The sequence below is a fragment of the Anopheles moucheti genome, unplaced genomic scaffold (genome assembly GCF_943734755.1).
Source record: "Anopheles moucheti unplaced genomic scaffold, idAnoMoucSN_F20_07 putative_Y_7, whole genome shotgun sequence".
Classification (NCBI taxonomy): Eukaryota; Metazoa; Arthropoda; class Insecta; order Diptera; family Culicidae; genus Anopheles; species Anopheles moucheti.
Window position 1 is genome coordinate 5051 of NW_026453657.1, and position 72089 is coordinate 77139.

Here is a 72089-nt window from a genome sequence, read left to right on the forward strand (position 1 = left end):
AGTTTTCATACAAAAACTGTCTATTTCAACTTAATTCGTCCATCCAAAACGAACTTTGTACTTTGCTATAAAGTTCCACCAGGAATGAGTTTTCATGCAAAAACTGTCTATTTCAACTTAATTCGTCCATCTGATTCGAACTTTGTACTTTGCTATGAAGTTCCACCAGGAATGAGTTTTCATACAAAAACTGTCTATTTCAACTAACTTTGTCCCCCAAAACGAACTTTGTACTTTGCTATGAAGTTCCACCAGGAATGAGTTTTCATACAAAAACTGTCTATTTCAACTAAATTGATCCATCCAAAACGAACTTTGTACTTTGCTATGAAGTTCCACCAGGAATGAGTTTTCATGCAAAAACTGTCTATTTCAACTAACTTTGTCCATCTAAAACGAACTTTGTACTTTGCTATGAAGTTCTACCAGGAATGAGTTTTCATACAAAAACTGTCTATTTCAACTAAATTGATCCATCCAAAACGAACTTTGTACTTTGCTATGAAGTTCCACCAGGAATGAGTTTTCATGCAAAAACTGTCTATTTCAACTTAATTCGTACATCCAAAACGAACTTTGTACTTTGCTATGAAGTTCCACCAGGAATGAGTTTTTATGCAAAAACTGTCTATTTCAACTAACTTTGTCCATCTAAAACGAACTTTGTACTTTGCTATGAAGTTCCACCAGGAATGAGTATTCATGCAAAAACTGTCAATTTCAACTAAATTGATCCATCCAAAACGAACTTTGTACTTTGCTATGAAGTTCCACCAGGAATGAGTTTTCATGCAAAAACTGTCTATTTCAACTAACTTTGTCCATCCAAAACGAACTTTTTACTTTGCTATGAAGTTCCACCAGGAATGAGTTTTCATGCAAAAACTGTCTATTTCAACTAAATTGATCCATCCAAAACGAACTTTGTACTTTGCTATGAAGTTCCACCAGGAATGAGTTTTCATGCAAAAACTGTCTATTTCAACTTAATTCGTCCATCCAAAACGAACTTTGTACTTTGCTATGAAGTTCCACCAGGAATGAGTTTTCATGCAAAAACTGTCTATTTCAACTAACTTTGTCCATCTAAAACGAACTTTGTACTTTGCTATGAAGTTCCACCAGGAATGAGTTTTCATGCAAAAACTGTCTATTTCAACTAAATTGATCCATCCAAAACGAACTTTGTACTTTGCTATGAAGTTCCACCAGGAATGAGTTTTCATGCAAAAACTGTCTATTTCAACTAAATTGATCCATCCAAAACGAACTTTGTACTTTGCTATGAAGTTCCACCAGGAATGAGTTTTCATGCAAAAACTGTCTATTTCAACTAACTTTGTCCATCTAAAACGAACTTTGTACTTTGCTATGAAGTTCCACCAGGAATGAGTTTTCATGCAAAAACTGTCTATTTCAACTAACTTTGTCCATCTAAAACGAACTTTGTACTTTGCTATGAAGTTCTACCAGGAATGAGTTTTCATACAAAAACTGTCTATTTCAACTAAATTGATCCATCCAAAACGAACTTTGTACTTTGCTATGAAGTTCCACCAGGAATGAGTTTTTATGCAAAAACTGTCTATTTCAACTAACTTTGTCCATCTAAAACGAACTTTGTACTTTGCTATGAAGTTCTACCAGGAATGAGTTTTCATACAAAAACTGTCTATTTCAACTAAATTGATCCATCCAAAACGAACTTTGTACTTTGCTATGTAGTTCCACCAGGAATGAGTTTTCATACAAAAACTGTCTATTTCAACTAACTTTGTCCATCCAAAACGAACTTTGTACTTTGCTATGAAGTTCCACCAGGAATGAGTTTTCATACAAAAACTGTCTATTTCAACTAAATTGATCCATCCAAAACGAACTTTGTACTTTGCTATGAAGTTCCACCAGGAATGAGTTTTTATGCAAAAACTGTCTATTTCAACTAACTTTGTCCATCCAAAACGAACTTTGTACTTTGCTATGAAGTTCCACCAGGAATGAGTTTTCATGCAAAAACTGTCTATTTCAACTAAATTGATCCATCCAAAACGAACTTTGTACTTTGCTATGAAGTTCCACCAGGAATGAGTTTTCATACAAAAACTGTCTATTTCAACTAAATTGATCCATCCAAAACGAACTTTGTACTTTGCTATGAAGTTCCACCAGGAATGAGTTTTTATGCAAAAACTGTCTATTTCAACTAACTTTGTCCATCCAAAACGAACTTTGTACTTTGCTATGAAGTTCCACCAGGAATGAGTTTTCATGCAAAAACTGTCTATTTCAACTAACTTTGTCCATCTAAAACGAACTTTGTACTTTGCTATGAAGTTCTACCAGGAATGAGTTTTCATACAAAAACTGTCTATTTCAACTAAATTGATCCATCCAAAACGAACTTTGTACTTTGCTATGAAGTTCCACCAGGAATGAGTTTTCATGCAAAAACTGTCTATTTCAACTAACTTTGTCTATCCAAAACGAACTTTGTACTTTGCTATGAAGTTCCACCAGGAATGAGTTTTTATGCAAAAACTGTCTATTTCAACTAACTTTGTCTATCCAAAACGAACTTTGTACTTTGCTATGAAGTTCCACCAGGAATGAGTTTTCATGCAAAAACTGTTTATTTCAACTAACTTTGTCCATCCAAAACGAACTTTGTACTTTGCTATGAAGTTCTACCAGGAATGAGTTTTCATACAAAAACTGTCTATTTCAACTAACTTTGTCTATCCAAAACGAACTTTGTACTTTGCTATGAAGTTCCACCAGGAATGAGTTTTCATGCAAAAACTGTCTATTTCAACTTAATTCGTCCATCTGATTCGAACTTTGTACTTTGCTATGAAGTTCCACCAGGAATGAGTTTTCATACAAAAACTGTCTATTTCAACTAAATTGATCCATCCAAAACGAACTTTGTACTTTGCTATGAAGTTCCACCAGGAATGAGTTTTCATGCAAAAACTGTCTATTTCAACTAACTTTGTCCATCCAAAACGAACTTTGTACTTTGCTATGAAGTTCCACCAGGAATGAGTTTTCATACAAAAACTGTCTATTTCAACTAAATTGATCCATCCAAAACGAACTTTGTACTTTGCTATGAAGTTCCACCAGGAATGAGTTTTTATGCAAAAACTGTCTATTTCAACTAACTTTGTCCATCCAAAACGAACTTTGTACTTTGCTATGAAGTTCCACCAGGAATGAGTTTTCATGCAAAAACTGTCTATTTCAACTAACTTTGTCCATCTAAAACGAACTTTGTACTTTGCTATGAAGTTCTACCAGGAATGAGTTTTCATACAAAAACTGTCTATTTCAACTAAATTGATCCATCCAAAACGAACTTTGTACTTTGCTATGAAGTTCCACCAGGAATGAGTTTTCATGCAAAAACTGTCTATTTCAACTAACTTTGTCTATCCAAAACGAACTTTGTACTTTGCTATGAAGTTCCACCAGGAATGAGTTTTCATGCAAAAACTGTCTATTTCAACTTAATTCGTCCATCTGATTCGAACTTTGTACTTTGCTATGAAGTTCCACCAGGAATGAGTTTTCATACAAAAACTGTCTATTTCAACTAAATTGATCCATCCAAAACGAACTTTGTACTTTGCTATGAAGTTCCACCAGGAATGAGTTTTCATGCAAAAACTGTCTATTTCAACTAACTTTGTCTATCCAAAACGAACTTTGTACTTTGCTATGAAGTTCCACCAGGAATGAGTTTTCATGCAAAAACTGTCTATTTCAACTTAATTCGTCCATCTGATTCGAACTTTGTACTTTGCTATGAAGTTCCACCAGGAATGAGTTTTCATACAAAAACTGTCTATTTCAACTAAATTGATCCATCCAAAACGAACTTTGTACTTTGCTATGAAGTTCCACCAGGAATGAGTTTTTATGCAAAAACTGTCTATTTCAACTAACTTTGTCCATCTAAAACGAACTTTGTACTTTGCTATGAAGTTCCACCAGGAATGAGTTTTCATGCAAAAACTGTCTATTTCAACTTAATTCGTCCATCTGATTCGAACTTTGTGCTTTGCTATGAAGTTCCACCAGGAATGAGTTTTTATGCAAAAACTGTCTATTTCAACTAACTTTGTCCATCCAAAACGAACTTTGTACTTTGCTATGAAGTTCCACCAGGAATGAGTTTTCATGCAAAAACTGTATATTTCAACTAACTTTGTCCATCTAAAACGAACTTTGTACTTTGCTATGAAGTTCTACCAGGAATGAGTTTTCATACAAAAACTGTCTATTTCAACTAAATTGATCCATCCAAAACGAACTTTGTACTTTGCTATGAAGTTCCACCAGGAATGAGTTTTTATGCAAAAACTGTCTATTTCAACTAATTTTGTCTATCCAAAACGAACTTTGTACTTTGCTATGAAGTTCCACCAGGAATGAGTTTTCATGCAAAAACTGTCTATTTCAACTTAATTCGTCCATCTGATTCGAACTTTGTACTTTGCTATGAAGTTCCACCAGGAATGAGTTTTCATACAAAAACTGTCTATTTCAACTAAATTGATCCATCCAAAACGAACTTTGTACTTTGCTATGAAGTTCCACCAGGAATGAGTTTTCATGCAAAAACTGTCTATTTCAACTAACTTTGTCTATCCAAAACGAACTTTGTACTTTGCTATGAAGTTCCACCAGGAATGAGTTTTCATGCAAAAACTGTCTATTTCAACTTAATTCGTCCATCTGATTCGAACTTTGTACTTTGCTATGAAGTTCCACCAGGAATGAGTTTTCATACAAAAACTGTCTATTTCAACTAAATTGATCCATCCAAAACGAACTTTGTACTTTGCTATGAAGTTCCACCAGGAATGAGTTTTTATGCAAAAACTGTCTATTTCAACTAACTTTGTCCATCTAAAACGAACTTTGTACTTTGCTATGAAGTTCTACCAGGAATGAGTTTTCATACAAAAACTGTCTATTTCAACTTAATTCGTCCATCTGATTCGAACTTTGTACTTTGCTATGAAGTTCCACCAGGAATGAGTTTTCATACAAAAACTGTCTATTTCAACTAAATTGATCCATCCAGAACGAACTTTGTACTTTGCTATGAAGTTCCACCAGGAATGAGTTTTTATGCAAAAACTGTCTATTTCAACTAACTTTGTCTATCCAAAACGAACTTTGTACTTTGCTATGAAGTTCCACCAGGAATGAGTTTTCATACAAAAACTGTCTATTTCAACTAACTTTGTCCATCCAAAACGAACTTTGTACTTTGCTATGAAGTTCCACCAGGAATGAGTTTTCATACAAAAACTGTCTATTTCAACTAAATTGATCCATCCAAAACGAACTTTGTACTTTGCTATGAAGTTCCACCAGGAATGAGTTTTTATGCAAAAACTGTCTATTTCAACTAACTTTGTCCATCTAAAACGAACTTTGTACTTTGCTATGAAGTTCCACCAGGAATGAGTTTTCATGCAAAAACTGTCTATTTCAACTTAATTCGTCCATCTGATTCGAACTTTGTACTTTGCTATGAAGTTCCACCAGGAATGAGTTTTCATACAAAAACTGTCTATTTCAACTAACTTTGTCCATCCAAAACGAACTTTGTACTTTGCTATGAAGTTCCACCAGGAATGAGTTTTTATGCAAAAACTGTCTATTTCAACTAACTTTGTCCATCCAAAACGAACTTTGTACTTTGCTATGAAGTTCCACCAGGAATGAGTTTTCATACAAAAACTGTCTATTTCAACTAAATTGATCCATCCAAAACGAACTTTGTACTTTGCTATGAAGTTCCACCAGGAATGAGTTTTTATGCAAAAACTGTCTATTTCAACTAACTTTGTCCATCCAAAACGAACTTTGTACTTTGCTATGAAGTTCAACCAGGAATGAGTTTTCATGCAAAAACTGTCTATTTCAACTAACTTTGTCCATCTAAAACGAACTTTGTACTTTGCTATGAAGTTCTACCAGGAATGAGTTTTCATACAAAAACTGTCTATTTCAACTAAATTGATCCATCCAAAACGAACTTTGTACTTTGCTATGAAGTTCCACCAGGAATGAGTTTTTATGCAAAAACTGTCTATTTCAACTAACTTTGTCCATCTAAAACGAACTTTGTACTTTGCTATGAAGTTCCACCAGGAATGAGTTTTCATGCAAAAACTGTCTATTTCAACTAACTTTGTCCATCTAAAACGAACTTTGTACTTTGCTATGAAGTTCTACCAGGAATGAGTTTTCATACAAAAACTGTCTATTTCAACTAAATTGATCCATCCAAAACGAACTTTGTACTTTGCTATGAAGTTCCACCAGGAATGAGTTTTCATGCAAAAACTGTCTATTTCAACTAACTTTGTCTATCCAAAACGAACTTTGTACTTTGCTATGAAGTTCCACCAGGAATGAGTTTTCATGCAAAAACTGTCTATTTCAACTTAATTCGTCCATCTGATTCGAACTTTGTACTTTGCTATGAAGTTCCACCAGGAATGAGTTTTTATACAAAAACTGTCTATTTCAACTAAATTGATCCATCCAAAACGAACTTTGTACTTTGCTATGAAGTTCCACCAGGAATGAGTTTTTATGCAAAAACTGTCTATTTCAACTAACTTTGTCCATCTAAAACGAACTTTGTACTTTGCTATGAAGTTCTACCAGGAATGAGTTTTCATACAAAAACTGTCTATTTCAACTAAATTGATCCATCCAAAACGAACTTTGTACTTTGCTATGAAGTTCCACCAGGAATGAGTTTTCATACAAAAACTGTCTATTTCAACTAACTTTGTCCATCCAAAACGAACTTTGTACTTTGCTATGAAGTTCCACCAGGAATGAGTTTTCATACAAAAACTGTCTATTTCAACTAAATTGATCCATCCAAAACGAACTTTGTACTTTGCTATGAAGTTCCACCAGGAATGAGTTTTTATGCAAAAACTGTCTATTTCAACTAACTTTGTCCATCCAAAACGAACTTTGTACTTTGCTATGAAGTTCCACCAGGAATGAGTTTTCATGCAAAAACTGTCTATTTCAACTAACTTTGTCCATCCAAAACGAACTTTGTACTTTGCTATGAAGTTCCACCAGGAATGAGTTTTCATACAAAAACTGTCTATTTCAACTAAATTGATCCATCCAAAACGAACTTTGTACTTTGCTATGAAGTTCCACCAGGAATGAGTTTTCATGCAAAAACTGTCTATTTCAACTAACTTTGTCTATCCAAAACGAACTTTGTACTTTGCTATGAAGTTCCACCAGGAATGAGTTTTCATGCAAAAACTGTCTATTTCAACTTAATTCGTCCATCTGATTCGAACTTTGTACTTTGCTATGAAGTTCCACCAGGAATGAGTTTTCATACAAAAACTGTCTATTTCAACTAAATTGATCCATCCAAAACGAACTTTGTACTTTGCTATGAAGTTCCACCAGGAATGAGTTTTTATGCAAAAACTGTCTATTTCAACTAACTTTGTCCATCTAAAACGAACTTTGTACTTTGCTATGAAGTTCTACCAGGAATGAGTTTTCATACAAAAACTGTCTATTTCAACTAAATTGATCCATCCAAAACGAACTTTGTACTTTGCTATGAAGTTCCACCAGGAATGAGTTTTCATACAAAAACTGTCTATTTCAACTAAATTGATCCATCCAAAACGAACTTTGTACTTTGCTATGAAGTTCTACCAGGAATGAGTTTTCATACAAAAACTGTCTATTTCAACTAAATTGATCCATCCAAAACGAACTTTGTACTTTGCTATGAAGTTCCACCAGGAATGAGTTTTTATGCAAAAACTGTCTATTTCAACTAACTTTGTCCATCTAAAACGAACTTTGTACTTTGCTATGAAGTTCTACCAGGAATGAGTTTTCATACAAAAACTGTCTATTTCAACTAAATTGATCCATCCAAAACGAACTTTGTACTTTGCTATGAAGTTCTACCAGGAATGAGTTTTCATACAAAAACTGTCTATTTCAACTAAATTGATCCATCCAAAACGAACTTTGTACTTTGCTATGAAGTTCCACCAGGAATGAGTTTTCATACAAAAACTGTCTATTTCAACTAAATTGATCCATCCAAAACGAACTTTGTACTTTGCTATGAAGTTCTACCAGGAATGAGTTTTCATACAAAAACTGTCTATTTCAACTAAATTGATCCATCCAAAACGAACTTTGTACTTTGCTATGAAGTTCCACCAGGAATGAGTTTTTATGCAAAAACTGTCTATTTCAACTAACTTTGTCCATCTAAAACGAACTTTGTACTTTGCTATGAAGTTCCACCAGGAATGAGTTTTCATGCAAAAACTGTCTATTTCAACTTAATTCGTCCATCTGATTCGAACTTTGTACTTTGCTATGAAGTTCCACCAGGAATGAGTTTTCATACAAAAACTGTCTATTTCAACTAAATTGATCCATCCAAAACGAACTTTGTACTTTGCTATGAAGTTCCACCAGGAATGAGTTTTCATGCAAAAACTGTCTATTTCAACTAACTTTGTCTATCCAAAACGAACTTTGTACTTTGCTATGAAGTTCCACCAGGAATGAGTTTTCATGCAAAAACTGTCTATTTCAACTTAATTCGTCCATCTGATTCGAACTTTGTACTTTGCTATGAAGTTCCACCAGGAATGAGTTTTTATACAAAAACTGTCTATTTCAACTAAATTGATCCATCCAAAACGAACTTTGTACTTTGCTATGAAGTTCCACCAGGAACGAGTTTTTATGCAAAAACTGTCTATTTCAACTAACTTTGTCCATCTAAAACGAACTTTGTACTTTGCTATGAAGTTCCACCAGGAATGAGTTTTCATGCAAAAACTGTCTATTTCAACTTAATTCGTCCATCTGATTCGAACTTTGTACTTTGCTATGAAGTTCCACCAGGAATGAGTTTTTATACAAAAACTGTCTATTTCAACTTAATTCGTCCATCCAAAACGAACTTTGTACTTTGCTATGAAGTTCCACCAGGAATGAGTTTTTATGCAAAAACTGTCTATTTCAACTAACTTTGTCCATCTAAAACGAACTTTGTACTTTGCTATGAAGTTCCACCAGGAATGAGTTTTCATACAAAAACTGTCTATTTCAACTTAATTCGTCCATCCAAAACGAACTTTGTACTTTGCTATGAAGTTCCACCAGGAATGAGTTTTCATGCAAAAACTGTCTATTTCAACTAACTTTGTCCATCCAAAACGAACTTTGTACTTTGCTATGAAGTTCCACCAGGAATGAGTTTTCATACAAAAACTGTCTATTTCAACTAAATTGATCCATCCCAAACGAACTTTGTACTTTGCTATGAAGTTCCACCAGGAATGAGTTTTCATGCAAAAACTGTCTATTTCAACTAACTTTGTCCATCCAAAACGAACTTTGTACTTTGCTATGAAGTTCCACCAGGAATGAGTTTTCATGCAAAAACTGTCTATTTCAACTAAATTGATCCATCCAAAACGAACTTTGTACTTTGCTATGAAGTTCCACCAGGAATGAGTTTTCATACAAAAACTGTCTATTTCAACTAAATTGATCCATCCAAAACGAACTTTGTACTTTGCTATGAAGTTCCACCAGAAATGAGTTTTTATGCAAAAACTGTCTATTTCAACTAACTTTGTCCATCTAAAACGAACTTTGTACTTTGCTATGAAGTTCCACCAGGAATGAGTTTTCATGCAAAAACTGTCTATTTCAACTAACTTTGTCTATCCAAAACGAACTTTGTACTTTGCTATGAAGTTCCACCAGGAATGAGTTTTCATACAAAAACTGTCTATTTCAACTTAATTCGTCCATCCAAAACGAACTTTGTACTTTGCTATGAAGTTCCACCAGGAATGAGTTTTCATGCAAAAACTGTCTATTTCAACTAACTTTGTCTATCCAAAACGAGCTTTGTACTTTGCTATGAAGTTCCACCAGGAATGAGTTTTCATACAAAAACTGTCTATTTCAACTTAATTCGTCCATCCAAAACGAACTTTGTACTTTGCTATGAAGTTCCACCAGGAATGAGTTTTCATACAAAAACTGTCTATTTCAACTTAATTCGTCCATCCAAAACGAACTTTGTACTTTGCTATGAAGTTCCACCAGGAATGAGTTTTCATGCAAAAACTGTCTATTTCAACTAACTTTGTCCATCCAAAACGAACTTTGTACTTTGCTATGAAGTTCCACCAGGAATGAGTTTTCATACAAAAACTGTCTATTTCAACTTAATTCGTCCATCCAAAACGAACTTTGTACTTTGCTATGAAGTTCCACCAGGAATGAGTTTTTATGCAAAAACTGTCTATTTCAACTAACTTTGTCCATCTAAAACGAACTTTGTACTTTGCTATGAAGTTCCACCAGGAATGAGTTTTCATGCAAAAACTGTCTATTTCAACTTAATTCATCCATCTGATTCGAACTTTGTACTTTGCTATGAAGTTCCACCAGGAATGAGTTTTCATACAAAAACTGTCTATTCCAACTTAATTCGTCCATCCAAAACGAACTTTGTACTTTGCTATGAAGTTCCACCAGGAATGAGTTTTCATGCAAAAACTGTCTATTTCAACTAATTTTGTCCATCCAAAACGAACTTTGTACTTTGCTATGAAGTTCCACCAGGAATGAGTTTTCATACAAAAACTGTCTATTTCAACTTAATTCGTCCATCCAAAACGAACTTTGTACTTTGCTATGAAGTTCCACCAGGAATGAGTTTTCATGCAAAAACTGTCTATTTCAACTAATTTTGTCCATCCAAAACGAACTTTGTACTTTGCTATGAAGTTCCACCAGGAATGAGTTTTCATGCAAAAACTGTCTATTTCAACTAACTTTGTCCATCTAAAACGAACTTTGTACTTTGCTATGAAGTTCTACCAGGAATGAGTTTTCATGCAAGAACTGTCTATTTCAACTAAATTGATCCATCCAAAACGAACTTTGTACTTTGCTATGAAGTTCCACCAGGAATGAGTTTTTATGCAAAAACTGTCTATTTCAACTTAATTCGTCCATCTGATTCGAACTTTGTACTTTGCTATGAAGTTCCACCAGGAATGAGTTTTCATACAAAAACTGTCTATTTCAACTTAATTCATCCATCCAAAACGAACTTTGTACTTTGCTATGAAGTTCCACCAGGAATGAGTTTTCATGCAAAAACTGTCTATTTCAACTAACTTTGTCCATCTAAAACGAACTTTGTACTTTGCTATGAAGTTCTACCAGGAATGAGTTTTCATGCAAGAACTGTCTATTTCAACTAAATTGATCCATCCAAAACGAACTTTGTACTTTGCTATGAAGTTCCACCAGGAATGAGTTTTTATGCAAAAACTGTCTATTTCAACTTAATTCGTCCATCTGATTCGAACTTTGTACTTTGCTATGAAGTTCCACCAGGAATGAGTTTTCATGCAAAAACTGTCTATTTCAACTAATTTTGTCCATCCAAAACGAACTTTGTACTTTGCTATGAAGTTCCACCAGGAATGAGTTTTCATGCAAAAACTGTCTATTTCAACTAACTTTGTCCATCTAAAACGAACTTTGTACTTTGCTATGAAGTTCTACCAGGAATGAGTTTTCATGCAAGAACTGCCTATTTCAACTTAATTCGTCCATCCAAAACGAACTTTGTACTTTGCTATGAAGTTCCACCAGGAATGAGTTTTCATACAAAAACTGTCTATTTCAACTTAATTCGTCCATCCAAAACGAACTTTGTACTTTGCTATGAAGTTCCACCAGGAATGAGTTTTCATGCAAAAACTGTCTATTTCAACTAACTTTGTCCATCTAAAACGAACTTTGTACTTTGCTATGAAGTTCTACCAGGAATGAGTTTTCATGCAAGAACTGTCTATTTCAACTAAATTGATCCATCCAAAACGAACTTTGTACTTTGCTATGAAGTTCCACCAGGAATGAGTTTTTATGCAAAAACTGTCTATTTCAACTTAATTCGTCCATCTGATTCGAACTTTGTACTTTGCTATGAAGTTCCACCAGGAATGAGTTTTCATACAAAAACTGTCTATTTCAACTTAATTCGTCCATCCAAAACGAACTTTGTACTTTGCTATGAAGTTCCACCAGGAATGAGTTTTCATGCAAAAACTGTCTATTTCAACTTAATTCGTCCATCCAAAACGAACTTTGTACTTTGCTATGAAGTTCCACCAGGAATGAGTTTTCATGCAAAAACTATCTATTTCAACTAATTTTGTCCATCCAAAACGAACTTTGTACTTTGCTATGAAGTTCTACCAGGAATGAGTTTTCAGGCAAAAACTGTCTATTTCAACTTAATTCGTCCATCCAAAACGAACTTTGTACTTTGCTATGAAGTTCCACCAGGAATGAGTTTTCATGCAAAAACTGTCTATTTCAACTAATTTTGTCCATCCAAAACGAACTTTGTACTTTGCTATGAAGTTCCACCAGGAATGAGTTTTCATACAAAAACTGCCTATTTCAACTTAATTCGTCCATCCAAAACGAACTTTGTACTTTGCTATGAAGTTCCACCAGGAATGAGTTTTCATACAAAAACTGTCTATTTCAACTAACTTTGTCCATCCAAAACGAACTTTGTACTTTGCTATGAAGTTCCACCAGGAATGAGTTTTCATGCAAAAACTGTCTATTTCAACTTAATTCATCCATCTGATTCGAACTTTGTACTTTGCTATGAAGTTCCACCAGGAATGAGTTTTTATGCAAAAACTGTCTATTTCAACTAATTTTGTCCATCCAAAACGAACTTTGTACTTTGCTATGAAGTTCCACCAGGAATGAGTTTTCATGCAAAAACTGTCTATTTCAACTTAATTCGTCCATCCAAAACGAACTTTGTACTTTGCTATGAAGTTCCACCAGGAATGAGTTTTCATGCAAAAACTATCTATTTCAACTAATTTTGTCCATCCAAAACGAACTTTGTACTTTGCTATGAAGTTCTACCAGGAATGAGTTTTCAGGCAAAAACTGTCTATTTCAACTTAATTCGTCCATCCAAAACGAACTTTGTACTTTGCTATGAAGTTCCACCAGGAATGAGTTTTCATGCAAAAACTGTCTATTTCAACTAATTTTGTCCATCCAAAACGAACTTTGTACTTTGCTATGAAGTTCCACCAGGAATGAGTTTTCATGCAAAAACTGTCTATTTCAACTAACTTTGTCCATCCAAAACGAACTTTGTACTTTGCTATGAAGTTCCACCAGGAATGAGTTTTCATGCAAAAACTGTCTATTTCAACTTAATTCATCCATCTGATTCGAACTTTGTACTTTGCTATGAAGTTCCACCAGGAATGAGTTTTTATGCAAAAACTGTCTATTTCAACTAACTTTGTCCATCCAAAACGTACTTTGTACTTTGCTATGAAGTTCCACCAGGAATGAGTTTTCATACAAAAACTGTTTATTTCAACTTAATTCGTCCATCCAAAACGAACTTTGTACTTTGCTATGAAGTTCCACCAGGAATGAGTTTTCATGCAAGAACTGTCTATTTCAACTAACTTTGTCCATCCAAAACGAACTTTGTACTTTGCTATGAAGTTCCACCAGGAATGAGTTTTCATACAAAAACTGTCTATTTCAACTTAATTCGTCCATCCAAAACGAACTTTGTACTTTGCTATGAAGTTCCACCAGGAATGAGTTTTCATGCAAAAACTGTCTATTTCAACTAACTTTGTCCATCCAAAACGAACTTTGTACTTTGCTATAAAGTTCCACCAGGAATGAGTTTTCATACAAAAACTGTCTATTTCAACTTAATTCGTCCATCCAAAACGAACTTTGTACTTTGCTATGAAGTTCCACCAGGAATGAGTTTTCATGCAAAAACTGTCTATTTCAACTAACTTTGTCCATCCAAAACGAACTTTGTACTTTGCTATGAAGTTCCACCAGGAATGAGTTTTCATACAAAAACTGTCTATTTCAACTTAATTCGTCCATCCGATACGAACTTTGTACTTTGCTATGAAGTTCTACCAGGAATGAGTTTTCATGCAAGAACTGTCTATTTCAACTAAATTGATCCATCCGATACGAACTTTGTACTTTGCTATGAAGTTCCACCAGGAATGAGTTTTCATGCAAAAACTGTCTATTTCAACTTAATTCGTCCATCCAAAACGAACTTTGTACTTTGCTATGAAGTTCCACCAGGAATGAGTTTTCATACAAAAACTGTCTATTTCAACTTAATTCGTCCATCCAAAACGAACTTTGTACTTTGCTATGAAGTTCCACCAGGAATGAGTTTTCATGCAAAAACTGTCTATTTCAACTTAATTCGTCCATCCAAAACGAACTTTGTACTTTGCTATGAAGTTCCACCAGGAATGAGTTTTCATACAAAAACTGTCTATTTCAACTTAATTCGTCCATCCAAAACGAACTTTGTACTTTGCTATGAAGTTCCACCAGGAATGAGTTTTTATGCAAAAACTGTCTATTTCAACTAACTTTGTCCATCCAAAACGAACTTTGTACTTTGCTATGAAGTTCCACCAGGAATGAGTTTTCATGCAAAAACTGTCTATTTCAACTTAATTCGTCCATCCAAAACGAACTTTGTACTTTGCTATGAAGTTCTACCAGGAATGAGTTTTCATGCAAGAACTGTCTATTTCAACTAAATTGATCCATCCAAAACGAACTTTGTACTTTGCTATGAAGTTCCACCAGGAATGAGTTTTTATGCAAAAACTGTCTATTTCAACTTAATTCGTCCATCTGATTCGAACTTTGTACTTTGCTATGAAGTTCCACCAGGAATGAGTTTTCATACAAAAACTGTCTATTTCAACTAATTTTGTCCATCCAAAACGAACTTTGTACTTTGCTATGAAGTTACACCAGGAATGAGTTTTCATGCAAAAACTGTCTATTTCAACTAACTTTGTCCATCTAAAACGAACTTTGTACTTTGCTATGAAGTTCTACCAGGAATGAGTTTTCATGCAAGAACTGTCTATTTCAACTAAATTGATCCATCCAAAACGAACTTTGTACTTTGCTATGAAGTTCCACCAGGAATGAGTTTTTATGCAAAAACTGTCTATTTCAACTTAATTCGTCCATCTGATTCGAACTTTGTACTTTGCTATGAAGTTCCACCAGGAATGAGTTTTCATACAAAAACTGTCTATTTCAACTTAATTCGTCCATCCAAAACGAACTTTGTACTTTGCTATGAAGTTCCACCAGGAATGAGTTTTCATGCAAAAACTGTCTATTTCAACTAACTTTGTCCATCCAAAACGAACTTTGTACTTTGCTATGAAGTTCCACCAGGAATGAGTTTTCATGCAAAAACTGTCTATTTCAACTTAATTCATCCATCTGATTCGAACTTTGTACTTTGCTATGAAGTTCCACCAGGAATGAGTTTTTATGCAAAAACTGTCTATTTCAACTAATTTTGTCCATCCAAAACGAACTTTGTACTTTGCTATGAAGTTCCACCAGGAATGAGTTTTCATGCAAAAACTGTCTATTTCAACTTAATTCGTCCATCCAAAACGAACTTTGTACTTTGCTATGAAGTTCCACCAGGAATGAGTTTTCATGCAAAAACTGTCTATTTCAACTAATTTTGTCCATCCAAAACGAACTTTGTACTTTGCTATGAAGTTCCACCAGGAATGAGTTTTCATGCAAAAACTGTCTATTTCAACTAACTTTGTCCATCCAAAACGAACTTTGTACTTTGCTATGAAGTTCCACCAGGAATGAGTTTTCATGCAAAAACTGTCTATTTCAACTTAATTCATCCATCTGATTCGAACTTTGTACTTTGCTATGAAGTTCCACCAGGAATGAGTTTTTATGCAAAAACTGTCTATTTCAACTAACTTTGTCCATCCAAAACGAACTTTGTACTTTGCTATGAAGTTCCACCAGGAATGAGTTTTCATACAAAAACTGTCTATTTCAACTTAATTCGTCCATCCAAAACGAACTTTGTACTTTGCTATGAAGTTCCACCAGGAATGAGTTTTCATGCAAAAACTGTCTATTTCAACTAACTTTGTCCATCCAAAACGAACTTTGTACTTTGCTATGAAGTTCCACCAGGAATGAGTTTTCATACAAAAACTGTCTATTTCAACTTAATTCGTCCATCCAAAACGAACTTTGTACTTTGCTATGAAGTTCCACCAGGAATGAGTTTTCATGCAAAAACTGTCTATTTCAACTAACTTTGTCCATCCAAAACGAACTTTGTACTTTGCTATGAAGTTCCACCAGGAATGAGTTTTCATACAAAAACTGTCTATTTCAACTTAATTCGTCCATCCAAAACGAACTTTGTACTTTGCTATGAAGTTCCACCAGGAATGAGTTTTCATGCAAAAACTGTCTATTTCAACTAAATTGATCCATCCAAAACGAACTTTGTACTTTGCTATGAAGTTCCACCAGGAATGAGTTTTCATACAAAAACTGTCTATTTCAACTTAATTCGTCCATCCAAAACGAACTTTGTACTTTGCTATGAAGTTCCACCAGGAATGAGTTTTCATGCAAAAACTGTCTATTTCAACTAACTTTGTCCATCCAAAACGAACTTTGTACTTTGCTATGAAGTTCCACCAGGAATGAGTTTTCATACAAAAACTGTCTATTTCAACTTAATTCGTCCATCCAAAACGAACTTTGTACTTTGCTATGAAGTTCCACCAGGAATGAGTTTTTATGCAAAAACTGTTTATTTCAACTAACTTTGTCCATCCAAAACGAACTTTGTACTTTGCTATGAAGTTCCACCAGGAATGAGTTTTCATGCAAAAACTGTCTATTTCAACTAACTTTGTCCATCTAAAACGAACTTTGTACTTTGCTATGAAGTTCTACCAGGAATGAGTTTTCATGCAAGAACTGTCTATTTCAACTAAATTGATACATCCAAAACGAACTTTGTACTTTGCTATGAAGTTCCACCAGGAATGAGTTTTTATGCAAAAACTGTCTATTTCAACTTAATTCGTCCATCTGATTCGAACTTTGTACTTTGCTATGAAGTTCCACCAGGAATGAGTTTTCATGCAAAAACTGTCTATTTCAACTAATTTTGTCCATCCAAAACGAACTTTGTACTTTGCTATGAAGTTCCACCAGGAATGAGTTTTCATGCAAAAACTGTCTATTTCAACTAACTTTGTCCATCTAAAACGAACTTTGTACTTTGCTATGAAGTTCTACCAGGAATGAGTTTTCATGCAAGAACTGTCTATTTCAACTAAATTGATCCATCCAAAACGAACTTTGTACTTTGCTATGAAGTTCCACCAGGAATGAGTTTTTATGCAAAAACTGTCTATTTCAACTTAATTCGTCCATCTGATTCGAACTTTGTACTTTGCTATGAAGTTCCACCAGGAATGAGTTTTCATACAAAAACTGTCTATTTCAACTTAATTCGTCCATCCAAAACGAACTTTGTACTTTGCTATGAAGTTCCACCAGGAATGAGTTTTCATGCAAAAACTGTCTATTTCAACTAACTTTGTACATCTAAAACGAACTTTGTACTTTGCTATGAAGTTCTACCAGGAATGAGTTTTCATGCAAGAACTGTCTATTTCAACTAAATTGATCCATCCAAAACGAACTTTGTACTTTGCTATGAAGTTCCACCAGGAATGAGTTTTTATGCAAAAACTGTCTATTTCAACTAATTTTGTCCATCCAAAACGAACTTTGTACTTTGCTATGAAGTTCCACCAGGAATGAGTTTTCATGCAAAAACTGTCTATTTCAACTTAATTCGTCCATCCAAAACGAACTTTGTACTTTGCTATGAAGTTCCACCAGGAATGAGTTTTCATGCAAAAACTGTCTATTTCAACTAATTTTGTCCATCCAAAACGAACTTTGTACTTTGCTATGAAGTTCCACCAGGAATGAGTTTTCATGCAAAAACTGTCTATTTCAACTTAATTCGTCCATCCAAAACGAACTTTGTACTTTGCTATGAAGTTCCACCAGGAATGAGTTTTCATGCAAAAACTGTCTATTTCAACTAACTTTGTCCATCCAAAACGAACTTTGTACTTTGCTATGAAGTTCCACCAGGAATGAGTTTTCATGCAAAAACTGTCTATTTCAACTAACTTTGTCCATCCAAAACGAACTTTGTACTTTGCTATGAAGTTCCACCAGGAATGAGTTTTCATGCAAAAACTGTCTATTTCAACTTAATTCATCCATCTGATTCGAACTTTGTACTTTGCTATGAAGTTCCACCAGGAATGAGTTTTTATGCAAAAACTGTCTATTTCAACTAACTTTGTCCATCCAAAACGAACTTTGTACTTTGCTATGAAGTTCCACCAGGAATGAGTTTTCATACAAAAACTGTCTATTTCAACTTAATTCGTCCATCCAAAACGAACTTTGTACTTTGCTATGAAGTTCCACCAGGAATGAGTTTTCATGCAAAAACTGTCTATTTCAACTAACTTTGTCCATCCAAAACGAACTTTGTACTTTGCTATGAAGTTCCACCAGGAATGAGTTTTCATACAAAAACTGTCTATTTCAACTTAATTCGTCCATCCAAAACGAACTTTGTACTTTGCTATGAAGTTCCACCAGGAATGAGTTTTCATGCAAAAACTGTCTATTTCAACTAACATTGTCCATCCAAAACGAACTTTGTACTTTGCTATGAAGTTCTACCAGGAATGAGTTTTCATGCAAGAACTGTCTATTTCAACTAAATTGATCCATCCAAAACGAAGTGTGTACTTTGCTATGAAGTTCCACCAGGAATGAGTTTTTATGCAAAAACTGTCTATTTCAACTTAATTCGTCCATCTGATTCGAACTTTGTACTTTGCTATGAAGTTCCACCAGGAATGAGTTTTCATACAAAAACTGTCTATTTCAACTTAATTCGTCCATCCAAAACGAACTTTGTACTTTGCTATGAAGTTCCACCAGGAATGAGTTTTCATGCAAAAACTGTCTATTTCAACTAACTTTGTCCATCCAAAACGAACTTTGTACTTTGCTATGAAGTTCCACCAGGAATGAGTTTTCATGCAAAAACTGTCTATTTCAACTTAATTCATCCATCTGATTCGAACTTTGTACTTTGCTATGAAGTTCCACCAGGAATGAGTTTTTATGCAAAAACTGTCTATTTCAACTTAATTCGTCCATCCAAAACGAACTTTGTACTTTGCTATGAAGTTCCACCAGGAATGAGTTTTCATGCAAAAACTGTCTATTTCAACTAACTTTGTCCATCCAAAATGAACTTTGTACTTTGCTATAAAGTTCCACCAGGAATGAGTTTTCATACAAAAACTGTCTATTTCAACTTAATTCGTCCATCCAAAACGAACTTTGTACTTTGCTATGAAGTTCCACCAGGAATGAGTTTTCATGCAAAAACTGTCTATTTCAACTAACTTTGTCCATCCAAAACGAACTTTGTACTTTGCTATGAAGTTCCACCAGGAATGAGTTTTCATACAAAAACTGTCTATTTCAACTTAATTCGTCCATCCGATACGAACTTTGTACTTTGCTATGAAGTTCTACCAGGAATGAGTTTTCATGCAAGAACTGTCTATTTCAACTAAATTGATCCATCCGATACGAACTTTGTACTTTGCTATGAAGTTCCACCAGGAATGAGTTTTCATGCAAAAACTGTCTATTTCAACTTAATTCGTCCATCCAAAACGAACTTTGTACTTTGCTATGAAGTTCCACCAGGAATGAGTTTTCATACAAAAACTGTCTATTTCAACTTAATTCGTCCATCCAAAACGAACTTTGTACTTTGCTATGAAGTTCCACCAGGAATGAGTTTTCATGCAAAAACTGTCTATTTCAACTAACTTTGTCCATCCAAAACGAACTTTGTACTTTGCTATGAAGTTCCACCAGGAATGAGTTTTCATACAAAAACTGTCTATTTCAACTTAATTCGTCCATCCAAAACGAACTTTGTACTTTGCTATGAAGTTCCACCAGGAATGAGTTTTCATGCAAAAACTGTCTATTTCAACTTAATTCATCCATCTGATTCGAACTTTGTACTTTGCTATGAAGTTCCACCAGGAATGAGTTTTTATGCAAAAACTGTCTATTTCAACTAACTTTGTCCATCCAAAACGAACTTTGTACTTTGCTATGAAGTTCCACCAGGAATGAGTTTTCATACAAAAACTGTCTATTTCAACTTAATTCGTCCATCCAAAACGAACTTTGTACTTTGCTATGAAGTTCCACCAGGAATGAGTTTTCATGCAAAAACTGTCTATTTCAACTAACTTTGTCCATCCAAAACGAACTTTGTACTTTGCTATGAAGTTCCACCAGGAATGAGTTTTCATACAAAAACTGTCTATTTCAACTTAATTCGTCCATCCAAAACGAACTTTGTACTTTGCTATGAAGTTCCACCAGGAATGAGTTTTCATGCAAAAACTGTCTATTTCAACTAACTTTGTCCATCCAAAACGAACTTTGTACTTTGCTATGAAGTTCCACCAGGAATGAGTTTTCATACAAAAACTGTCTATTTCAACTTAATTCGTCCATCCAAAACGAACTTTGTACTTTGCTATGAAGTTCCACCAGGAATGAGTTTTCATGCAAAAACTGTCTATTTCAACTAAATTGATCCATCCAAAACGAACTTTGTACTTTGCTATGAAGTTCCACCAGGAATGAGTTTTCATACAAAAACTGTCTATTTCAACTTAATTCGTCCATCCAAAACGAACTTTGTACTTTGCTATGAAGTTCCACCAGGAATGAGTTTTCATGCAAAAACTGTCTATTTCAACTAACTTTGTCCATCCAAAACGAACTTTGTACTTTGCTATGAAGTTCCACCAGGAATGAGTTTTCATACAAAAACTGTCTATTTCAACTTAATTCGTCCATCCAAAACGAACTTTGTACTTTGCTATGAAGTTCCACCAGGAATGAGTTTTTATGCAAAAACTGTTTATTTCAACTAACTTTGTCCATCCAAAACGAACTTTGTACTTTGCTATGAAGTTCCACCAGGAATGAGTTTTCATGCAAAAACTGTCTATTTCAACTAACTTTGTCCATCTAAAACGAACTTTGTACTTTGCTATGAAGTTCTACCAGGAATGAGTTTTCATGCAAGAACTGTCTATTTCAACTAAATTGATACATCCAAAACGAACTTTGTACTTTGCTATGAAGTTCCACCAGGAATGAGTTTTTATGCAAAAACTGTCTATTTCAACTTAATTCGTCCATCTGATTCGAACTTTGTACTTTGCTATGAAGTTCCACCAGGAATGAGTTTTCATGCAAAAACTGTCTATTTCAACTAATTTTGTCCATCCAAAACGAACTTTGTACTTTGCTATGAAGTTCCACCAGGAATGAGTTTTCATGCAAAAACTGTCTATTTCAACTAACTTTGTCCATCTAAAACGAACTTTGTACTTTGCTATGAAGTTCTACCAGGAATGAGTTTTCATGCAAGAACTGTCTATTTCAACTAAATTGATCCATCCAAAACGAACTTTGTACTTTGCTATGAAGTTCCACCAGGAATGAGTTTTTATGCAAAAACTGTCTATTTCAACTTAATTCGTCCATCTGATTCGAACTTTGTACTTTGCTATGAAGTTCCACCAGGAATGAGTTTTCATACAAAAACTGTCTATTTCAACTTAATTCGTCCATCCAAAACGAACTTTGTACTTTGCTATGAAGTTCCACCAGGAATGAGTTTTCATGCAAAAACTGTCTATTTCAACTAACTTTGTACATCTAAAACGAACTTTGTACTTTGCTATGAAGTTCTACCAGGAATGAGTTTTCATGCAAGAACTGTCTATTTCAACTAAATTGATCCATCCAAAACGAACTTTGTACTTTGCTATGAAGTTCCACCAGGAATGAGTTTTTATGCAAAAACTGTCTATTTCAACTAATTTTGTCCATCCAAAACGAACTTTGTACTTTGCTATGAAGTTCCACCAGGAATGAGTTTTCATGCAAAAACTGTCTATTTCAACTTAATTCGTCCATCCAAAACGAACTTTGTACTTTGCTATGAAGTTCCACCAGGAATGAGTTTTCATGCAAAAACTGTCTATTTCAACTAATTTTGTCCATCCAAAACGAACTTTGTACTTTGCTATGAAGTTCCACCAGGAATGAGTTTTCATGCAAAAACTGTCTATTTCAACTTAATTCGTCCATCCAAAACGAACTTTGTACTTTGCTATGAAGTTCCACCAGGAATGAGTTTTCATGCAAAAACTGTCTATTTCAACTAACTTTGTCCATCCAAAACGAACTTTGTACTTTGCTATGAAGTTCCACCAGGAATGAGTTTTCATGCAAAAACTGTCTATTTCAACTAACTTTGTCCATCCAAAACGAACTTTGTACTTTGCTATGAAGTTCCACCAGGAATGAGTTTTCATGCAAAAACTGTCTATTTCAACTTAATTCATCCATCTGATTCGAACTTTGTACTTTGCTATGAAGTTCCACCAGGAATGAGTTTTTTATGCAAAAACTGTCTATTTCAACTAACTTTGTCCATCCAAAACGAACTTTGTACTTTGCTATGAAGTTCCACCAGGAATGAGTTTTCATACAAAAACTGTCTATTTCAACTTAATTCGTCCATCCAAAACGAACTTTGTACTTTGCTATGAAGTTCCACCAGGAATGAGTTTTCATGCAAAAACTGTCTATTTCAACTAACTTTGTCCATCCAAAACGAACTTTGTACTTTGCTATGAAGTTCCACCAGGAATGAGTTTTCATACAAAAACTGTCTATTTCAACTTAATTCGTCCATCCAAAACGAACTTTGTACTTTGCTATGAAGTTCCACCAGGAATGAGTTTTCATGCAAAAACTGTCTATTTCAACTAACATTGTCCATCCAAAACGAACTTTGTACTTTGCTATGAAGTTCTACCAGGAATGAGTTTTCATGCAAGAACTGTCTATTTCAACTAAATTGATCCATCCAAAACGAAGTGTGTACTTTGCTATGAAGTTCCACCAGGAATGAGTTTTTATGCAAAAACTGTCTATTTCAACTTAATTCGTCCATCTGATTCGAACTTTGTACTTTGCTATGAAGTTCCACCAGGAATGAGTTTTCATACAAAAACTGTCTATTTCAACTTAATTCGTCCATCCAAAACGAACTTTGTACTTTGCTATGAAGTTCCACCAGGAATGAGTTTTCATGCAAAAACTGTCTATTTCAACTAACTTTGTCCATCCAAAACGAACTTTGTACTTTGCTATGAAGTTCCACCAGGAATGAGTTTTCATGCAAAAACTGTCTATTTCAACTTAATTCATCCATCTGATTCGAACTTTGTACTTTGCTATGAAGTTCCACCAGGAATGAGTTTTTATGCAAAAACTGTCTATTTCAACTTAATTCGTCCATCCAAAACGAACTTTGTACTTTGCTATGAAGTTCCACCAGGAATGAGTTTTCATGCAAAAACTGTCTATTTCAACTAACTTTGTCCATCCAAAATGAACTTTGTACTTTGCTATAAAGTTCCACCAGGAATGAGTTTTCATACAAAAACTGTCTATTTCAACTTAATTCGTCCATCCAAAACGAACTTTGTACTTTGCTATGAAGTTCCACCAGGAATGAGTTTTCATGCAAAAACTGTCTATTTCAACTAACTTTGTCCATCCAAAACGAACTTTGTACTTTGCTATGAAGTTCCACCAGGAATGAGTTTTCATACAAAAACTGTCTATTTCAACTTAATTCGTCCATCCGATACGAACTTTGTACTTTGCTATGAAGTTCTACCAGGAATGAGTTTTCATGCAAGAACTGTCTATTTCAACTAAATTGATCCATCCGATACGAACTTTGTACTTTGCTATGAAGTTCCACCAGGAATGAGTTTTCATGCAAAAACTGTCTATTTCAACTTAATTCGTCCATCCAAAACGAACTTTGTACTTTGCTATGAAGTTCCACCAGGAATGAGTTTTCATACAAAAACTGTCTATTTCAACTTAATTCGTCCATCCAAAACGAACTTTGTACTTTGCTATGAAGTTCCACCAGGAATGAGTTTTCATGCAAAAACTGTCTATTTCAACTAACTTTGGTCCATCCAAAACGAACTTTGTACTTTGCTATGAAGTTCCACCAGGAATGAGTTTTCATACAAAAACTGTCTATTTCAACTTAATTCGTCCATCCAAAACGAACTTTGTACTTTGCTATGAAGTTCCACCAGGAATGAGTTTTTATGCAAAAACTGTCTATTTCAACTAACTTTGTCCATCCAAAACGAACTTTGTACTTTGCTATGAAGTTCCACCAGGAATGAGTTTTCATGCAAAAACTGTCTATTTCAACTTAATTCGTCCATCCAAAACGAACTTTGTACTTTGCTATGAAGTTCTACCAGGAATGAGTTTTCATGCAAGAACTGTCTATTTCAACTAAATTGATCCATCCAAAACGAACTTTGTACTTTGCTATGAAGTTCCACCAGAATGAGTTTTTATGCAAAAACTGTCTATTTCAACTTAATTCGTCCATCTGATTCGAACTTTGTACTTTGCTATGAAGTTCCACCAGGAATGAGTTTTCATACAAAAACTGTCTATTTCAACTAATTTTGTCCATCCAAAACGAACTTTGTACTTTGCTATGAAGTTACACCAGGAATGAGTTTTCATGCAAAAACTGTCTATTTCAACTAACTTTGTCCATCTAAAACGAACTTTGTACTTTGCTATGAAGTTCTACCAGGAATGAGTTTTCATGCAAGAACTGTCTATTTCAACTAAATTGATCCATCCAAAACGAACTTTGTACTTTGCTATGAAGTTCCACCAGGAATGAGTTTTTATGCAAAAACTGTCTATTTCAACTTAATTCGTCCATCTGATTCGAACTTTGTACTTTGCTATGAAGTTCCACCAGGAATGAGTTTTCATACAAAAACTGTCTATTTCAACTTAATTCGTCCATCCAAAACGAACTTTGTACTTTGCTATGAAGTTCCACCAGGAATGAGTTTTCATGCAAAAACTGTCTATTTCAACTAACTTTGTCCATCCAAAACGAACTTTGTACTTTGCTATGAAGTTCCACCAGGAATGAGTTTTCATGCAAAAACTGTCTATTTCAACTTAATTCATCCATCTGATTCGAACTTTGTACTTTGCTATGAAGTTCCACCAGGAATGAGTTTTTATGCAAAAACTGTCTATTTCAACTAATTTTGTCCATCCAAAACGAACTTTGTACTTTGCTATGAAGTTCCACCAGGAATGAGTTTTCATGCAAAAACTGTCTATTTCAACTTAATTCGTCCATCCAAAACGAACTTTGTACTTTGCTATGAAGTTCCACCAGGAATGAGTTTTCATGCAAAAACTGTCTATTTCAACTAATTTTGTCCATCCAAAACGAACTTTGTACTTTGCTATGAAGTTCCACCAGGAATGAGTTTTCATGCAAAAACTGTCTATTTCAACTAACTTTGTCCATCCAAAACGAACTTTGTACTTTGCTATGAAGTTCCACCAGGAATGAGTTTTCATGCAAAAACTGTCTATTTCAACTTAATTCATCCATCTGATTCGAACTTTGTACTTTGCTATGAAGTTCCACCAGGAATGAGTTTTCATACAAAAACTGTTTATTTCAACTAACTTTGTCCATCCAAAACGAACTTTGTACTTTGCTATGAAGTTCCACCAGGAATGAGTTTTCATACAAAAACTGTCTATTTCAACTTAATTCGTCCATCCAAAACGAACTTTGTACTTTGCTATGAAGTTCCACCAGGAATGAGTTTTCATGCAAAAACTGTCTATTTCAACTAACTTTGTCCATCCAAAACGAACTTTGTACTTTGCTATGAAGTTCCACCAGGAATGAGTTTTCATACAAAAACTGTCTATTTCAACTTAATTCGTCCATCCAAAACGAACTTTGTACTTTGCTATGAAGTTCCACCAGGAATGAGTTTTCATGCAAAAACTGTCTATTTCAACTAACTTTGTCCATCCAAAACGAACTTTGTACTTTGCTATGAAGTTCCACCAGGAATGAGTTTTCATACAAAAACTGTCTATTTCAACTTAATTCGTCCATCCAAAACGAACTTTGTACTTTGCTATGAAGTTCCACCAGGAATGAGTTTTCATGCAAAAACTGTCTATTTCAACTAAATTGATCCATCCAAAACGAACTTTGTACTTTGCTATGAAGTTCCACCAGGAATGAGTTTTCATACAAAAACTGTCTATTTCAACTTAATTCGTCCATCCAAAACGAACTTTGTACTTTGCTATGAAGTTCCACCAGGAATGAGTTTTCATGCAAAAACTGTCTATTTCAACTAACTTTGTCCATCCAAAACGAACTTTGTACTTTGCTATGAAGTTCCACCAGGAATGAGATTTCATACAAAAACTGTCTATTTCAACTTAATTCGTCCATCCAAAACGAACTTTGTACTTTGCTATGAAGTTCCACCAGGAATGAGTTTTTATGCAAAAACTGTTTATTTCAACTAACTTTGTCCATCCAAAACGAACTTTGTACTTTGCTATGAAGTTCCACCAGGAATGAGTTTTCATGCAAAAACTGTCTATTTCAACTAACTTTGTCCATCTAAAACGAACTTTGTACTTTGCTATGAAGTTCTACCAGGAATGAGTTTTCATGCAAGAACTGTCTATTTCAACTAAATTGATACATCCAAAACGAACTTTGTACTTTGCTATGAAGTTCCACCAGGAATGAGTTTTTATGCAAAAACTGTCTATTTCAACTTAATTCGTCCATCTGATTCGAACTTTGTACTTTGCTATGAAGTTCCACCAGGAATGAGTTTTCATGCAAAAACTGTCTATTTCAACTAATTTTGTCCATCCAAAACGAACTTTGTACTTTGCTATGAAGTTCCACCAGGAATGAGTTTTCATGCAAAAACTGTCTATTTCAACTAACTTTGTCCATCTAAAACGAACTTTGTACTTTGCTATGAAGTTCTACCAGGAATGAGTTTTCATGCAAGAACTGTCTATTTCAACTAAATTGATCCATCCAAAACGAACTTTGTACTTTGCTATGAAGTTCCACCAGGAATGAGTTTTTATGCAAAAACTGTCTATTTCAACTTAATTCGTCCATCTGATTCGAACTTTGTACTTTGCTATGAAGTTCCACCAGGAATGAGTTTTCATACAAAAACTGTCTATTTCAACTTAATTCGTCCATCCAAAACGAACTTTGTACTTTGCTATGAAGTTCCACCAGGAATGAGTTTTCATGCAAAAACTGTCTATTTCAACTAACTTTGTCCATCTAAAACGAACTTTGTACTTTGCTATGAAGTTCTACCAGGAATGAGTTTTCATGCAAGAACTGTCTATTTCAACTAAATTGATCCATCCAAAACGAACTTTGTACTTTGCTATGAAGTTCCACCAGGAATGAGTTTTTATGCAAAAACTGTCTATTTCAACTAATTTTGTCCATCCAAAACGAACTTTGTACTTTGCTATGAAGTTCCACCAGGAATGAGTTTTCATGCAAAAACTGTCTATTTCAACTTAATTCGTCCATCCAAAACGAACTTTGTACTTTGCTATGAAGTTCCACCAGGAATGAGTTTTCATGCAAAAACTGTCTATTTCAACTAATTTTGTCCATCCAAAACGAACTTTGTACTTTGCTATGAAGTTCCACCAGGAATGAGTTTTCATACAAAAACTGTCTATTTCAACTTAATTCGTCCATCCAAAACGAACTTTGTACTTTGCTATGAAGTTCCACCAGGAATGAGTTTTCATGCAAAAACTGTCTATTTCAACTAACTTTGTCCATCCAAAACGAACTTTGTACTTTGCTATGAAGTTCCACCAGGAATGAGTTTTCATGCAAAAACTGTCTATTTCAACTAACTTTGTCCATCCAAAACGAACTTTGTACTTTGCTATGAAGTTCCACCAGGAATGAGTTTTCATGCAAAAACTGTCTATTTCAACTTAATTCATCCATCTGATTCGAACTTTGTACTTTGCTATGAAGTTCCACCAGGAATGAGTTTTTATGCAAAAACTGTCTATTTCAACTAACTTTGTCCATCCAAAACGAACTTTGTACTTTGCTATGAAGTTCCACCAGGAATGAGTTTTCATACAAAAACTGTCTATTTCAACTTAATTCGTCCATCCAAAACGAACTTTGTACTTTGCTATGAAGTTCCACCAGGAATGAGTTTTCATGCAAAAACTGTCTATTTCAACTAACTTTGTCCATCCAAAACGAACTTTGTACTTTGCTATGAAGTTCCACCAGGAATGAGTTTTCATACAAAAACTGTCTATTTCAACTTAATTCGTCCATCCAAAACGAACTTTGTACTTTGCTATGAAGTTCCACCAGGAATGAGTTTTCATGCAAAAACTGTCTATTTCAACTAAATTGATCCATCCAAAACGAACTTTGTACTTTGCTATGAAGTTCCACCAGGAATGAGTTTTCATGCAAAAACTGTCTATTTCAACTAACTTTGTCCATCCAAAACGAACTTTGTACTTTGCTATGAAGTTCTACCAGGAATGAGTTTTCATGCAAGAACTGTCTATTTCAACTAAATTGATCCATCCAAAACGAACTTTGTACTTTGCTATGAAGTTCCACCAGGAATGAGTTTTTATGCAAAAACTGTCTATTTCAACTAACTTTGTCCATCCAAAACGAACTTTGTACTTTGCTATGAAGTTCCACCAGGAATGAGTTTTCATGCAAAAACTGTCTATTTCAACTAACTTTGTCCATCTAAAACGAACTTTGTACTTTGCTATGAAGTTCTACCAGGAATGAGTTTTCATGCAAGAACTGTCTATTTCAACTAAATTGATCCATCCAAAACGAACTTTGTACTTTGCTATGAAGTTCCACCAGGAATGAGTTTTTATGCAAAAACTGTCTATTTCAACTAATTTTGTCCATCCAAAACGAACTTTGTACTTTGCTATGAAGTTCCACCAGGAATGAGTTTTCATGCAAAAACTGTCTATTTCAACTTAATTCGTCCATCCAAAACGAACTTTGTACTTTGCTATGAAGTTCCACCAGGAATGAGTTTTCATGCAAAAACTGTCTATTTCAACTAATTTTGTCCATCCAAAACGAACTTTGTACTTTGCTATGAAGTTCCACCAGGAATGAGTTTTCATGCAAAAACTGTCTATTTCAACTTAATTCGTCCATCCAAAACGAACTTTGTACTTTGCTATGAAGTTCCACCAGGAATGAGTTTTCATGCAAAAACTGTCTATTTCAACTAACTTTGTCCATCCAAAACGAACTTTGTACTTTGCTATGAAGTTCCACCAGGAATGAGTTTTCATGCAAAAACTGTCTATTTCAACTAACTTTGTCCATCCAAAACGAACTTTGTACTTTGCTATGAAGTTCCACCAGGAATGAGTTTTAATGCAAAAACTGTCTATTTCAACTTAATTCATCCATCTGATTCGAACTTTGTACTTTGCTATGAAGTTCCACCAGGAATGAGTTTTTATGCAAAAACTGTCTATTTCAACTAACTTTGTCCATCCAAAACGAACTTTGTACTTTGCTATGAAGTTCCACCAGGAATGAGTTTTCATACAAAAACTGTCTATTTCAACTTAATTCGTCCATCCAAAACGAACTTTGTACTTTGCTATGAAGTTCCACCAGGAATGAGTTTTCATGCAAAAACTGTCTATTTCAACTAACTTTGTCCATCCAAAACGAACTTTGTACTTTGCTATGAAGTTCCACCAGGAATGAGTTTTCATACAAAAACTGTCTATTTCAACTTAATTCGTCCATCCAAAACGAACTTTGTACTTTGCTATGAAGTTCCACCAGGAATGAGTTTTCATGCAAAAACTGTCTATTTCAACTAACATTGTCCATCCAAAACGAACTTTGTACTTTGCTATGAAGTTCTACCAGGAATGAGTTTTCATGCAAGAACTGTCTATTTCAACTAAATTGATCCATCCAAAACGAAGTTTGTACTTTGCTATGAAGTTCCACCAGGAATGAGTTTTTATGCAAAAACTGTCTATTTCAACTTAATTCGTCCATCTGATTCGAACTTTGTACTTTGCTATGAAGTTCCACCAGGAATGAGTTTTCATGCAAAAACTGTCTATTTCAACTAACTTTGTCCATCCAAAACGAACTTTGTACTTTGCTATGAAGTTCCACCAGGAATGAGTTTTCATGCAAAAACTGTCTATTTCAACTTAATTCGTCCATCCAAAACGAACTTTGTACTTTGCTATGAAGTTCCACCAGGAATGAGTTTTCATGCAAAAACTGTCTATTTCAACTTAATTCATCCATCTGATTCGAACTTTGTACTTTGCTATGAAGTTCCACCAGGAATGAGTTTTTATGCAAAAACTGTCTATTTCAACTAATTTTGTCCATCCAAAACGAACTTTGTACTTTGCTATGAAGTTCCACCAGGAATGAGTTTTCATGCAAAAACTGTCTATTTCAACTTAATTCGTCCATTCAAAACGAACTTTGTACTTTGCTATGAAGTTCCACCAGGAATGAGTTTTCATGCAAAAACTGTCTATTTCAACTAATTTTGTCCATCCAAAACGAACTTTGTACTTTGCTATGAAGTTCCACCAGGAATGAGTTTTCATGCAAAAACTGTCTATTTCAACTTAATTCGTCCATCCAAAACGAACTTTGTACTTTGCTATGAAGTTCCACCAGGAATGAGTTTTCATGCAAAAACTGTCTATTTCAACTAACTTTGTCCATCCAAAACGAACTTTGTACTTTGCTATGAAGTTCCACCAGGAATGAGTTTTTATGCAAAAACTGTCTATTTCAACTAACTTTGTCCATCCAAAACGAACTTTGTACTTTGCTATGAAGTTCCACCAGGAATGAGTTTTTATGCAAAAACTGTCTATTTCAACTAACTTTGTCCATCCAAAACGAACTTTGTACTTTGCTATGAAGTTCCACCAGGAATGAGTTTTCATGCAAAAACTGTCTATTTCAACTAACTTTGTCCATCTAAAACGAACTTTGTACTTTGCTATGAAGTTCTACCAGGAATGAGTTTTCATGCAAGAACTGTCTATTTCAACTAAATTGATCCATCCAAAACGAACTTTGTACTTTGCTATGAAGTTCCACCAGGAATGAGTTTTTATGCAAAAACTGTCTATTTCAACTTAATTCGTCCATCTGATTCGAACTTTGTACTTTGCTATGAAGTTCCACCAGGAATGAGTTTTCATGCAAAAACTGTCTATTTCAACTAATTTTGTCCATCCAAAACGAACTTTGTACTTTGCTATGAAGTTCCACCAGGAATGAGTTTTCATGCAAAAACTGTCAATTTCAACTAACTTTGTCCATCCAAAACGAACTTTGTACTTTGCTATGAAGTTCTACCAGGAATGAGTTTTCATGCAAGAACTGTCTATTTCAACTAAATTGATCCATCCAAAACGAACTTTGTACTTTGCTATGAAGTTCCACCAGGAATGAGTTTTTATGCAAAAACTGTCTATTTCAACTTAATTCGTCCATCTGATTCGAACTTTGTACTTTGCTATGAAGTTCCACCAGGAATGAGTTTTCATACAAAAACTGTCTATTTCAACTTAATTCGTCCATCCAAAACGAACTTTGTACTTTGCTATGAAGTTCCACCAGGAATGAGTTTTCATGCAAAAACTGTCTATTTCAACTAACTTTGTCCATCCAAAACGAACTTTGTACTTTGCTATGAAGTTCCACCAGGAATGAGTTTTCATGCAAAAACTGTCTATTTCAACTTAATTCATCCATCTGATTCGAACTTTGTACTTTGCTATGAAGTTCCACCAGGAATGAGTTTTTATGCAAAAACTGTCTATTTCAACTAATTTTGTCCATCCAAAACGAACTTTGTACTTTGCTATGAAGTTCCACCAGGAATGAGTTTTCATGCAAAAACTGTCTATTTCAACTTAATTCGTCCATCCAAAACGAACTTTGTACTTTGCTATGAAGTTCCACCAGGAATGAGTTTTCATGCAAAAACTGTCTATTTCAACTAATTTTGTCCATCCAAAACGAACTTTGTACTTTGCTATGAAGTTCCACCAGGAATGAGTTTTCATGCAAAAACGTTCTATTTCAACTTAATTCGTCCATCCAAAACGAACTTTGTACTTTGCTATGAAGTTCCACCAGGAATGAGTTTTCATGCAAAAACTGTCTATTTCAACTAATTTTGTCCATCCAAAACGAACTTTGTACTTTGCTATGAAGTTCCACCAGGAATGAGTTTTTATGCAAAAACTGTCTATTTCAACTAATTTTGTCCATCCAAAACGAACTTTGTACTTTGCTATGAAGTTCCACCAGGAATGAGTTTTCATGCAAAAACTGTCTATTTCAACTAACTTTGTCCATCCAAAACGAACTTTGTACTTTGCTATGAAGTTCCACCAGGAATGAGTTTTCATGCAAAAACTGTCTATTTCAACTTAATTCATCCATCTGATTCGAACTTTGTACTTTGCTATGAAGTTCCACCAGGAATGAGTTTTCATACAAAAACTGTCTATTTCAACTTAATTCGTCCATCCAAAACGAACTTTGTACTTTGCTATGAAGTTCCACCAGGAATGAGTTTTCATGCAAAAACTGTCTATTTCAACTAACTTTGTCCATCCAAAACGAACTTTGTACTTTGCTATGAAGTTCCACCAGGAATGAGTTTTCATGCAAAAACTGTCTATTTCAACTTAATTCATCCATCTGATTCGAACTTTGTACTTTGCTATGAAGTTCCACCAGGAATGAGTTTTTATGCAAAAACTGTCTATTTCAACTAACTTTGTCCATCCAAAACGAACTTTGTACTTTGCTATGAAGTTCCACCAGGAATGAGTTTTCATACAAAAACTGTCTATTTCAACTTTATTCGTCCATCCAAAACGAACTTTGTACTTTGCTATGAAGTTCCACCAGGAATGAGTTTTCATGCAAAAACTGTCTATTTCAACTAACTTTGTCCATCCAAAACGAACTTTGTACTTTGCTATGAAGTTCCACCAGGAATGAGTTTTCATGCAAAAACTGTCTATTTCAACTTAATTCATCCATCTGATTCGAACTTTGTACTTTGCTATGAAGTTCCACCAGGAATGAGTTTTTATGCACAAACTGTCTATTTCAACTAACTTTGTCCATCCAAAACGAACTTTGTACTTTGCTATGAAGTTCCACCAGGAATGAGTTTTCATGCAAAAACTGTCTATTTCAACTAATTTTGTCCATCCAAAACGAACTTTGTACTTTGCTATGAAGTTCCACCAGGAATGAGTTTTCATGCAAAAACTGTCTATTTCAACTAACTTTGTCCATCTAAAACGAACTTTGTACTTTGCTATGAAGTTCTACCAGGAATGAGTTTTCATGCAAGAACTGTCTATGTCAACTAAATTGATCCATCCAAAACGAACTTTGTACTTTGCTATGTAGTTCCACCAGGAATGAGTTTTCATGCAAAAACTGTCTATTTCAATTAACTTTGTCCATCCAAAACGAACTTTGTACTTTGCTATGAAGTTCCACCAGGAATGAGTTTTCATACAAAAACTGTCTATTTCAATTAACTTTGTCCATCCAAAACGAACTTTGTACTTTGCTATGAAGTTCCACCAGGAATGAGTTTTCATACAAAAACTGTCTATTTCAACTTAATTCATCCATCTGATTCGAACTTTGTACTTTGCTATGAAGTTCTACCAGGAATGAGTTTTCATGCAAGAACTGTCTATGTCAACTAAATTGATCCATCCAAAACGAACTTTGTACTTTGCTATGAAGTTCCACCAGGAATGAGTTTTTATGCAAAAACTGTCTATTTCAACTTAATTCGTCCATCTGATTCGAACTTTGTACTTTGCTATGAAGTTCCACCAGGAATGAGTTTTCATACAAAAACTGTCTATTTCAACTAATTTTGTCCATCCAAAACGAACTTTGTACTTTGCTATGAAGTTCCACCAGGAATGAGTTTTCATGCAAAAACTGTCTATTTCAACTAACTTTGTCCATCCAAAACGAACTTTGTACTTTGCTATGAAGTTCCACCAGGAATGAGTTTTCATGCAAAAACTGTCTATTTCAACTTAATTCATCCATCTGATTCGAACTTTGTACTTTGCTATGAAGTTCCACCAGGAATGAGTTTTCATACAAAAACTGTCTATTTCAACTTAATTCGTCCATCCAAAACGAACTTTGTACTTTGCTATGAAGTTCCACCAGGAATGAGTTTTCATGCAAAAACTGTCTATTTCAACTAACTTTGTCCATCCAAAACGAACTTTGTACTTTGCTATGAAGTTCCACCAGGAATGAGTTTTCATGCAAAAACTGTCTATTTCAACTTAATTCATCCATCTGATTCGAACTTTGTACTTTGCTATGAAGTTCCACCAGGAATGAGTTTTTATGCAAAAACTGTCTATTTCAACTAATTTTGTCCATCCAAAACGAACTTTGTACTTTGCTATGAAGTTCCACCAGGAATGAGTTTTCATGCAAAAACTGTCTATTTCAACTTAATTCGTCCATCCAAAACGAACTTTGTACTTTGCTATGAAGTTCCACCAGGAATGAGTTTTCATGCAAAAACTGTCTATTTCAACTAATTTTGTCCATCCAAAACGAACTTTGTACTTTGCTATGAAGTTCCACCAGGAATGAGTTTTCATGCAAAAACTGTCTATTTCAACTTAATTCGTCCATCCAAAACGAACTTTGTACTTTGCTATGAAGTTCCACCAGGAATGAGTTTTCATGCAAAAACTGTCTATTTCAACTAATTTTGTCCATCCAAAACGAACTTTGTACTTTGCTATGAAGTTCCACCAGGAATGAGTTTTCATGCAAAAACTGTCTATTTCAACTTAATTCGTCCATCCAAAACGAACTTTGTACTTTGCTATGAAGTTCCACCAGGAATGAGTTTTCATGCAAAAACTGTCTATTTCAACTAATTTTGTCCATCCAAAACGAACTTTGTACTTTGCTATGAAGTTCCACCAGGAATGAGTTTTCATGCAAAAACTGTCTATTTCAACTTAATTCGTCCATCCAAAACGAACTTTGTACTTTGCTATGAAGTTCCACCAGGAATGAGTTTTCATGCAAAAACTGTCTATTTCAACTAATTTTGTCCATCCAAAACGAACTTTGTACTTTGCTATGAAGTTCCACCAGGAATGAGTTTTTATGCAAAAACTGTCTATTTCAACTAATTTTGTCCATCCAAAACGAACTTTGTACTTTGCTATGAAGTTCCACCAGGAATGAGTTTTCATGCAAAAACTGTCTATTTCAACTAACTTTGTCCATCCAAAACGAACTTTGTACTTTGCTATGAAGTTCCACCAGGAATGAGTTTTCATGCAAAAACTGTCTATTTCAACTAACTTTGTCCATCTAAAACGAACTTTGTACTTTGCTATGAAGTTCTACCAGGAATGAGTTTTCATGCAAGAACTGTCTATTTCAACTAAATTGATCCATCCAAAACGAACTTTGTACTTTGCTATGAAGTTCCACCAGGAATGAGTTTTTATGCAAAAACTGTCTATTTCAACTTAATTCGTCCATCTGATTCGAACTTTGTACTTTGCTATGAAGTTCCACCAGGAATGAGTTTTCATGCAAAAACTGTCTATTTCAACTAATTTTGTCCATCCAAAACGAACTTTGTACTTTGCTATGAAGTTCCACCAGGAATGAGTTTTCATGCAAAAACTGTCAATTTCAACTAACTTTGTCCATCCAAAACGAACTTTGTACTTTGCTATGAAGTTCTACCAGGAATGAGTTTTCATGCAAGAACTGTCTATTTCAACTAAATTGATCCATCCAAAACGAACTTTGTACTTTGCTATGAAGTTCCACCAGGAATGAGTTTTTATGCAAAAACTGTCTATTTCAACTTAATTCGTCCATCTGATTCGAACTTTGTACTTTGCTATGAAGTTCCACCAGGAATGAGTTTTCATACAAAAACTGTCTATTTCAACTAATTTTGTCCATCCAAAACGAACTTTGTACTTTGCTATGAAGTTCCACCAGGAATGAGTTTTCATGCAAAAACTGTCTATTTCAACTAACTTTGTCCATCCAAAACGAACTTTGTACTTTGCTATGAAGTTCCACCAGGAATGAGTTTTCATGCAAAAACTGTCTATTTCAACTTAATTCATCCATCTGATTCGAACTTTGTACTTTGCTATGAAGTTCCACCAGGAATGAGTTTTTATGCAAAAACTGTCTATTTCAACTAATTTTGTCCATCCAAAACGAACTTTGTACTTTGCTATGAAGTTCCACCAGGAATGAGTTTTCATGCAAAAACTGTCTATTTCAACTTAATTCGTCCATCCAAAACGAACTTTGTACTTTGCTATGAAGTTCCACCAGGAATGAGTTTTCATGCAAAAACTGTCTATTTCAACTAATTTTGTCCATCCAAAACGAACTTTGTACTTTGCTATGAAGTTCCACCAGGAATGAGTTTTCATGCAAAAACGTTCTATTTCAACTTAATTCGTCCATCCAAAACGAACTTTGTACTTTGCTATGAAGTTCCACCAGGAATGAGTTTTCATGCAAAAACTGTCTATTTCAACTAATTTTGTCCATCCAAAACGAACTTTGTACTTTGCTATGAAGTTCCACCAGGAATGAGTTTTTATGCAAAAACTGTCTATTTCAACTAATTTTGTCCATCCAAAACGAACTTTGTACTTTGCTATGAAGTTCCACCAGGAATGAGTTTGCATGCAAAAACTGTCTATTTCAACTAACTTTGTCCATCCAAAACGAACTTTGTACTTTGCTATGAAGTTCCACCAGGAATGAGTTTTCATGCAAAAACTGTCTATTTCAACTTAATTCATCCATCTGATTCGAACTTTGTACTTTGCTATGAAGTTCCACCAGGAATGAGTTTTCATACAAAAACTGTCTATTTCAACTTAATTCGTCCATCCAAAACGAACTTTGTACTTTGCTATGAAGTTCCACCAGGAATGAGTTTTCATGCAAAAACTGTCTATTTCAACTAACTTTGTCCATCCAAAACGAACTTTGTACTTTGCTATGAAGTTCCACCAGGAATGAGTTTTCATGCAAAAACTGTCTATTTCAACTTAATTCATCCATCTGATTCGAACTTTGTACTTTGCTATGAAGTTCCACCAGGAATGAGTTTTTATGCAAAAACTGTCTATTTCAACTAACTTTGTCCATCCAAAACGAACTTTGTACTTTGCTATGAAGTTCCACCAGGAATGAGTTTTCATACAAAAACTGTCTATTTCAACTTTATTCGTCCATCCAAAACGAACTTTGTACTTTGCTATGAAGTTCCACCAGGAATGAGTTTTCATGCAAAAACTGTCTATTTCAACTTAATTCATCCATCTGATTCGAACTTTGTACTTTGCTATGAAGTTCCACCAGGAATGAGTTTTCATGCAAAAACTGTCTATTTCAACTAACTTTGTCCATCCAAAACGAACTTTGTACTTTGCTATGAAGTTCCACCAGGAATGAGTTTTCATGCAAAAACTGTCTATTTCAACTTAATTCATCCATCTGATTCGAACTTTGTACTTTGCTATGAAGTTCCACCAGGAATGAGTTTTCATGCAAAAACTGTCTATTTCAACTAACTTTGTCCATCCAAAACGAACTTTGTACTTTGCTATGAAGTTCCACCAGGAATGAGTTTTCATGCAAAAACTGTCTATTTCAACTTAATTCATCCATCTGATTCGAACTTTGTACTTTGCTATGAAGTTCCACCAGGAATGAGTTTTTATGCACAAACTGTCTATTTCAACTAACTTTGTCCATCCAAAACGAACTTTGTACTTTGCTATGAAGTTCCACCAGGAATGAGTTTTCATGCAAAAACTGTCTATTTCAACTAAATTGATCCATCCAAAACGAACTTTGTACTTTGCTATGAAGTTCCACCAGGAATGAGTTTTCATGCAAAAACTGTCTATTTCAACTTAATTCATCCATCTGATTCGAACTTTGTACTTTGCTATGAAGTTCCACCAGGAATGAGTTTTTATGCACAAACTGTCTATTTCAACTAACTTTGTCCATCCAAAACGAACTTTGTACTTTGCTATGAAGTTCCACCAGGAATGAGTTTTCATGCAAAAACTGTCTATTTCAACTTAATTCATCCATCTGATTCGAACTTTGTACTTTGCTATGAAGTTCCACCAGGAATGAGTTTTCATGCAAAAACTGTCTATTTCAACTAACTTTGTCCATCCAAAACGAACTTTGTACTTTGCTATGAAGTTCCACCAGGAATGAGTTTTCATGCAAAAACTGTCTATTTCAACTTAATTCATCCATCTGATTCGAACTTTGTACTTTGCTATGAAGTTCCACCAGGAATGAGTTTTCATGCAAAAACTGTCTATTTCAACTAACTTTGTCCATCCAAAACGAACTTTGTACTTTGCTATGAAGTTCCACCAGGAATGAGTTTTCATGCAAAAACTGTCTATTTCAACTTAATTCATCCATCTGATTCGAACTTTGTACTTTGCTATGAAGTTCCACCAGGAATGAGTTTTTATGCACAAACTGTCTATTTCAACTAACTTTGTCCATCCAGAACGTACTTTGTACTTTGCTATGAAGTTCCACCAGGAATGAGTTTTCATGCAAAAACTGTCTATTTCAACTAATTTTGTCCATCCAAAACGAACTTTGTACTTTGCTATGAAGTTCCACCAGGAATGAGTTTTCATGCAAAAACTGTCTATTTCAACTTAATTCATCCATCTGATTCGAACTTTGTACTTTGCTATGAAGTTCCACCAGGAATGAGTTTTCATGCAAAAACTGTCTATTTCAACTAACTTTGTCCATCCAAAACGAACTTTGTACTTTGCTATGAAGTTCCACCAGGAATGAGTTTTCATGCAAAAACTGTCTATTTCAACTTAATTCATCCATCTGATTCGAACTTTGTACTTTGCTATGAAGTTCCACCAGGAATGAGTTTTTATGCACAAACTGTCTATTTCAACTAACTTTGTCCATCCAAAACGAACTTTGTACTTTGCTATGAAGTTCCACCAGGAATGAGTTTTCATGCAAAAACTGTCTATTTCAACTTAATTCATCCATCTGATTCGAACTTTGTACTTTGCTATGAAGTTCCACCAGGAATGAGTTTTCATGCAAAAACTGTCTATTTCAACTAACTTTGTCCATCCAAAACGAACTTTGTACTTTGCTATGAAGTTCCACCAGGAATGAGTTTTCATGCAAAAACTGTCTATTTCAACTTAATTCATCCATCTGATTCGAACTTTGTACTTTGCTATGAAGTTCCACCAGGAATGAGTTTTCATGCAAAAACTGTCTATTTCAACTAACTTTGTCCATCCAAAACGAACTTTGTACTTTGCTATGAAGTTCCACCAGGAATGAGTTTTCATGCAAAAACTGTCTATTTCAACTTAATTCATCCATCTGATTCGAACTTTGTACTTTGCTATGAAGTTCCACCAGGAATGAGTTTTCATGCACAAACTGTCTATTTCAACTAACTTTGTCCATCCAAAACGAACTTTGTACTTTGCTATGAAGTTCCACCAGGAATGAGTTTTCATGCAAAAACTGTCTATTTCAACTAATTTTGTCCATCCAAAACGAACTTTGTACTTTGCTATGAAGTTCCACCAGGAATGAGTTTTCATGCAAAAACTGTCTATTTCAACTAACTTTGTCCATCTAAAACGAACTTTGTACTTTGCTATGAAGTTCTACCAGGAATGAGTTTTCATGCAAGAACTGTCTATGTCAACTAAATTGATCCATCCAAAACGAACTTTGTACTTTGCTATGAAGTTCCACCAGGAATGAGTTTTTATGCAAAAACTGTCTATTTCAACTTAATTCGTCCATCTGATTCGAACTTTGTACTTTGCTATGAAGTTCCACCAGGAATGAGTTTGCATGCAAAAACTGTCTATTTCAACTAACTTTGTCCATCCAAAACGAACTTTGTACTTTGCTATGAAGTTCCACCAGGAATGAGTTTTCATGCAAAAACTGTCTATTTCAACTAATTTGATCCATCCAAAACGAACTTTGTACTTTGCTATGAAGTTCCACCAGGAATGAGTTTTCATGCAAAAACTGTCTATTTCAACTTAATTCGTCCATCCGATACGAACTTTGTACTTTGCTATGAAGTTCCACCAGGAATGAGTTTTCATGCAAAAACTGTCTATTTCAACTTAATTCGTCCATCCGATACGAACTTTGTACTTTGCTATGAAGTTCCACCAGGAATGAGTTTTTATGCAAAAACTGTCTATTTCAACTAAATTGATCCATCCAAAACGAACTTTGTACTTTGCTATGAAGTTCCACCAGGAATGAGTTTTCATGCAAAAACTGTCTATTTCAACTAAATTGATCCATCCAAAACGAACTTTGTACTTTGCTATGAAGTTCTACTAGGAATGAGTTTTCATGCAAAAACTGTCTATTTCAACTAATTTGATCCATCCAAAACGAACTTTGTACTTTGCTATGAAGTTCCACCAGGAATGAGTTTTCATGCAAAAACTGTCTATTTCAACTTAATTCGTCCATCCGATACGAACTTTGTACTTTGCTATGAAGTTCCACCAGGAATGAGTTTTCATGCAAAAACTGTCTATTTCAACTAAATTGATCCATCCAAAACGAACTTTGTACTTTGCTATGAAGTTCCACCAGGAATGAGTTTTCATGCAAAAACTGTCTATTTCAACTAAATTGATCCATCCGATACGAACTTTGTACTTTGCTATGAAGTTCCACCAGGAATAAGTTTTTATGCAAAAACTGTCTATTTCAACTAACTTTGTCCATCCAAAACGAACTTTGTACTTTGCTATGAAGTTCCACCAGGAATGAGTTTTCATGCAAAAACTGTCTATTTCAACTAACTTTGTCCATCCAAAACGAACTTTGTACTTTGCTATGAAGTTCCACCAGGAATGAGTTTTCATGCAAAAGCTGTCTATTTCAACTAAATTGATCCATCCAAAACGAACTTTGTACTTTGCTATGAAGTTCCACCAGGAATGAGTTTTCATGCAAAAACTGTCTATTTCAACTAAATTGATCCATCCAAAACGAACTTTGTACTTTGCTATGAAGTTCTACTAGGAATGAGTTTTCATGCAAAAACTGTCTATTTCAACTAACTTTGTCCATCCAAAACGAACTTTGTACTTTGCTATGAAGTTCCACCAGGAATGAGTTTTCATGCAAAAACTGTCTATTTCAACTTAATTCGTCCATCCGATACGAACTTTGTACTTTGCTATGAAGTTCCACCAGGAATGAGTTTTCATGCAAAAACTGTCTATTTCAACTAAATTGATCCATCCAAAACGAACTTTGTACTTTGCTATGAAGTTCCACCAGGAATGAGTTTTCATGCAAAAACTGTCTATTTCAACTAATTTGATCCATCCAAAACGAACTTTGTACTTTGCTATGAAGTTCTACTAGGAATGAGTTTTCATGCAAAAACTGTCTATTTCAACTAATTTGATCCATCCAAAACGAACTTTGTACTTTGCTATGAAGTTCCACCAGGAATGAGTTTTCATGCAAAAACTGTCTATTTCAACTAAATTGGTGCATCCGTTATGAACTTTGTACTTTGCTATGGAATTCTACCAGGATTGAGTTTACATGCAAAAACTGTCTATTTCAACTAAATTGATCCATCCAAAACGAACTTTGTACTTTGCTATGAAGTTCCACCAGGAATGAGTTTTCATGCAAAAACTGTCTATTTCAACTAAATTGATCCATCCGATACGAACTTTGTACTTTGCTATGAAGTTCCACCAGGAATAAGTTTTTATGCAAAAACTGTCTATTTCAACTAACTTTGTCCATCCAAAACGAACTTTGTACTTTGCTATGAAGTTCCACCAGGAATGAGTTTTCATGCAAAAACTGTCTATTTCAACTAAATTGATCCATCCAAAACGAACTTTGTACTTTGCTATGAAGTTCCACCAGGAATGAGTTTTCATGCAAAAACTGTCTATTTCAACTAACTTTGTCCATCCAAAACGAACTTTGTACTTTGCTATGAAGTTCCACCAGGAATGAGTTTTCATGCAAAAACTGTCTATTTCAACTTAATTCGTCCATCCGATACGAACTTTGTACTTTGCTATGAAGTTCCACCAGGAATGAGTTTTCATGCAAAAACTGTCTATTTCAACTAAATTGATCCATCCAAAACGAACTTTGTACTTTGCTATGAAGTTCCACCAGGAATGAGTTTTCATGCAAAAACTGTCTATTTCAACTAAATTGATCCATCCGATACGAACTTTGTACTTTGCTATGAAGTTCCACCAGGAATAAGTTTTTATGCAAAAACTGTCTATTTCAACTAACTTTGTCCATCCAAAACGAACTTTGTACTTTGCTATGAAGTTCCACCAGGAATGAGTTTTCATGCAAAAACTGTCTATTTCAACTTAATTCGTCCATCCAAAACGAACTTTGTACTTTGCTATGAAGTTCCACCAGGAATGAGTTTTTATGCAAAAACTGTCTATTTCAACTAACTTTGTCCATCCAAAACGAACTTTGTACTTTGCTATGAAGTTCCACCAGGAATGAGTTTTCATGCAAAAACTGTCTATTTCAACTTAATTCGTCCATCCAAAACGAACTTTGTACTTTGCTATGAAGTTCCACCAGGAATGAGTTTTTATGCAAAAACTGTCTATTTCAACTAACTTTGTCCATCTAAAACGAACTTTGTACTTTGCTATGAAGTTCCACCAGGAATGAGTTTTCATGCAAAAACTGTCTATTTCAACTTAATTCGTCCATCTGATTCGAACTTTGTACTTTGCTATGAAGTTCCACCAGGAATGAGTTTTCATACAAAAACTGTCTATTTCAACTAAATTGATCCATCCAAAACGAACTTTGTACTTTGCTATGAAGTTCCACCAGGAATGAGTTTTTATGCAAAAACTGTCTATTTCAACTAACTTTGTCCATCCAAAACGAACTTTGTACTTTGCTATGAAGTTCCACCAGGAATGAGTTTTCATGCAAAAACTGTCTATTTCAACTAAATTGATCCATCCAAAACGAACTTTGTACTTTGCTATGAAGTTCCACCAGGAATGAGTTTTCATGCAAAAACTGTCTATTTCAACTAACTTTGTCCATCCAAAACGAACTTTGTACTTTGCTATGAAGTTCCACCAGGAATAAGTTTTTATGCAAAAACTGTCTATTTCAACTAACTTTGTCCATCTAAAACGAACTTTGTACTTTGCTTTGAAGTTCCACCAGGAATGAGTTTTCATGCAAAAACTGTCTATTTCAACTAAATTGATCCATCCAAAACGAACTTTGTACTTTGCTATGAAGTTCCACCAGGAATAAGTTTTTATGCAAAAACTGTCTATTTCAACTAACTTTGTCCATCCAAAACGAACTTTGTACTTTGCTATGAAGTTCCACCAGGAATGAGTTTTTATGCAAAAACTGTCTATTTCAACTAACTTTGTCCATCTAAAACGAACTTTGTACTTTGCTATGAAGTTCCACCAGGAATGAGTTTTCATGCAAAAACTGTCTATTTCAACTAACTTTGTCTATCCAAAACGAACTTTGTACTTTGCTATGAAGTTCCACCAGGAATGAGTTTTTATGCAAAAACTGTCTATTTCAACTAACTTTGTCCATCCAAAACGAACTTTGTACTTTGCTATGAAGTTCCACCAGGAATGAGTTTTCATGCAAAAACTGTCTATTTCAACTTAATTCGTCCATCCAAAACGAACTTTGTACTTTGCTATGAAGTTCCACCAGGAATGAGTTTTTATGCAAAAACTGTCTATTTCAACTAACTTTGTCCATCCAAAACGAACTTTGTACTTTGCTACGAAGTTCCACCAGGAATGAGTTTTCATGCAAAAACTGTCTTTTTCAACTTAATTCGTCCATCTGATTCGAACTTTGTACTTTGCTATGAAGTTCCACCAGGAATGAGTTTTCATACAAAAACTGTCTATTTCAACTAAATTGATCCATCCAAAACGAACTTTGTACTTTGCTATGAAGTTCCACCAGGAATGAGTTTTTATGCAAAAACTGTCTATTTCAACTAACTTTGTCCATCTAAAACGAACTTTGTACTTTGCTTTGAAGTTCCACCAGGAATGAGTTTTCATGCAAAAACTGTCTATTTCAACTAAATTGATCCATCCAAAACGAACTTTGTACTTTGCTATGAAGTTCCACCAGGAATGAGTTTTTATGCAAAAACTGTCTATTTCAACTAACTTTGTCCATCCAAAACGAACTTTGTACTTTGCTATGAAGTTCCACCAGGAATGAGTTTTCATGCAAAAACTGTCTATTTCAACTTAATTCGTCCATCCAAAACGAACTTTGTACTTTGCTACGAAGTTCCACCAGGAATGAGTTTTCATGCAAAAACTGTCTTTTTCAACTTAATTCGTCCATCTGATTCGAACTTTGTACTTTGCTATGAAGTTCCACCAGGAATGAGTTTTCATACAAAAACTGTCTATTTCAACTAAATTGATCCATCCAAAACGAACTTTGTACTTTGCTATGAAGTTCCACCAGGAATGAGTTTTTATGCAAAAACTGTCTATTTCAACTAACTTTGTCCATCTAAAACGAACTTTGTACTTTGCTTTGAAGTTCCACCAGGAATGAGTTTTCATGCAAAAACTGTCTATTTCAACTAAATTGATCCATCCAAAACGAACTTTGTACTTTGCTATGAAGTTCCACCAGGAATGAGTTTTTATGCAAAAACTGTCTATTTCAACTAACTTTGTCCATCCAAAACGAACTTTGTACTTTGCTATGAAGTTCCACCAGGAATGAGTTTTTATGCAAAAACTGTCTATTTCAACTAACTTTGTCCATCCAAAACGAACTTTGTACTTTGCTACGAAGTTCCACCAGGAATGAGTTTTCATGCAAAAACTGTCTTTTTCAACTTAATTCGTCCATCTGATTCAAACTTTGTACTTTGCTATGAAGTTTCACCAGGAATGAGTTTTCATACAAAAACTGTCTATTTCAACTAAATTGATCCATCCAAAACGAACTTTGTACTTTGCTATGAAGTTCCACCAGGAATGAGTTTTTATGCAAAAACTGTCTATTTCAACTAACTTTGTCCATCTAAAACGAACTTTGTACTTTGCTATGAAGTTCCACCAGGAATGAGTTTTTATGCAAAAACTGTCTATTTCAACTAAATTGATCCATCCAAAACGAACTTTGTACTTTGCTATGAAGTTCCACCAGGAATAAGTTTTTATGCAAAAACTGTCTATTTCAACTAACTTTGTCCATCCAAAACGAACTTTGTACTTTGCTATGAAGTTCCACCAGGAATGAGTTTTCATGCAAAAACTGTCTATTTCAACTAAATTGATCCATCCAAAACGAACTTTGTACTTTGCTATGAAGTTCCACCAGGAATGAGTTTTCATGCAAAAACTGTCTATTTAAACTAACTTTGTCCATCCAAAACGAACTTTGTACTTTGCTATGAAGTTCCACCAGGAATGAGTTTTTATGCAAAAACTGTCTATTTCAACTAACTTTGTCCATCCAAAACGAACTTTGTACTTTGCTATGAAGTTCCACCAGGAATGAGTTTTCATGCAAAAACTGTCTATTTCAACTAACTTTGTCCATCTAAAACGAACTTTGTACTTTGCTATGAAGTTCCACCAGGAATGAGTTTTCATGCAAAAACTGTCTATTTCAACTAACTTTGTCTATCCAAAACGAACTTTGTACTTTGCTATGAAGTTCCACCAGGAATGAGCTTTCATACAAAAACTGTCTATTTCAACTAAATTGATCCATCCAAAACGAACTTTGTACTTTGCTATGAAGTTCCACCAGGAATAAGTTTTTATGCAAAAACTGTCTATTTCAACTAACTTTGTGCATCCAAAACGAACTTTGTACTTTGCTATGAAGTTCCACCAGGAATGAGTTTTTATGCAAAAACTGTCTATTTCAACTAACTTTGTCCATCTAAAACGAACTTTGTACTTTGCTATGAAGTTCCACCAGGAATGAGTTTTCATGCAAAAACTGTCTATTTCAACTAAATTGATCCATCCAAAACGAACTTTGTACTTTGCTATGAAGTTCCACCAGGAATGAGTTTTTATGCAAAAACTGTCTATTTCAACTAACTTTGTCCATCCAAAACGAACTTTGTACTTTGCTATGAAGTTCCACCAGGAATGAGTTTTCATGCAAAAACTGTCTATTTCAACTAACTTTGTCCATCTAAAACGAACTTTGTACTTTGCTATGAAGTTCCACCAGGAATGAGTTTTCATGCAAAAACTGTCTATTTCAACTAACTTTGTCTATCCAAAACGAACTTTGTACTTTGCTATGAAGTTCCACCAGGAATGAGTTTTCATACAAAAACTGTCTATTTCAACTAAATTGATCCATCCAAAACGAACTTTGTACTTTGCTATGAAGTTCCACCAGGAATGAGTTTTTATGCAAAAACTGTCTATTTCAACTAACTTTGTCCATCTAAAACGAACTTTGTACTTTGCTATGAAGTTCCACCAGGAATGAGTTTTTATGCAAAAACTGTCTATTTCAACTAACTTTGTCCATCTAAAACGAACTTTGTACTTTGCTATGAAGTTCCACCAGGAATGAGTTTTCATGCAAAAACTGTCTATTTCAACTTAATTCGTCCATCTGATTCGAACTTTGTACTTTGCTATGAAGTTCCACCAGGAATGAGTTTTCATACAAAAACTGTCTATTTCAACTAAATTGATCCATCCAAAACGAACTTTGTACTTTGCTATGAAGTTCCACCAGGAATGAGTTTTTATGCAAAAACTGTCTATTTCAACTAACTTTGTCCATCTAAAACGAACTTTGTACTTTGCTATGAAGTTCCACCAGGAATGAGTTTTCATGCAAAAACTGTCTATTTCAACTAACTTTGTCCATCCAAAACGAACTTTGTACTTTGCTATGAAGTTCCACCAGGAATGAGTTTTTATGCAAAAACTGTCTATTTCAACTAACTTTGTCCATCTAAAACGAACTTTGTACTTTGCTATGAAGTTCCACCAGGAATGAGTTTTCATGCAAAAACTGTCTATTTCAACTAACTTTGTCTATCCAAAACGAACTTTGTACTTTGCTATGAAGTTCCACCAGGAATGAGTTTTCATGCAAAAACTGTCTATTTCAACTTAATTCGTCCATCTGATTCGAACTTTGTACTTTGCTATGAAGTTCCACCAGGAATGAGTTTTTATGCAAAAACTGTCTATTTCAACTAACTTTGTCCATCCAAAACGAACTTTGTACTTTGCTATGAAGTTCCACCAGGAATGAGTTTTCATGCAAAAACTGTCTATTTCAACTTAATTCGTCCATCTGATTCGAACTTTGTACTTTGCTATGAAGTTCCACCAGGAATGAGTTTTCATACAAAAACTGTCTATTTCAACTAAATTGATCCATCCAAAACGAACTTTGTACTTTGCTATGAAGTTCCACCAGGAATGAGTTTTTATGCAAAAACTGTCTATTTCAACTAACTTTGTCCATCTAAAACGAACTTTGTACTTTGCTATGAAGTTCCACCAGGAATGAGTTTTCATGCAAAAACTGTCTATTTCAACTAAATTGATCCATCCAAAACGAACTTTGTACTTTGCTATGAAGTTCCACCAGGAATGAGTTTTCATGCAAAAACTGTCTATTTCAACTTAATTCGTCCATCCAAAACGAACTTTGTACTTTGCTATGAAGTTCCACCAGGAATGAGTTTTTATGCAAAAACTGTCTATTTCAACTAACTTTGTCCATCCAAAACGAACTTTGTACTTTGCTATGAAGTTCCACCAGGAATGAGTTTTCATGCAAAAACTGTCTATTTCAACTTAATTCGTCCATCTGATTCGAACTTTGTAATTTGCTATGAAGTACCACCAGGAATGAGTTTTCATACAAAAACTGTCTATTTCAACTAAATTGATCCATCCAAAACGAACTTTGTACTTTGCTATGAAGTTCCACCAGGAATGAGTTTTTATGCAAAAACTGTCTATTTCAACTAACTTTGTCCATCTAAAACGAACTTTGTACTTTGCTATGAAGTTCCACCAGGAATGAGTTTTCATGCAAAAACTGTCTATTTCAACTAAATTGATCCATCCAAAACGAACTTTGTACTTTGCTATGAAGTTCCACCAGGAATGAGTTTTCATGCAAAAACTGTCTATTTCAACTAAATTGATCCATCCAAAACGAACTTTGTACTTTGCTATGAAGTTCCACCAGGAATGAGTTTTTATGCAAAAACTGTCTATTTCAACGAACTTTGTCCATCTAAAACGAACTTTGTACTTTGCTATGAAGTTCCACCAGGAATGAGTTTTCATGCAAAAACTGTCTATTTCAACTAACTTTGTCTATCCAAAACGAACTTTGTACTTTGCTATGAAGTTCCACCAGGAATGAGTTTTCATGCAAAAACTGTCTATTTCAACTTAATTTGTCCATCTGATTCGAACTTTGTACTTTGCTATGAAGTTCCACCAGGAATGAGTTTTCATGCAAAAACTGTCTATTTCAACTAAATTGATCCATCCAAAACGAACTTTGTACTTTGCTATGAAGTTCCACCAGGAATGAGTTTTCATACAAAAACTGTCTATTTCAACTAAATTGATCCATCCAAAACGAACTTTGTACTTTGCTATGAAGTTCCACCAGGAATGAGTTTTTATGCAAAAACTGTCTATTTCAACTAACTTTGTCCATCTAAAACGAACTTTGTACTTTGCTATGAAGTTCCACCAGGAATGAGTTTTCATGCAAAAACTGTCTATTTGAACTAAATTGATCCATCCAAAACGAACTTTGTACTTTGCTATGAAGTTCCACCAGGAATGAGTTTTCATGCAAAAACTGTCTATTTCAACTTAATTCGTCCATCCAAAACGAACTTTGTACTTTGCTATGAAGTTCCACCAGGAATGAGTTTTCATGCAAAAACTGTCTATTTCAACTAACTTTGTCCATCTAAAACGAACTTTGTACTTTGCTATGAAGTTCCACCAGGAATGAGTTTTCATGCAAAAACTGTCTATTTCAACTAAATTGATCCATCCAAAACGAACTTTGTACTTTGCTATGAAGTTCCACCAGGAATGAGTTTTCATGCAAAAACTCTCTATTTCAACTAAATTGATCCATCCAAAACGAACTTTGTACTTTGCTATGAAGTTCCACCAGGAATGAGTTTTTATGCAAAAACTGTCTATTTCAACTAACTTTGTCCATCTAAAACGAACTTTGTACTTTGCTATGAAGTTCCACCAGGAATGAGTTTTCATGCAAAAACTGTCTATTTCAACTAACTTTGTCTATCCGATACGAACTTTGTACTTTGCTATGAAGTTCCACCAGGAATGAGTTTTCATGCAAAAACTGTCTATTTCAACTTAATTCGTCCATCTGATTCGAACTTTGTACTTTGCTATGAAGTTCCACCAGGAATGAGTTTTCATACAAAAACTGTCTATTTCAACTAAATTGATCCATCCAAAACGAACTTTGTACTTTGCTATGAAGTTCCACCAGGAATGAGTTTTTATGCAAAAACTGTCTATTTCAACTAACTTTGTCCATCTAAAACGAACTTTGTACTTTGCTATGAAGTTCCACCAGGAATGAGTTTTCATGCAAAAACTGTCTATTTCAACTTAATTCGTCCATCTGATTCGAACTTTGTACTTTGCTATGAAGTTCCACCAGGAATGAGTTTTTATACAAAAACTGTCTATTTCAACTTAATTCGTCCATCCAAAACGAACTTTGTACTTTGCTATGAAGTTCCACCAGGAATGAGTTTTTATGCAAAAACTGTCTATTTCAACTAACTTTGTCCATCCAAAACGAACTTTGTACTTTGCTATGAAGTTCCACCAGGAATGAGTTTTCATACAAAAACTGTCTATTTCAACTAAATTGATCCATCCAAAACGAACTTTGTACTTTGCTATGAAGTTCCACCAGGAATGAGTTTTTATGCAAAAACTGTCTATTTCAACTAACTTTGTCCATCCAAAACGAACTTTGTACTTTGCTACGAAGTTCCACCAGGAATGAGTTTTCATGCAAAAACTGTCTATTTCAACTAAATTGATCCATCCAAAACGAACTTTGTACTTTGCTATGAAGTTCCACCAGGAATGAGTTTTTATGCAAAAACTGTCTATTTCAACTAACTTTGTCCATCCAAAACGAACTTTGTACTTTGCTATGAAGTTCCACCAGGAATGAGTTTTCATACAAAAACTGTCTATTTCAACTTAATTGATCCATCCAAAACGAACTTTGTACTTTGCTATGAAGTTCCACCAGGAATGAGTTTTTATGCAAAAACTGTCTATTTCAACTAACTTTGTCCATCCAAAACGAACTTTGTACTTTGCTATGAAGTTCCACCAGGAATGAGTTTTCATGCAAAAACTGTCTATTTCAACTAAATTGATCCATCCAAAACGAACTTTGTACTTTGCTTTGAAGTTCCACCAGGAATGAGTTTTCATGCAAAAACTGTCTATTTCAACTAAATTGATCCATCCAAAACGAACTTTGTACTTTGCTATGAAGTTCCACCAGGAATGAGTTTTCATGCAAAAACTGTCTATTTCAACTTAATTCGTCCATCCAAAACGAACTTTGTACTTTGCTATGAAGTTCCACCAGGAATGAGTTTTTATGCAAAAACTGTCTATTTCAACTAACTTTGTCCATCTAAAACGAACTTTGTACTTTGCTATGAAGTTCCACCAGGAATGAGTTTTCATGCAAAAACTGTCTATTTCAACTTAATTCGTCCATCCAAAACGAACTTTGTACTTTGCTATGAAGTTCCACCAGGAATGAGTTTTTATGCAAAAACTGTCTATTTCAACTAACTTTGTCCATCCAAAACGAACTTTGTACTTTGCTATGAAGTTCCACCAGGAATGAGTTTTCATACAAAAACTGTCTATTTCAACTAAATTGATCCATCCAAAACGAACTTTGTACTTTGCTATGAAGTTCCACCAGGAATGAGTTTTTATGCAAAAACTGTCTATTTCAACTAACTTTGTCCATCTAAAACGAACTTTGTACTTTGCTATGAAGTTCCACCAGGAATGAGTTTTTATACAAAAACTGTCTATTTCAACTTAATTCGTCCATCCAAAACGAACTTTGTACTTTGCTATGAAGTTCCACCAGGAATGAGTTTTTATGCAAAAACTGTCTATTTCAACTAACTTTGTCCATCCAAAACGAACTTTGTACTTTGCTATGAAGTTCCACCAGGAATGAGTTTTCATGCAAAAACTGTCTATTTCAACTAACTTTGTCCATCCAAAACGAACTTTGTACTTTGCTATGAAGTTCGACCAGGAATGAGTTTTCATGCAAAAACTGTCTGTTTCAACTAAATTGATCCTTCCAAAACGAACTTTGTACTTTGCTATGAAGTTCCACCAGGAATGAGTTTTCATGCAAAAACTGTCTATTTCAACTAAATTGATCCATCCAAAACGAACTTTGTACTTTGCTATGAAGTTCCACCAGGAATGAGTTTTCATGCAAAAACTGTCTATTTCAACTAACTTTGTCCATCTAAAACGAACTTTGTACTTTGCTATGAAGTTCCACCAGGAATGAGTTTTCATGCAAAAACTGTCTATTTCAACTTAATTCGTCCATCTGATTCGAACTTTGTACTTTGCTATGAAGTTCCACCAGGAATGAGTTTTTATACAAAAACTGTCTATTTCAACTTAATTCGTCCATCCAAAACGAACTTTGTACTTTGCTATGAAGTTCCACCAGGAATGAGTTTTTATGCAAAAACTGTCTATTTCAACTAACTTTGTCCATCCAAAACGAACTTTGTACTTTGCTATGAAGTTCCACCAGGAATGAGTTTTCATACAAAAACTGTCTATTTCAACTAAATTGATCCATCCAAAACGAACTTTGTACTTTGCTATGAAGTTCCACCAGGAATGAGTTTTCATGCAAAAACTGTCTATTTCAACTAACTTTGTCCATCTTAAACGAACTTTGTACTTTGCTATGAAGTTCCACCAGGAATGAGTTTTCATGCAAAAACTGTCTATTTCAACTAACTTTGTCTATCCAAAACGAACTTTGTACTTTGCTATGAAGTTCCACCAGGAATGAGTTTTCATACAAAAACTGTCTATTTCAACTAAATTGATCCATCCAAAACGAACTTTGTACTTTGCTATGAAGTTCCACCAGGAATGAGTTTTTATGCAAAAACTGTCTATTTCAACTAACTTTGTCCATCTAAAACGAACTTTGTACTTTGCTATGAAGTTCCACCAGGAATGAGTTTTTATGCAAAAACTGTCTATTTCAACTAACTTTGTCCATCTAAAACGAACTTTGTACTTTGCTATGAAGTTCCACCAGGAATGAGTTTTCATGCAAAAACTGTCTATTTCAACTTAATTCGTCCATCTGATTCGAACTTTGTACTTTGCTATGAAGTTCCACCAGGAATGAGTTTTCATACAAAAACTGTCTATTTCAACTAAATTGATCCATCCAAAACGAACTTTGTACTTTGCTATGAAGTTCCACCAGGAATGAGTTTTTATGCAAAAACTGTCTATTTCAACTAACTTTGTCCATCTAAAACGAACTTTGTACTTTGCTATGAAGTTCCACCAGGAATGAGTTTTCATGCAAAAACTGTCTATTTCAACTAAATTGATCCATCCAAAACGAACTTTGTACTTTGCTATGAAGTTCCACCAGGAATGAGTTTTTATGCAAAAACTGTCTATTTCAACTAACTTTGTCCATCTAAAACGAACTTTGTACTTTGCTATGAAGTTCCACCAGGAATGAGTTTTCATGCAAAAACTGTCTATTTCAACTAACTTTGTCTATCCAAAACGAACTTTGTACTTTGCTATGAAGTTCCACCAGGAATGAGTTTTCATGCAAAAACTGTCTATTTCAACTGAATTCGTCCATCTGATTCGAACTTTGTACTTTGCTATGAAGTTCCACCAGGAATGAGTTTTCATGCAAAAACTGTCTATTTCAACTAACTTTGTCCATCCAAAACGAACTTTGTACTTTGCTATGAAGTTCCACCAGGAATGAGTTTTCATGCAAAAACTGTCTATTTCAACTAACTTTGTCTATCCAAAACGAACTTTGTACTTTGCTATGAAGTTCCACCAGGAATGAGTTTTCATGCAAAAACTGTCTATTTCAACTTAATTCGTCCATCTGATTCGAACTTTGTACTTTGCTATGAAGTTCCACCAGGAATGAGTTTTCATACAAAAACTGTCTATTTCAACTAAATTGATCCATCCAAAACGAACTTTGTACTTTGCTATGAAGTTCCACCAGGAATGAGTTTTTATGCAAAAACTGTCTATTTCAACTAACTTTGTCCATCTAAAACGAACTTTGTACTTTGCTATGAAGTTCCACCAGGAATGAGTTTTCATGCAAAAACTGTCTATTTCAACTAAATTGATCCATCCAAAACGAACTTTGTACTTTGCTATGAAGTTCCACCAGGAATGAGTTTTCATGCAAAAACTGTCTATTTCAACTTAATTCGTCCATCCAAAACGAACTTTGTACTTTGCTATGAAGTTCCACCAGGAATGAGTTTTTATGCAAAAACTGTCTATTTCAACTAACTTTGTCCATCCAAAACGAACTTTGTACTTTGCTATGAAGTTCCACCAGGAATGAGTTTTCATGCAAAAACTGTCTATTTCAACTTAATTCGTCCATCTGATTCGAACTTTGTACTTTGCTATGAAGTTCCACCAGGAATGAGTTTTCATACAAAAACTGTCTATTTCAACTAAATTGATCCATCCAAAACGAACTTTGTACTTTGCTATGAAGTTCCACCAGGAATGAGTTTTCATGCAAAAACTGTCTATTTCAACTAACTTTGTCTATCCAAAACGAACTTTGTACTTTGCTATGAAGTTCCACCAGGAATGAGTTTTCATGCAAAAACTGTCTATTTCAACTAAATTGATCCATCCAAAACGAACTTTGTACTTTGCTATGAAGTTCCACCAGGAATGAGTTTTCATGCAAAAACTGTCTATTTCAACTTAATTCGTTCATCCAAAACGAACTTTGTACTTTGCTATGAAGTTCCACCAGGAATGAGTTTTCATGCAAAAACTGTCTATTTCAACTAACTTTGTCCATCTAAAACGAACTTTGTACTTTGCTATGAAGTTCCACCAGGAATGAGTTTTCATGCAAAAACTGTCTATTTCAACTAAATTGATCCATCCAAAACGAACTTTGTACTTTGCTATGAAGTTCCACCAGGAATGAGTTTTCATGCAAAAACTGTCTATTTCAACTAAATTGATCCATCCAAAACGAACTTTGTACTTTGCTATGAAGTTCCACCAGGAATGAGTTTTCATACAAAAACTGTCTATTTCAACTAAATTGATCCATCCAAAACGAACTTTGTACTTTGCTATGAAGTTCCACCAGAAATGAGTTTTCATGCAAAAACTGTCTATTTCAACTAAATTGATCCATCCAAAACGAACTTTGTACTTTGCTATGAAGTTCCACCAGAAATGAGTTTTCATGCAAAAACTGTCTATTTCAACTAAATTGATCCGTCCAAAACGAACTTTGTACTTTGCTATGAAGTTCCACCAGGAATGAGTTTTTATGCAAAAACTGTCTATTTCAACTAACTTTGTCCATCTAAAACGAACTTTGTACTTTGCTATGAAGTTCCACCAGGAATGAGTTTTCATGCAAAAACTGTCTATTTCAACTAACTTTGTCTATCCAAAACGAACTTTGTACTTTGCTATGAAGTTCCACCAGGAATGAGTTTTCATGCAAAAACTGTCTATTTCAACTTAATTCGTCCATCTGATTCGAACTTTGTACTTTGCTATGAAGTTCCACCAGGAATGAGTTTTCATACAAAAACTGTCTATTTCAACTAAATTGATCCATCCAAAACGAACTTTGTACTTTGCTATGAAGTTCCACCAGGAATGAGTTTTTATGCAAAAACTGTCTATTTCAACTAACTTTGTCCATCTAAAACGAACTTTGTACTTTGCTATGAAGTTCCACCAGGAATGAGTTTTCATGCAAAAACTGTCTATTTCAACTAAATTGATCCATCCAAAACGAACTTTGTACTTTGCTATGAAGTTCCACCAGGAATGAGTTTTCATGCAAAAACTGTCTATTTCAACTAAATTGATCCATCCAAAACGAACTTTGTACTTTGCTATGAAGTTCCACCAGGAATGAGTTTTTATGCAAAAACTGTCTATTTCAACTAACTTTGTCTATCCAAAACGAACTTTGTACTTTGCTATGAAGTTCCACCAGGAATGAGTTTTCATGCAAAAACTGTCTATTTCAACTGAATTGATCCATCCAAAACGAACTTTGTACTTTGCTATGAAGTTCCACCAGGAATGAGTTTTCATGCAAAAACTGTCTATTTCAACTAAATTGATCCATCCAAAACGAACTTTGTACTTTGCTATGAAGTTCCACCAGGAATGAGTTTTCATGCAAAAACTGTCTATTTCAACTAACTTTGTCTATCCAAAACGAACTTTGTACTTTGCTATGAAGTTCCACCAGGAATGAGTTTTCATGCAAAAACTGTCTATTTCAACTTAATTCGTCCATCTGATTCGAACTTTGTACTTTGCTATGAAGTTCCACCAGGAATGAGTTTACATGCAAAAACTGTCTATTTCAACTAAATTGATCCATCCAAAACGAACTTTGTACTTTGCTATGAAGTTCCACCAGGAATGAGTTTTCATACAAAAACTGTCTATTTCAACTAAATTGATCCATCCAAAACGAACTTTGTACTTTGCTATGAAGTTCCACCAGGAATGAGTTTTTATGCAAAAACTGTCTATTTCAACTAACTTTGTCCATCTAAAACGAACTTTGTACTTTGCTATGAAGTTCCACCAGGAATGAGTTTTCATGCAAAAACTGTCTATTTCAACTTAATTCGTCCATCCAAAACGAACTTTGTACTTTGCTATGAAGTTCCACCAGGAATGAGTTTTCATGCAAAAACTGTCTATTTCAACTAACTTTGTCCATCTAAAACGAACTTTGTACTTTGCTATGAAGTTCCACCAGGAATGAGTTTTCATGCAAAAACTGTCTATTTCAACTAAATTGATCCATCCAAAACGAACTTTGTACTTTGCTATGAAGTTCCACCAGGAATGAGTTTTCATGCAAAAACTGTCTATTTCAACTAAATTGATCCATCCAAAACGAACTTTGTACTTTGCTATGAAGTTCCACCAGGAATGAGTTTTCATACAAAAACTGTCTATTTCAACTAAATTGATCCATCCAAAACGAACTTTGTACTTTGCTATGAAGTTCCACCAGGAATGAGTTTTCATGCAAAAACTGTCTATTTCAACTTAATTCGTCCATCCAAAACGAACTTTGTACTTTGCTATGAAGTTCCACCAGGAATGAGTTTTCATGCAAAAACTGTCTATTTCAACTAAATTGATCCATCCAAAACGAACTTTGTACTTTGCTATGAAGTTCCACCAGGAATGAGTGTTTATGCAAAAACTGTCTATTTCAACTAACTTTGTCCATCTAAAACGAACTTTGTACTTTGCTATGAAGTTCCACCAGGAATGAGTTTTCATGCAAAAACTGTCTATTTCAACTAACTTTGTTTATCCAAAACGAACTTTGTACTTTGCTATGAAGTTCCACCAGGAATGAGTTTTCATGCAAAAACTGTCTATTTCAACTTAATTCGTCCATCTGATTCGAACTTTGTACTTTGCTATGAAGTTCCACCAGGAATGAGTTTTCATACAAAAACTGTCTATTTCAACTAAATTGATCCATCCATAACGAACTTTGTACTTTGCTATGAAGTTCCACCAGGAATGAGTTTTTATGCAAAAACTGTCTATTTCAACTAACTTTGTCCATCTAAAACGAACTTTGTACTTTGCTATGAAGTTCCACCAGGAATGAGTTTTCATGCAAAAACTGTCTATTTCAACTTAATTCGTCCATCTGATTCGAACTTTGTACTTTGCTATGAAGTTCCACCAGGAATGAGCTTTTATACAAAAACTGTCTATTTCAACTTAATTCGTCCATCCAAAACGAACTTTGTACTTTGCTATGAAGTTCCACCAGGAATGAGTTTTTATGCAAAAACTGTCTATTTCAACTAACTTTGTCCATCCAAAACGAACTTTGTACTTTGCTATGAAGTTCCACCAGGAATGAGTTTTCATACAAAAACTGTCTATTTCAACTAAATTGATCCATCCAAAACGAACTTTGTACTTTGCTATGAAGTTCCACCAGGAATGAGTTTTTATGCAAAAACTGTCTATTTCAACTAACTTTGTCCATCCAAAACGAACTTTGTACTTTGCTATGAAGTTCCACCAGGAATGAGTTTTCATGCAAAAACTGTCTATTTCAACTAAATTGATCCATCCAAAACGAACTTTGTACTTTGCTATGAAGTTCCACCAGGAATGAGTTTTCATACAAAAACTGTCTGTTTCAACTAAATTGATCCATCCAAAACGAACTTTGTACTTTGCTATGAAGTTCCACCAGGAATGAGTTTTCATGCAAAAACTGTCTATTTCAACTAAATTGATCCATCCAAAACGAACTTTGTACTTTGCTATGAAGTTCCACCAGGAATGAGTTTTCATGCAAAAACTGTCTATTTCAACTTAATTCGTCCATCCAAAACGAACTTTGTACTTTGCTATGAAGTTCCACCAGGAATGAGTTTTCATGCAAAAACTGTCTATTTCAACTAAATTGATCCATCCAAAACGAACTTTGTACTTTGCTATGAAGTTCCACCAGGAATGAGTTTTCATGCAAAAACTGTCTATTTCAACTAAATTGATCCATCCAAAACGAACTTTGTACTTTGCTATGAAGTTCCACCAGGAATGAGTTTTCATGCAAAAACTGTCTATTTCAACTAAATTGATCCATCCAAAACGAACTTTGTACTTTGCTATGAAGTTCCACCAGGAATGAGTTTTCATGCAAAAACTGTCTATTTCAACTTAATTCGTCCATCCAAAACGAACTTTGTACTTTGCTATGAAGTTCCACCAGGAATGAGTTTTCATGCAAAAACTGTCTATTTCAACTAACTTTGTCCATCTAAAACGAACTTTGTACTTTGCTATGAAGTTCCACCAGGAATGAGTTTTCATGCAAAAACTGTCTATTTCAACTAAATTGATCCATCCAAAACGAACTTTGTACTTTGCTATGAAGTTCCACCAGGAATGAGTTTTCATGCAAAAACTGTCTATTTCAACTAAATTGATCCATCCAAAACGAACTTTGTACTTTGCTATGAAGTTCCACCAGGAATGAGTTTTTATGCAAAAACTGTCTATTTCAACTAACTTTGTCCATCTAAAACGAACTTTGTACTTTGCTATGAAGTTCCACCAGGAATGAGTTTTCATGCAAAAACTGTCTATTTCAACTTAATTCGTCCATCTGATTCGAACTTTGTACTTTGCTATGAAGTTCCACCAGGAATGAGTTTTCATACAAAAACTGTCTATTTCAACTAAATTGATCCATCCAAAACGAACTTTGTACTTTGCTATGAAGTTCCACCAGGAATGAGTTTTTATGCAAAAACTGTCTATTTCAACTAACTTTGTCCATCTAAAACGAACTTTGTACTTTGCTATGAAGTTCCACCAGGAATGAGTTTTCATGCAAAAACTGTCTATTTCAACTTAATTCGTCCATCTGATTCGAACTTTGTACTTTGCTATGAAGTTCCACCAGGAATGAGTTTTTATACAAAAACTGTCAATTTCAACTTAATTCGTCCATCCAAAACGAACTTTGTACTTTGCTATGAAGTTCCACCAGGAATGAGTTTTTATGCAAAAACTGTCTATTTCAACTAACTTTGTCCATCCAAAACGAACTTTGTACTTTGCTATGAAGTTCCACCAGGAATGAGTTTTCATACAAAAACTGTCTATTTCAACTAAATTGATCCATCCAAAACGAACTTTGTACTTTGCTATGAAGTTCCACCAGGAATGAGTTTTTATGCAAAAACTGTCTATTTCAACTAACTTTGTCCATCCAAAACGAACTTTGTACTTTGCTATGAAGTTCCACCAGGAATGAGTTTTCATGCAAAAACTGTCTATTTCAACTAAATTGATCCATCCAAAACGAACTTTGTACTTTGCTATGAAGTTCCACCAGGAATGAGTTTTCATGCAAAAACTGTCTATTTCAACTAACTTTGTCCATCCAAAACGAACTTTGTACTTTGCTATGAAGTTCCACCAGGAATGAGATTTCATACAAAAACTGTCTATTTCAACTTAATTGATCCATCCAAAACGAACTTTGTACTTTGCTATGAAGTTCCACCAGGAATGAGTTTTTATGCAAAAACTGTCTATTTCAACTAACTTTGTCCATCCAAAACGAACTTTGTACTTTGCTATGAAGTTCCACCAGGAATGAGTTTTCATGCAAAAACTGTCTATTTCAACTAACTTTGTCCATCCAAAACGAACTTTGTACTTTGCTATGAAGTTCCACCAGGAATGAGTTTTCATACAAAAACTGTCTATTTCAACTTAATTCGTCCATCCAAAACGAACTTTGTACTTTGCTATGAAGTTCCACCAGGAATGAGTTTTTATGCAAAAACTGTCTATTTCAACTAACTTTGTCCATCTAAAACGAACTTTGTACTTTGCTATGAAGTTCCACCAGGAATGAGTTTTCATGCAAAAACTGTCTATTTCAACTTAATTCGTCCATCCAAAACGAACTTTGTACTTTGCTATGAAGTTCCACCAGGAATGAGTTTTTATGCAAAAACTGTCTATTTCAACTAACTTTGTCCATCCAAAACGAACTTTGTACTTTGCTATGAAGTTCCACCAGGAATGAGTTTTCATACAAAAACTGTCTATTTCAACTAAATTGATCCATCCAAAACGAACTTTGTACTTTGCTATGAAGTTCCACCAGGAATGAGTTTTTATGCAAAAACTGTCTATTTCAACTAACTTTGTCCATCTAAAACGAACTTTGTACTTTGCTATGAAGTTCCACCAGGAATGAGTTTTCATGCAAAAACTGTCTATTTCAACTAACTTTGTCCATCCAAAACGAACTTTGTACTTTGCTATGAAGTTCCACCAGGAATGAGTTTTTATACAAAAACTGTCTATTTCAACTTAATTCGTCCATCCAAAACGAACTTTGTACTTTGCTATGAAGTTCCACCAGGAATGAGTTTTTATGCAAAAACTGTCTATTTCAACTAACTTTGTCCATCCAAAACGAACTTTGTACTTTGCTATGAAGTTCCACCAGGAATGAGTTTTCATGCAAAAACTGTCTATTTCAACTAACTTTGTCCATCCAAAACGAACTTTGTACTTTGCTATGAAGTTCGACCAGGAATGAGTTTTCATGCAAAAACTGTCTGTTTCAACTAAATTGATCCTTCCAAAACGAACTTTGTACTTTGCTATGAAGTTCCACCAGGAATGAGTTTTCATGCAAAAACTGTCTATTTCAACTAAATTGATCCATCCAAAACGAACTTTGTACTTTGCTATGAAGTTCCACCAGGAATGAGTTTTCATGCAAAAACTGTCTATTTCAACTAAATTGATCCATCCAAAACGAACTTTGTACTTTGCTATGAAGTTCCACCAGGAATGAGTTTTCATGCAAAAACTGTCTATTTCAACTTAATTCGTCCATCCAAAACGAACTTTGTACTTTGCTATGAAGTTCCACCAGGAATGAGTTTTCATGCAAAAACTGTCTATTTCAACTTAATTCGTCCATCCGATACGAACTTTGTACTTTGCTATGAAGTTCCACCAGGAATGAGTTTTCATGCAAAAACTGTCTATTTCAACTAACTTTGTCTATCCAAAACGAACTTTGTACTTTGCTATGAAGTTCCACCAGGAATGAGTTTACATGCAAAAACTGTTTATTTCAACTAAATTGATCCATCCGATACGAACTTTGTACTTTGCTATGAAGTTCCACCAGGAATGAGTTTTCATGCAAAAACTGTCTATTTCAACTTAATTCGTTCATCCAAAACGAACTTTGTACTTTGCTATGAAGTTCCACCAGGAATGAGTTTTCATGCAAAAACTGTCTATTTCAACTGAATTGATCCATCCAAAACGAACTTTGTACTTTGCTATGAAGTTCCACCAGGAATGAGTTTTCATGCAAGAACTGTCTATTTCAACTTAATTGATCCATCCGATACGAACTTTGTACTTTGCTATGAAGTTCCACCAGGAATGAGTTTTCATGCAAAAACTGTCTATTTCAACTAAATTGATCCATCCAAAACGAACTTTGTACTTTGCTATGAAGTTCTACCAGGAATGAGTTTTCATGCAAAAACTGTCTATTTCAACTAAATTGATCCATCCAAAACGAACTTTGTACTTTGCTATGAAGTTCCACCAGGAATGAGTTTTCATGCAAAAACTGTCTATTTCAACTAACTTTGTCCATCCAAAACGAACTTTGTACTTTGCTATGAAGTTCCACCAGGAATGAGTTTTCATGCAAAAACTGTCTATTTCAACTAAATTGATCCATCCAAAACGAACTTTGTACTTTGCTATGAAGTTCCACCAGGAATGAGTTTTCATGCAAAAACTGTCTATTTCAACTAATTTGATCCATCCAAAACGAACTTTGTACTTTGCTATGAAGTTCTACCAGGAATGAGTTTTTATGCCAAAACTGTCTATTTCAACTAACTTTGTCCATCCGATTCGAACTTTGTACTTTGCTATGAAGTTCCACCAGGAATGAGTTTTCATGCAAAAACTGTCTATTTCAACTAACTTTGTCCATCCGATTCGAACTTTGTACTTTGCTATGAAGTTCCACCAGGAATGAGTTTACATGCAAAAACTGTTTATTTCAACTAAATTGATCCATCCGATACGAACTTTGTACTTTGCTATGAAGTTCCACCAGGAATGAGTTTTCATGCAAAAACTGTCTATTTCAACTTTATTCGTCCATCCGATACGAACTTTGTACTTTGCTATGAAGTTCCACCAGGAATGAGTTTTTATGCAAAAACTGTCTATTTCAACTAAATTGATCCATCCAAAACGAACTTTGTACTTTGCTATGAAGTTCCACCAGGAATGAGTTTTCATGCAAAAACTGTCTATTTCAACTAAATTGATCCATCCAAAACGAACTTTGTACTTTGCTATGAAGTTCCACCAGGAATGAGTTTTCATGCAAAAACTGTCTATTTCAACTAAATTGATCCATCCAAAACGAACTTTGTACTTTGCTATGAAGTTCCACCAGGAATGAGTTTTCATGCAAAAATTATCTATTTCAACTAACTTTGTCCATCCAAAACGAACTTTGTGCTTTGCTATGAAGTTCCACCAGGAATGAGTTTTCATGCAAAAACTGTCTATTTCAACTAACTTTGTCCATCCAAAACGAACTTTGTACTTTGCTATGAAGTTCCACCTGGAATGAGTTTTCATGCAAAAACTGTCTATTTCAACTAACTTTGTCCATCCAAAACGAACTTTGTACTTTGCTATGAAGTTCCACCAGGAATGAGTTTTCATGCAAAAACTGTCTATTTCAACTAACTTTGTCCATCCAAAACGAACTTTGTACTTTGCTATGAAGTTCCACCAGGAATGAGTTTTCATGCAAAAACTGTCTATTTCAACTAACTTTGTCCATCCAAAACGAACTTTGTACTTTGCTATGAAGTTCCACCAGGAATGAGTTTTCATGCAAAAACTGTCTATTTCAACTAAATTGATCCATCCAAAACGAACTTTGTACTTTGCTATGAAGTTCCACCAGGAATGAGTTTTCATGCAAAAACTGTCTATTTCAACTAAATTGATCCATCCAAAACGAACTTTGTACTTTGCTATGAAGTTCCACCAGGAATGAGTTTTCATGCAAAAACTGTCTATTTCAACTAACTTTGTCCATCTAAAACGAACTTTGTACTTTGCTATGAAGTTCCACCAGGAATGAGTTTTCATGCAAAAACTGTCTATTTCAACTAAATTGATCCATCCAAAACGAACTTTGTACTTTGCTATGAAGTTCCACCAGGAATGAGTTTTCATGCAAAAATTATCTATTTCAACTAACTTTGTCCATCCAAAACGAACTTTGTACTTTGCTATGAAGTTCCACCAGGAATGAGTTTTCATGCAAAAATTATCTATTTCAACTAACTTTGTCCATCCAAAACGAACTTTGTGCTTTGCTATGAAGTTCCACCAGGAATGAGTTTTCATGCAAAAACTGTCTATTTCAACTAACTTTGTCCATCCAAAACGAACTTTGTACTTTGCTATGAAGTTCCACCAGGAATGAGTTTTCATGCAAAAACTGTCTATTTCAACTAACTTTGTCCATCCAAAACGAACTTTGTACTTTGCTATGAAGTTCCACCAGGAATGAGTTTTCATGCAAAAACTGTCTATTTCAACTAACTTTGTCCATCCAAAACGAACTTTGTACTTTGCTATGAAGTTCCACCAGGAATGAGTTTGCATGCAAAAACTGTCTATTTCAACTAACTTTGTCCATCCAAAACGAACTTTGTACTTTGCTATGAAGTTCCACCAGGAATGAGTTTTCATGCAAAAACTGTCTATTTCAACTAAATTGATCCATCCAAAACGAACTTTGTACTTTGCTATGAAGTTCCACCAGGAATGAGTTTTTATGCAAAAACTGTCTATTTCAACTAAATTGATCCATCCAAAACGAACTTTGTACTTTGCTATGAAGTTCCACCAGGAATGAGTTTTCATGCAAAAACTGTCTATTTCAACTAAATTGATCCATCCAAAACGAACTTTGTACTTTGCTATGAAGTTCCACCAGGAATGAGTTTTCATGCAAAAACTGTCTATTTCAACTAACTTTGTCCATCCAAAACGAACTTTGTACTTTGCTATGAAGTTCCACCAGGAATGAGTTTTCATGCAAAAACTGTCTATTTCAACTAAATTGATCCATCCAAAACGAACTTTGTACTTTGCTATGAAGTTCCACCAGGAATGAGTTTTCATGCAAAAATTATCTATTTCAACTAACTTTGTCCATCCAAAACGAACTTTGTACTTTGCTATGAAGTTCCACCAGGAATGAGTTTTCATGCAAAAACTGTCTATTTCAACTAACTTTGTCCATCCAAAACGAACTTTGTACTTTGCTATGAAGTTCCACCAGGAATGAGTTTTTATGCAAAAACTGTCTATTTCAACTAAATTGATCCATCCAAAACGAACTTTGTACTTTGCTATGAAGTTCCACCAGGAATGAGTTTGCATGCAAAAACTGTCTATTTCAACTAAATTGATCCATCCAAAACGAACTTTGTACTTTGCTATGAAGTTCCACCAGGAATGAGTTTGCATGCAAAAACTGTCTATTTCAACTAAATTGATCCATCCAAAACGAACTTTGTACTTTGCTATGAAGTTCCACCAGGAATGAGTTTTCATGCAAAAATTGTCTATTTCAACTAACTTTGTCCATCCAAAACGAACTTTGTACTTTGCTATGAAGTTCCACCAGGAATGAGTTTTCATGCAAAAACTGTCTATTTCAACTAACTTTGTCCATCCAAAACGAACTTTGTACTTTGCTATGAAGTTCCACCAGGAATGAGTTTTCATGCAAAAACTGTCTATTTCAACTAACTTTGTCCATCCAAAACGAACTTTGTACTTTGCTATGAAGTTCCACCAGGAATGAGTTTTCATGCAAAAACTGTCTATTTCAACTAAATTGATCCATCCAAAACGAACTTTGTACTTTGCTATGAAGTTCCACCAGGAATGAGTTTTCATGCAAAAACTGTCTATTTCAACTAAATTGATCCATCCAAAACGAACTTTGTACTTTGCTATGAAGTTCCACCAGGAATGAGTTTTCATGCAAAAACTGTCTATTTCAACTAACTTTGTCCATCCAAAACGAACTTTGTACTTTGCTATGAAGTTCCACCAGGAATGAGTTTTCATGCAAAAACTGTCTATTTCAACTAAATTGATCCATCCAAAACGAACTTTGTACTTTGCTATGAAGTTCCACCAGGAATGAGTTTTCATGCAAAAACTGTCTATTTCAACTAACTTTGTCCATCCAAAACGAACTTTGTACTTTGCTATGAAGTTCCACCAGGAATGAGTTTTCATGCAAAAACTGTCTATTTCAACTAACTTTGTCCATCCAAAACGAACTTTGTACTTTGCTATGAAGTTCCACCAGGAATGAGTTTTTATGCAAAAACTGTCTATTTCAACTAAATTGATCCATCCAAAACGAACTTTGTACTTTGCTATGAAGTTCCACCAGGAATGAGTTTGCATGCAAAAACTGTCTATTTCAACTAAATTGATCCATCCAAAACGAACTTTGTACTTTGCTATGAAGTTCCACCAGGAATGAGTTTGCATGCAAAAACTGTCTATTTCAACTAAATTGATCCATCCAAAACGAACTTTGTACTTTGCTATGAAGTTCCACCAGGAATGAGTTTTCATGCAAAAATTGTCTATTTCAACTAACTTTGTCCATCCAAAACGAACTTTGTACTTTGCTATGAAGTTCCACCAGGAATGAGTTTTCATGCAAAAACTGTCTATTTCAACTAACTTTGTCCATCCAAAACGAACTTTGTACTTTGCTATGAAGTTCCACCAGGAATGAGTTTTCATGCAAAAACTGTCTATTTCAACTAACTTTGTCCATCCAAAACGAACTTTGTACTTTGCTATGAAGTTCCACCAGGAATGAGTTTTCATGCAAAAACTGTCTATTTCAACTAAATTGATCCATCCAAAACGAACTTTGTACTTTGCTATGAAGTTCCACCAGGAATGAGTTTTCATGCAAAAACTGTCTATTTCAACTAAATTGATCCATCCAAAACGAACTTTGTACTTTGCTATGAAGTTCCACCAGGAATGAGTTTTCATGCAAAAACTGTCTATTTCAACTAACTTTGTCCATCCAAAACGAACTTTGTACTTTGCTATGAAGTTCCACCAGGAATGAGTTTTCATGCAAAAACTGTCTATTTCAACTAAATTGATCCATCCAAAACGAACTTTGTACTTTGCTATGAAGTTCCACCTGGAATGAGTTTTCATGCAAAAACTGTCTATTTCAACTAACTTTGTCCATCCAAAACGAACTTTGTACTTTGCTATGAAGTTCCACCAGGAATGAGTTTGCATGCAAAAACTGTCTATTTCAACTAAATTGATCCATCCAAAACGAACTTTGTACTTTGCTATGAAGTTCCACCAGGAATGAGTTTTCATGCAAAAACTGTCTATTTCAACTAAATTGATCCATCCAAAACGAACTTTGTACTTTGCTATGAAGTTCCACCAGGAATGAGTTTTCATGCAAAAACTGTCTATTTCAACTAACTTTGTCCATCCAAAACGAACTTTGTACTTTGCTATGAAGTTCCACCAGGAATGAGTTTTCATGCAAAAACTGTCTATTTCAACTAACTTTGTCCATCCAAAACGAACTTTGTACTTTGCTATGAAGTTCCACCTGGAATGAGTTTTCATGCAAAAACTGTCTATTTCAACTAACTTTGTCCATCCAAAACGAACTTTGTACTTTGCTATGAAGTTCCACCAGGAATGAGTTTGCATGCAAAAACTGTCTATTTCAACTAAATTGATCCATCCAAAACGAACTTTGTACTTTGCTATGAAGTTCCACCTGGAATGAGTTTTCATGCAAAAACTGTCTATTTCAACTAACTTTGTCCATCCAAAACGAACTTTGTACTTTGCTATTAAGTTCCACCAGGAATGAGTTTTCATGCAAAAACTGTCTATTTCAACTAAATTGATCCATCCAAAACGAACTTTGTACTTTGCTATGAAGTTCCACCAGGAATGAGTTTTCATGCAAAAATTATCTATTTCAACTTAATTCGTCCATCCAAAACGAACTTTGTACTTTGCTATGAAGTTCCACCAGGAATGAGTTTTCATGCAAAAACTGTCTATTTCAACTAACTTTGTCCATCCAAAACGAACTTTGTACTTTGCTATGAAGTTCCACCTGGAATGAGTTTTCATGCAAAAACTGTCTATTTCAACTTAATTCGTCCATCCAAAACGAACTTTGTACTTTGCTATGAAGTTCCACCAGGAATGAGTTTTCATGCAAAAACTGTCTATTTCAACTAACTTTGTCCATCCAAAACGAACTTTGTACTTTGCTATGAAGTTCCACCAGGAATGAGTTTTCATGCAAAAACTGTCTATTTCAACTAACTTAGTCCATCCAAAACGAACTTTGTACTTTGCTATGAAGTTCCACCAGGAATGAGTTTTCATGCAAAAACTGTCTATTTCAACTAACTTTGTCCATCCAAAACGAACTTTGTACTTTGCTATGAAGTTCCACCAGGAATGAGTTTTCATGCAAAAACTGTCTATTTCAACTAACTTTGTCCATCCAAAACGAACTTTGTACTTTGCTATGAAGTTCCACCAGGAATGAGTTTTCATGCAAAAACTGTCTATTTCAACTAACTTTGTCCATCCAAAACGAACTTTGTACTTTGCTATGAAGTTCCACCTGGAATGAGTTTTCATGCAAAAACTGTCTATTTCAACTTAATTCGTCCATCCAAAACGAACTTTGTACTTTGCTATGAAGTTCCACCAGGAATGAGTTTTCATGCAAAAACTGTCTATTTCAACTAACTTTGTCCATCCAAAACGAACTTTGTACTTTGCTATGAAGTTCCACCAGGAATGAGTTTTCATGCAAAAACTGTCTATTTCAACTAACTTAGTCCATCCAAAACGAACTTTGTACTTTGCTATGAAGTTCCACCAGGAATGAGTTTTCATGCAAAAACTGTCTATTTCAACTAACTTTGTCCATCCAAAACGAACTTTGTACTTTGCTATGAAGTTCCACCAGGAATGAGTTTTCATGCAAAAACTGTCTATTTCAACTAACTTTGTCCATCCAAAACGAACTTTGTACTTTGCTATGAAGTTCCACCAGGAATGAGTTTTCATGCAAAAACTGTCTATTTCAACTAACTTTGTCCATCCAAAACGAACTTTGTACTTTGCTATGAAGTTCCACCAGGAATGAGTTTTCATGCAAAAACTGTCTATTTCAACTAACTTTGTCCATCCAAAACGAACTTTGTACTTTGCTATGAAGTTCCACCTGGAATGAGTTTTCATGCAAAAACTGTCTATTTCAACTTAATTCGTCCATCCAAAACGAACTTTGTACTTTGCTATGAAGTTCCACCAGGAATGAGTTTTCATGCAAAAACTGTCTATTTCAACTAACTTTGTCCATCCAAAACGAACTTTGTACTTTGCTATGAAGTTCCACCAGGAATGAGTTTTCATGCAAAAACTGTCTATTTCAACTAACTTAGTCCATCCAAAACGAACTTTGTACTTTGCTATGAAGTTCCACCAGGAATGAGTTTTCATGCAAAAACTGTCTATTTCAACTAACTTTGTCCATCCAAAACGAACTTTGTACTTTGCTATGAAGTTCCACCAGGAATGAGTTTTCATGCAAAAACTGTCTATTTCAACTAACTTTGTCCATCCAAAACGAACTTTGTACTTTGCTATGAAGTTCCACCAGGAATGAGTTTTCATGCAAAAACTGTCTATTTCAACTAACTTTGTCCATCCAAAACGAACTTTGTACTTTGCTATTAAGTTCCACCAGGAATGAGTTTTCATGCAAAAACTGTCTATTTCAACTAAATTGATCCATCCAAAACGAACTTTGTACTTTGCTATGAAGTTCCACCAGGAATGAGTTTTCATGCAAAAACTGTCTATTTCAACTAACTTTGTCCATCCAAAACGAACTTTGTACTTTGCTATGAAGTTCCACCAGGAATGAGTTTTCATGCAAGAACTGTCTATTTCAACTAAATTGATCCATCCAAAACGAACTTTGTACTTTGCTATGAAGTTCCACCAGGAATGAGTTTTCATGCAAAAACTGTCTATTTCAACTAACTTTGTCCATCCAAAACGAACTTTGTACTTTGCTATGAAGTTCCACCAGGAATGAGTTTTTATGCAAAAACTGTCTATTTCAACTAAATTGATCCATCCAAAACGAACTTTGTACTTTGCTATGAAGTTCCACCAGGAATGAGTTTGCATGCAAAAACTGTCTATTTCAACTAAATTGATCCATCCAAAACGAACTTTGTACTTTGCTATGAAGTTCCACCAGGAATGAGTTTGCATGCAAAAACTGTCTATTTCAACTAAATTGATCCATCCAAAACGAACTTTGTACTTTGCTATGAAGTTCCACCAGGAATGAGTTTTCATGCAAAAATTGTCTATTTCAACTAACTTTGTCCATCCAAAACGAACTTTGTACTTTGCTATGAAGTTCCACCAGGAATGAGTTTTCATGCAAAAACTGTCTATTTCAACTAACTTTGTCCATCCAAAACGAACTTTGTACTTTGCTATGAAGTTCCACCAGGAATGAGTTTTCATGCAAAAACTGTCTATTTCAACTAACTTTGTCCATCCAAAACGAACTTTGTACTTTGCTATGAAGTTCCACCAGGAATGAGTTTTCATGCAAAAACTGTCTATTTCAACTAACTTTGTCCATCCAAAACGAACTTTGTACTTTGCTATGAAGTTCCACCAGGAATGAGTTTTCATGCAAAAACTGTCTATTTCAACTAAATTGATCCATCCAAAACGAACTTTGTACTTTGCTATGAAGTTCCACCAGGAATGAGTTTTTATGCAAAAACTGTCTATTTCAACTAACTTTGTCCATCCAAAACGAACTTTGTACTTTGCTATGAAGTTCCACCAGGAATGAGTTTTCATGCAAAAACTGTCTATTTCAACTAAATTGATCCATCCAAAACGAACTTTGTACTTTGCTATGAAGTTCCACCAGGAATGAGTTTTCATGCAAAAACTGTCTATTTCAACTAACTTTGTCCATCCAAAACGAACTTTGTACTTTGCTATGAAGTTCCACCAGGAATGAGTTTTCATGCAAAAACTGTCTATTTCAACTAAATTGATCCATCCAAAACGAACTTTGTACTTTGCTATGAAGTTCCACCAGGAATGAGTTTTCATGCAAAAACTGTCTATTTCAACTAAATTGATCCATCCAAAACGAACTTTGTACTTTGCTATGAAGTTCCACCAGGAATGAGTTTTCATGCAAAAACTGTCTATTTCAACTAACTTTGTCCATCCAAAACGAACTTTGTACTTTGCTATGAAGTTCCACCAGGAATGAGTTTTCATGCAAAAACTGTCTATTTCAACTAAATTGATCCATCCAAAACGAACTTTGTACTTTGCTATGAAGTTCCACCAGGAATGAGTTTTCATGCAAAAACTGTCTATTTCAACTAACTTTGTCCATCCAAAACGAACTTTGTACTTTGCTATGAAGTTCCACCAGGAATGAGTTTTCATGCAAAAACTGTCTATTTCAACTAACTTTGTCCATCCAAAACGAACTTTGTACTTTGCTATGAAGTTCCACCAGGAATGAGTTTTTATGCAAAAACTGTCTATTTCAACTAAATTGATCCATCCAAAACGAACTTTGTACTTTGCTATGAAGTTCCACCAGGAATGAGTTTGCATGCAAAAACTGTCTATTTCAACTAAATTGATCCATCCAAAACGAACTTTGTACTTTGCTATGAAGTTCCACCAGGAATGAGTTTGCATGCAAAAACTGTCTATTTCAACTAAATTGATCCATCCAAAACGAACTTTGTACTTTGCTATGAAGTTCCACCAGGAATGAGTTTTCATGCAAAAATTGTCTATTTCAACTAACTTTGTCCATCCAAAACGAACTTTGTACTTTGCTATGAAGTTCCACCAGGAATGAGTTTTCATGCAAAAACTGTCTATTTCAACTAACTTTGTCCATCCAAAACGAACTTTGTACTTTGCTATGAAGTTCCACCAGGAATGAGTTTTCATGCAAAAACTGTCTATTTCAACTAACTTTGTCCATCCAAAACGAACTTTGTACTTTGCTATGAAGTTCCACCAGGAATGAGTTTTCATGCAAAAACTGTCTATTTCAACTAAATTGATCCATCCAAAACGAACTTTGTACTTTGCTATGAAGTTCCACCAGGAATGAGTTTTCATGCAAAAACTGTCTATTTCAACTAAATTGATCCATCCAAAACGAACTTTGTACTTTGCTATGAAGTTCCACCAGGAATGAGTTTTCATGCAAAAACTGTCTATTTCAACTAACTTTGTCCATCCAAAACGAACTTTGTACTTTGCTATGAAGTTCCACCAGGAATGAGTTTTCATGCAAAAACTGTCTATTTCAACTAAATTGATCCATCCAAAACGAACTTTGTACTTTGCTATGAAGTTCCACCTGGAATGAGTTTTCATGCAAAAACTGTCTATTTCAACTAACTTTGTCCATCCAAAACGAACTTTGTACTTTGCTATGAAGTTCCACCAGGAATGAGTTTGCATGCAAAAACTGTCTATTTCAACTAAATTGATCCATCCAAAACGAA